This window comes from Neodiprion virginianus, chromosome 1 (genome assembly GCF_021901495.1).
Source record: "Neodiprion virginianus isolate iyNeoVirg1 chromosome 1, iyNeoVirg1.1, whole genome shotgun sequence".
Classification (NCBI taxonomy): domain Eukaryota; kingdom Metazoa; phylum Arthropoda; class Insecta; order Hymenoptera; family Diprionidae; genus Neodiprion; species Neodiprion virginianus.
Window position 1 is genome coordinate 11,867,543 of NC_060877.1, and position 68,162 is coordinate 11,935,704.

Sequence of the window (68,162 nt, forward strand, 5' to 3'; positions counted from 1 at the left end):
AACATTCAATGACCAATAATACCAAATATCAAAATATATTCCGTATAGTTCCAAACTAGTAACATTTATCACACACTTGATCATACCATTCGAAAAGTTCCAAAAATTTTATCGAGAATTAGATTACCTGCTTGGCATGTAACAGCGCAAGTGTTGAACACATTCACACGCAATCGCAAAGAAAAAATGAATGGTATAACAAAAATTTTATGGGTCAGCGACACTACGAATCGTGAACGTTTGTCGACCAAAAATGCCAAACCTAACACTTGTCGCAGACTTAATCATATCATTTAAAGAGTTCCAAAAATGTTCTAAAAAATTAGACTACCTACTTACCATATGACAGCGCAAGTATTGAATGCGCAGTGATGTTGGTCACAAAAGTAAAACAAGGAAAAAATTTGTGTACAACATCATTCGGCATTATCAAATCTCGCATTGATTATTATGTATTCCACTTTTTCGTAAGACGTACCTGATTTCCAAGAGAGAAAAGAAAGCTTTGCTGCGTAGGTACGTACATGCCTGATAAATTGATTTCTTGGAACCAGACTTACAAAAATAATTTCCGTCGCTGTACGCTGCTGTCTTTTCCATCACTTCAGAGACTTGCTTCCGAGGTGAACAAGAAAAATACGCATTTGCTCTCGAACTCGTACAAAGTGAGTTAAATTTAATTGTAATTGCCCCAAACCCATCAGCCAGAAATCAGCGCTGATATCAGTGTCAACGTTTCGGTGAAGGTGTCTAGATTGGCTGACGATGAGTAAGATTGCGAATCGCGCGGGATGAATCTGTTGGATCGTAACATTTTTTACCGGTGAGTTTCACCGGTTCACAAATCAACGCGGTTTGAACATAATCATTGGGCCGCTTCTGCTGGATGAAGCTTAATCCTGTTACATAATCAAAGTTAGTGGAATTTTTATACGTACGAAGTCATGTTTCATAAGTATCAAAATGGCGAGACGCGTGTAGAGGACGAGATACAGGCGTGACTTTGAACTTTAAATAAAAATAGCCCGCGACGTCCAATCCGTACGCCTGTCGCAGCTTCATTCGGTTAACTCGAGTACAAGCAGTCGTAAACGTAGAGCAAACCACTACAATGATCTAGTGCGCCTTCACCGTGATCTTTTGATAACTTTGTGTCAAATTGCCGCCCGGGTGGTGTGAATAAATTTACCTGCGTGTTCGTGGAACTGTGAATATTCTAAACAAAGTTTTTCTTCAGTTTGACGATCACAGATCTGTGTATACAGAATATGACCATCAATTTTTTACGTATGTTTAGGTTACGTGACGTACGCTCGAATTGTGATAGAGCCTAACAGTTTTCTTACATATCATTTGAAACATGAGAGATGTGTCGAAAAAATGACTAGCAGAATGAAAAAAAAAAAAAAAAAATAGCGCGTGAATACGAATCTATCAGAGAAATGATTTGTTTGTACCGAAAATTTATTAGGCTGAACTAGATGACAATCATGTAAACCAGACGTCATACAACTATCGAATATGTTCAAATTCAAATGAAATATGTTCGTTTTTCACAAGCTCAGAATTTTTTTTTCAACTGTGGGATGTTTCTAGCTGATTTTTGGTTGATCCGCTTTTGTTTTGAAAATACAATAGTCTTTTCAAGTAAGAAATGTGAAAAAATGATTAGATTTGACATTCTTGTATTTAAAATGGTTCAAACAACAATCTTGTTTTAGTAGAACGCCGAGATTTTCAATACCTCAATTTCTGTAGTTGCGGAGACGAAAAAGTCCCAAGAAATCACCGTTGAAAACTGCGTGGTGAATTGTACAAGAATCCAGAAAACTGTATTTTAAATTTTGGTAGGGTTATACAGAAGTCATCCGAATCGACGAAAATTTAAAACATATTCCTTTAGATACCTTTGGAAATCACTGATACAAACTAAGGGTTGTAAATGATAAGGCTTAGAATTTTTTCGAAGGTATTTTACGACTCAATTCGTAGTAATTTTTCCGACACATGCCGCTGCATGAAACGTTCTTTCGACACATCGAATATCACTTTCATTACTTTAATTTTTATTTCTTACTTTACCGATTTTTCCAATTATTAAAACGGCGCTCCGGCTATAGATTTTTTTTTTTTACTAACCTGAATTAGTCGCATTGCATTCTTTCCAACGACTCGTAAACGGGGAGTAAAATCCAATTTCCTTTCGGTGTTCGAATGTTTGTAAAGAGCAGAATTGCGCGACGATGAAACATCTGACGGAATCTGGAGAAAAATTGCTACTGACAGTAGTTGATCGATTCTAACGAAAAAAGCTAATAGTGTACCACTCTCGATGTATTGCCGAGTAAAAAGCATGAAAATTTATTTTGGGTGAGATTAGTTTTTTTTGTTTTTTTTCAGTTACGATTTCAACGAATATTTCCGTCAGAAGGGATATGAGGCTGTGATTCAACAATTCACTGATCTGTTTTTGACGAGAATCACTTCCACTTCGCATTTCGTTGTGGAAAGTGACACGGGTTTTGTTTCTCACGTCATTATACCACCGTAGAATACTCAAGGTCTGTGATGAAATTGCATCCTTGAAGATTTATTTCGAGAGAGTTTCTGTAACCCTTGAAAGGTATCTCCTTTTGAGGGGTTCCGTAAAGTTACCTTTTTTATACCGTTAGACATCCAGGCTCTGCATTCAATTTCAAGGTTAAATTATGAGAATTCTTTCAAGATTTTTTTAAATCACTTCGCAGCTTTGACATTCACCCATATCGTATACATTAAGTATTTCTCTTGAAACCGACCTACGTTTGCCCTTGACCATTGGCGATTTCCTTTATTCTCAAATATGGTATTGAGTGTGCAAAATATCCTTTACCGAGCTTTAGATTTTTTGTACCATGTGTTTGAATTTTACTGCTCCCACAAAAAACAAAAATCCAATTTTCGAATAAACAGCTTGAATCGATTGGTAATAATTTTTTCTCACGAATTCTTTGCTGAAACGAACTGTACGTAAAAAGTGAGACAAATCGAATCAGATATGAATTTAAAGAATAAAAATTTATGTTTTATACCTTTTTTTAGACTTCTTTTGAAGGAGGCTTTTCCCCGAAAATCTGAGGAAAAGATGTGGGGTGTATGATAAAAATCCTAAATGATAAGTCAGGTCAAGTGACGACTCGTTTGAAAGAGCTTTTTGAGGAGAATATTTTATCCGAATTTTAGCTTCATTGATGCAGCTAATTCGAAATGGCTTTGGAACAGTTGACAGAATTTTTTAAATATAAAAGCACCCACCGTTTTCCACGTATACTCGACTCGTTAAGCGTATTCGGAATGGCGGCTGGATAACAAACTGATGTTTCACCGTTTTGGAGTAGGGATAAAAATTCCGAAAGATCAAAAAGTCGATCGGTCGAAAGGCTGAAATTTTAGAGATACGAATTTTAAGACAACGAATCGTCAGCGTACCGAAGCTGGGATTTTCGATAAATCACCCAGTAGAATGACTGTTTTCGCGGAAGTTCATTTAACCGAACGCTCGATTATCCGAACAAATATTTTCAGAACAATCGGCATTTCGAATGACCAAAGCACAGAATGTGAAGATACGGAAAAATGAAAGTTCCGAAATTGAAAATTGAGAGCAGCTAATCGCGCGGTGTTGCAGAGAATGTACGTGTTACTGACGTCATCCAACCTTGCGGCATTTTGGCCATTCTATCTTTGGCGGGTTTAGGGATTTTGACCATTCGAGTCGTTGGTCAGTCGTTACTGATAAATTCGGTTTTGTAGATTTTCGACAAGGGCACGAGTCTCACGTTTGAAAAGGCAATTTTTTGACTCTTCGATATTTATGCAATTCAATATTTTGCCCTTATTGTAATATTGGCCATTTTCAGAAAAAGAATCTCGGTACAAATTTATTTATACATTTTTGCGTTCTTAATTTGTGTTTTTCTACAAGTCGTCTTTTCGTATTCATGGTCTTTCTACGTTTTTAACTTCGGTAGTTTGACTTTCGGGATTTTCTCCCGTAGATTTTTGGATCTTTCGCATTTTTGTTACCCACCCGCGCTTCGGGTTGGCTACATCAATAGTTGCTCGAAAAGATCTGTCGAACAAACCGTCACTCGACTTTTCTTGACATTTTAGATTGTCACCTTACACTCCGGGCTTTGCCCACCCTTTCGGAAATTACATTTTTCAGTCTCTCGCAATTCCTATAAATTTCATTTCGATGTCTGCATTTTTTCCGCTTGCACCAGAAAAACTAATTATGAATATGAAGAAAAAAATCCTCGCTCAAGGGTATCTGTCGAATCCAATTTTCGAAGTTCACCCTGGAAACTCGAAGCTTTTCCGTTGAAATAGTACTGTGAGGACGTAATTTTTCTCAAATTGTTACTACCTTAACACATTTGGTGCTACCGACTTGGTTCTGGAAGCATTTTGTATAGAACTTATCTCTGTGAAAAGATATCTATTCGAAGGAATTCGTTGAACAGTTTTAAGCCTCCGCGAAAGTCAAGTTTATATAAAAAATTCATCTTGGTGCATCTTCTGCGGCTACACTTATAATTTAATAAAAAAAATTCATTTACAAACTTTCAAGCAGTTCAATTCTGTGTAGAAACGTCTGCAGAGCAAAGTCTGTAGCTTCAATTGCTTACGTACTATGTACGTCTTTTCATGTAAAAATTCAACTTTTGATATTTATAGCTGGTTAAGCTGTTTTGACTTCAGACAAAAATTCTAATGACGCTTCAATGGAGAATTCGTTGCTTTAAAACGTGATTTCACGATCAAGTACGTATCACTAAACGCGGCTAAATAGTCGCCATTTTTTTGGATGATATCTTCTTTGCGTTATGAATATGATTATAATTAAATAAAGCATCTTTGAGTTTCGAGAACGATCGTTAAAAATTCAATTTAAGAGATTTTTTTATTAGCAAAAAGATTTTCAGCCGACGGCAGAAAAAATATTGCTTCTGAATAAAACACGCATCGTATCATCTGCACTGCGAGGATCGAGACTATTAAGTTAAAGTATGATGTATAGATGGAGGGTTGAGTTATTCAGAAGCAAGATCTCGTTTAACGATTACATAGCAAATGGAAAATTATACCTCACCCAAGATTAAATATACAATTTTGCATATCTGAGGATACGTGATAGAAATAGTTCATTGAAACAAAAACGATTCAAAAAAAAAACAAAAAACCATTGTAATCGTATTACTGTTGAAAAGTAAAAGTGAAGTTGATTGAGTTGAAATTTACTACAAGAATATTTTTGTTTTCATTATTCAATATACGAATAAGTTGAAAACGCTATAATCAAATAGCTAAATTGGAATCATAATTGCATAAATTGCCTTTCATCTTCGCGTTTGCCATAAGCATACCGTTTACCCAATTTTAATTAATCAGTACTCGTTTAATGTGTCAACAGACTCTACAATTCGGCTGAAAATAAGCGTAGGATGTAATGTATGACAAATTTACCGTCATAATAATAATTTATTACACTTGATCAAAGATTTCGAATGTACCTAGCGGAATAAAATTTTGCCTCCCAATGGTAGTCGCTGTTTGTAGAATCGTGACGAAAATCTGTGCGAGTATGTAATTACTATTGGAAATCGTATTGCCATCGATAATATTATCATCGTTTCGGATGGTACGGGTATAAAAAGAGAAAAATATATTTGTCAAGTACGTGATTTTGAAGTCGATTCATACAGCCGTTTGACACATGACGAAGTTCCATCCAGCAGAGGTTCTGCGAAAATAGGGTGGAGACGATAAAAAAGAAGATTACGTTTTCCATCAATTTACCAGTTCATGTCTGTGGAATTATTCAACATATTGCCAACGGACTTATAAAGCAAGATGTCATATAGGCTGGGTCTCCTAGTCCTGACAATTTTATTGCGAAATGTTCGCTAGTTTTTCCTGAGAAGATATTATTTTGATTGTATTTAACTTTATCAACTTCGGTATTGCATCTTAAGCCGTAGATTCATCACTTTTTTCCGTTTCCATACTATTAGTTAATTCTACGGCATATAAGGCAGCTCTTTCATCTTCTATCGTTCATCTGGTGACGGAAATATTGAAGCCTTTGAGATCGTTTCTTAATTCTGAGAAATGTTCATACTTCTGAGGTTAATTTTGACCACGTATCTTTGTTAGATGTTTAAAATTGCCGATAATTGCTTGCAAACACTGTTCCATGTTTGGGAGATTGGCAAAATTAAGCACATGCCCACTTTTTAATTGATTTAACAGAACAAAATAATTTTTTCATGATACATTTAGTTATGCGAAAGAGTTAAAGAGTCAGACGCGTGGCGTGCGTAACTGGAGAAAAAACAAAGAAACCCCAAAAAACGGGGAGGCGGTCAACCGTCGCTGCTGTCTGTAGAATTGTTTAGACTCTGTCCTTGCAAGAGCGCGCTGCACGTAAATTTGAAGAGAAAAACACGAAAAAACACCGTTAAAAACAATCATTGAAACACTTCGCCTTGATACAAACACATATCATTACCACCGTCATCATTTGCTATACGAAAAATATCTGTTCGTGGCGATATTCATCAATTGCAAGTGGTAACCGTAATTCGTAAAAACATGCATAGCAAAATGTGAATTTTGTGTTTTAATTCTAAGGGAGTAATGCTGAATCTGATGTTGGAATAGCGGCCCAATACTTTGGATCTGTTGGATCAAGTGACCGGGTCGCGATGAACATTTCCGAAAATTTGTACCTCGCGATAACTCGGGGTCAACAATACTGTGACCTCGAATTTGCCATCCCGATGACTTTGACTTATGTGACAATTTTTATTACCGGTGTATTTGGCAATGTTATGACGTGTTTGGTGGTCATCAGAAACCCCACCATGCAAACGGCGACGAATTACTATCTCTTCAGCCTGGCCATTTCCGACCTTACTCTGCTTCTACTTGGTGAGTTATAACGAATAAGAACTAGAGTTAATTAATGATAAGGATGACGATGATAGTAAAAATCACAGCGACGGCTGTTTCGCGGTCTGATCCGTAATTAAAAAATGATCGGCGAGATATTCGGGTCTTTATTTATTTATTTTTTTTTGATCGGACGGTATTCACACGCTCCAGAACGTGCGAATTCTCACTACTGAATCCATATTGATAAGAAACTATCGTGTAACAGCTTGCGCAATGTAAAGATAATTAATTAAACGCTCGTCAATCGGTGTACGTTATCAAGTTTCTGGGCGAGATCTGTCGGAAGAAGATTTGTAAACAAATGGGTCAACAGAACCAGAGAAACGGACTATATACGTGTAAATACATTGGTCGCTAAGCCTGGCAAGTTTACATTTGGGGCGTCCCAACTGCTTGGTAAAAGACAGCAGATAAAAAACGTGAGATTCGGACAGCGTTCATCGATGAGGAAAGAGCTTGACTACCTGTCTTTCACGCTGAAAATTTCGTCGATATCAAAGGTTATCCGAGTTACATCGGCATCTCGAATTATACGAGTTGAGAGGGAAACACTGACGAGAGACTGCATTATGCCCATCACTTTTCCCTTTATCAGTTACACCGTGATTGAGATAAGGCCGTTATATTAAGATATTTACATTGCAGATCCGTAGCCTGATAGACATATTGTGCAGAGTCTACGTTTGTGTTCGTCACGCGTCATCCTCCGTTTATAATTTACGTAATTTCGAGGCCATTGCATGGAGCGATTCAATTAACTATGTTGTATGCCGAGAGCTTAATTATATCTAGGAATGCCGTTTTTACGTTTCGTCGTGAACCGTTTGACTCTGCGAGGTTTCACGTTTCACGGCACTCGCTACTTCTGTCCCTGGATTCTCGGGGAAATGCAAAGCTTCGAAGAAGAGTTTCAAATGAGTCCTTTCAGGTCAGAAAGTCTGAAAAAGCAGTGGCAGAGTGAGCTGGCGCAATTACGACTAAGAGTGACAGCATATTACAAACGTTTCTGGGTTTGCACCTCAGCTATTTACAAATAATATAAATATAATCTTGCCTTAGAGCTGTAAGTGTTTGATAAGAATATTCATTAGACAACGCGAGCATGTTTTATGCGTTTTTCCCCGCGTGTTTTCTGTACCCGTTTCTGCGACGGTCGACTGAGTCTGCGAATGCGCATGCGTCCTACGAGTTGAAAGTGGTCCTTTCTGTACTGCGCGCATGCGCTGTCGCCAGCAAATCTGACATTACGCGGCGTGACCCTAACCTCAATTGTGTGCTGCGTAAAAAAAATTCGTGACATACCTTTGTTATGTAAAGAATCGTGTGCAACAAGAAGGGGACGGTCTTTTCGCCTTGCGTATTTGCAATATTCTGTAGGTGATCTCTGATGTGTATGATGATCATGTCTGAATCGAATTGTTGCTTATTCTAAATTATTTTTTTTTTATACTCACATTTCACAATCTGGTTAATACAAGATGGAGGTTAGATAAAAAATTGACATATTTACACCTCTTATCGTACTTGCGGTAACAAGTGCCTGCTTTTTTTTTCGTTCTGGAAGTTGACGGAAAAACGTTTCAGCAATTTACTTTATCAAGCGACGAGAATCAAATTTTTATACTTCAAAACATGTAAAAAATATCAATTGCACGTTGAATATTTTCTCACCTCTTTTTATGATAAAGTACAATCCAGGATGTACTCGCTTCTGTTAATATTTGGTCTTGATGATCAAAATGAGGGCGAACAAAAATCCTTCGTTCATGTCTCGGAAATTAATACCTTGAATACGATTTAAGATGAAAATTCAAAAACTGGTGAACATGTTTTATTAATCGAACGCAATCGCAAAGAAAAAATGAATGGTATAACAAAAATTTCATGGGTCAGCGACACTACGAATCGTAAACGTTTGTCGACCAAAAATGCCAAACCTAACACTTGTCGCAGACTTAATCATATCATTTAAAGAGTTCCAAAAATGTTCTAAAAAATTAGACTACCTACTTACCATATAACAGCGCAAGTATTGAATGCGCAGTGATGTTGGTCGCAAAAGTAAAACAAGGAAAAGATTTGTGTACAATATCATTCGGCATTATCAAATCTCGCATTGATTATTATGTATTCCACTTTTTCGTAAGGTCTACCTGATTTCCAAGAGAGAAAAGAAAGCTTTGCTGCGTAGGTACGTACATGCCTGATGAATTGATTTCTTGGTACCAGACTTACAAAAATAACTTCCGTCGCTGTACGCTGCTGTCTTTTCCATCATCTCAGAGACTTGCCTCCGAGGTAAACAAGAAAGATACGCTTTTGCTCTCGAACTCGTGCCAAGCGAGTCAAATCTCATTGTAATTGCTCCAAACCTACCAGCCAGAAATCAGCGCTGATATCAGTGTCAACGTTTCCGCGAAGGTGTCTAGATTGGCTGACGATGAGTAAGATTGCGAATCGCGCGGGATGAATCTGTTGGATCGTAACATTTTTCACCGGTGAGTTTCACCGGTTCACAAATCAACGCGGTTTGAACATAATCATTGGGCCGCTTCTGCTGGATGAAGCTTAATCCTGTTACATAATCAAAGTTAGTGGAATTTTTATACGTACGAAGTAATGTTTCATACGTATCAAAATCGCGAGATGCGTGCAGACGACGAGATACACGCGTGACTTTGAACTTTAAATAAAAATATCCCGCGACGTCCAATCCATACGCCTGTCGCAGCTTCATTCGGCTAACTGGAGTGCAAACAGTCGTTAACATGAAGCAAATTATTACAATGATCTAGTGCGCTTTCACCGTGATCTATTGATTACTTAGTGTCCAATTGCCACCCAGGTGGTGTGAATAAACTTATCTGTGTGTTCGTGGCACTGTGAATATCCCAAACAAAGTTTTTCTTCAGTTTGACGCTCCGCGGTTTGTGTATACAGAACATGATCTTCATGTTCTCACGAATGTTTAGGTTACGCGGCGTACGCTCGAGTTTACGATAGAGATGAAGAGTTTCCCTACATATCGATTAAAAGATGAGAGACGTCGTGTCGCAAAATTTACTGGCAGCAAAAATAGCGTGTGAATATGAATCCATCAGATAATTGACTTGTTTGTAACGAAAATTCATTAGGAAGTAAATCAACCATCAAATGTGTGAGAAAAATTATATTCTATTCAAGTAAATTACACTGATGTTGGATTGCTATTAAGAAGGGAAAGAATAGCTGATATTCGAATATGCCACTTGCCTTTCCTCTATGACCGTTCGCTTTCAAGTCCCTATTTTTGGGTCTGGCAGGATTATCCTCTCTTGCCTGGGCAGCTCTGGGCATTCACAGCAGTCGAGGAAGGCCATATGGCCCTTGACATCTTGAAGATAAGGCTCAGAGACTAAGGGAAATGTAAAACGCAAAATCTTCTCACAAATGTGTTCAAATCCAGACGAAATTTGTTCGTTTTTCCGAAATTCAGAATTTTTTTTTTTATCTGTGAAATGTTTCCAGCTCACATTTGGTTGATCCGCTTTTGTTTTGAAAATTTAACAGTCTTTTTAAATAACAAAAGTGAAGAAATGATTACTTCTGACATTCTTGTATTCCAAATGGTTCAAAGAACAATTTTGTTTTAGTGGAACACTGAGATTTTCAATACCTCAGTTTTCCAGTTTCAGAAAACTTCTTACTGAATTGCACAAGAATCTAGAAAACTGTATTTTAAATTTTGGTAGGGTTATACAGAAGTCACCCGAATCGACGAAAATTTGAAACATATTCCTTTAGATACCTTTGGATATCACTGATACAAACTAAGGGTTGTAAATGATAAGGCTCAGAATTTTTTCGAAGGTATTTTACGACTCAATTCGTAGTAATTTTTCCGACACATGCCGCTGCATGAAAGGTTCTTTCGGCACATCGAATATCACTTTCGTCACTTTCATTTTTATTTCTTACTTTACCGATTTTTCCAATTATTAAAACGGCGCTCCGGCTATAGATTTTTTTTTTTTTACTAACCTGAATTAGTCGCATTGCATTCTTTCCAACGACTCGTAAACGGGTAGTAAAATCCAATTTACGTTCGGCGTTCGAACGTTTGTAAAGAGCAGAATTGCGCGACGATGAAACATCTGACGGAATCTGGAGACAAATCACTACTGACAGCAGTTGATCGATTCAAACGAGAAAAGCTAATAGTGTACCACTCTCGATGTATTGCCAAGTAAAAAGCACGACAATTTATTTTAGGTCGAAATAATTCTTTTTTTCTTTGTTACCATTTTAATGAATATTTGTATCAGAAGGGATGTGAGGCTGTAATTCAACAATCCACTGATCTGTTTTTTCACGAGTATCACTTTCACTTGATATCTCGTGGTGATTTAGAAGCCACAGGCGAAGAAAGTAATTGAAAAGTGAGAAAAAAGGTATAAAGTATAAATTTGCATTTTGTAAATTGATATTTAATCCGATTTTTCTCACTCTTCAATTCCTTGTTTCATTTGCTGCTTCTAAACCAGAAGCTTGCTCACCTTTATTCTGGTCTTAAAATTATTATTTTTCAACTAAGAATTCATGAGGAAAGTTTTGAGCCAACTGGTCGATCGTAACTATTAGTCGATCACGACCAGGCAAAGAAAAATATATGGCTCTGTCAAGAAATATTTCATTCAATTCTATGGTAAAGATTTGAGATTAGTAGATCGCACAGAGTTTGGACAGTAAGCAATATATCTTGGATTTGATCAAGTTGGCCAATCCTGTGATACATCGGAAATGAAAATGTGGGTCGGTTTGGTGTGGAATGCCTCAGATATATTAGGGTGTTCTTTATTTGAGGTGCGGGAAAAATTTCCATTTAGATGCCCCCAGATCTTTTCCAAATCGTTTAAACAAAAAAAAACGGTGTCAAGTTTCAAGTCAACTGGAATGAGTGCCCCAAAGCTCCGAAAGTTTTAAATGGACAATACATGTAATTTTTCTAACCAATAACTTCATTTTTTTATGATTTTGGTGAAGATTAAAGAAACGATTCGAAACTTGGCAGAATTGTTGCTTAAAATGATTGGAACAAATAATAAAAATTTCAAATGTTTATCATTATCGTTTCTTTACATGTAAGCTTAATGAAAATGATAGTCTTAATTTTCATAAAATGTGTGTACAAATGTATTCTGCTCGAGAAGATCTTCCAAACGAGCCGTCACTTGATTTTTCTTGATATTTTAGATTGTCACCTTACACTCCGGGCTTTGCCCGTCCTTTCGGAAACTACGTTTTTCAGTCTCACGCAATTCTTATAAATTTCACTTCCATGTCTGCATTTTTTCCGCTTGCACCAGAAAAACTAATTATGAATATGAAGAAAAAAATCCTCGCTCAAGAGTATCTGTCGAATCCAATTTTCGAAGTCCACCCTGGAAACTCGAAGCTTTTCCGTTGAAATAACACTGTATGGTCGTAATTTTTCTCAAATTTTTACTACTTTAACACATTTGATGCTATCGTCTTGGTTCTGGAAGCATTTTGTATAGAATTTATTTCTGTGAAAGGATATCTGTGTTCGAAGGAATTCGTTCAAAAGTTTTAAGACTCCGCGAAAGTCAATTTTATATAAAAAATTTATCTTTAATTTGAAAAAAATTTGAAAAAATTCATTTAAAAACTTGTAAGCTGTTCAATTCCGTTTAGAAACGTTTGTAGAGCAAAGTCTGTAGCTTCAACTGTTCACGAACTATGTACGTCTTTTCATATAAAAAATCAACTTTTCATATTTATAGCTCGTTAAGCTGTTAACTTTGCAACAAAAATTGCAAAAGCGTTTATATGGAGAATTCATTGATTTAAAAATTATTTTCAGGATCGAGTTCAATGCGGCTAAATAGTTGCCATTTTTTTTTATATGATATCTTCTTTACGTTATACATATAATTATATTTAAATAAGATATTTTTGAGTTTCGAGAACGATCGTTAAAAATTCAATTTAAGAGATTTTTTTGTTAACAAAAAGTTTTACAGGTGACAGCAGAAAAAATATTGCTTCTGAATAAAACACGCATCGTATCATCTGCACTGCGAGGATCGAGACTATTAAGTTAAAGTATGATGTATAGATAGATGGAGGATTGAGTTATTCAGAAGCAAGATCTCGTTTAACGATTACATAGCAAATGGAAAATTATAACTCACCCAAGATTAAATATACAATTTTGCATATCTGAGGATACGTGATAGAAATAGTTCATTGAAACAAACACGATTCAAAAAAAAAAAAATCATTGCAATCGTGTCACTGTTGAAAAGTAAAACTTGAAGTTGATTGAGTTGAAATTTACTACAAGAATATTTATGTTTTCATTATTCAATATACGAATAAGTTGAAAACGCTATAATCAAATAGTTAAATTGGAATCATAATTGTATAAATTGCCTTTTATCTTCGCGTTTGCCATAAGCATACCGTTTACCCAATTTTAATTAATCAGTACTCGTTTAATGTGTCAACAGACTCTACAATTCGGCTGAAAATAAGTGTAGGATGTAATGTATGACAAATTTACCGTCATAATAATAATTTATCATACTTTATCAAAAATTTCGAATACACCTAGCTGACTAAAATTTTGCCTCCCGGAGTTAGTCGCCGTCTGTATAATCGTGACGAAAATCTCTGTGAATACGTTATTACTATTGGGAATCGTATTGCCATCGGTAATATTATTACCGTTTCAGGTGGTACAGGTATGAAAAGAGAGAAATATATTTGTCAAGCACGTGATTATAAAGCCGATTTGTAATGCCGTTTTACAGATGTCGAAGTTTCATTAAACAGAGGTTCTGCGACAATGGGGTGGAATAGATAAAAAAGAAGATTACGGTTTTCATTAATGTACTAGTTCATGCCTCCGGACCCATTTAACAGACTTTCAACGCATTTATGAAGTAGGATGTCATGTAGGCTGGGTCACCTAATCCTGGCATTTCATTGTAGACTATTTGCTCATTTTTCCTGAAGAGATATTATTTTGATTGCATTCAACTTCACCAACTTCAGTAACGCATCTTCACCCTTTGAATCACACCTCATTGTGCTGAGTCAACTTTTACAACAAGATTGTACCCAATGGCTTTCGGGGTCACTGATTACGAATCTGAAATCAGATTTTGAACTTTCAACATGGTGGATCCGATATGGTGAACAAGAATTCCAAATTTGATCGAATAGGGTGAAAAAACTTTCTGCAAGGGTTTTCAGAATCGCTGATTGGAATCACCATACTGAATTTTTTAAATCCGATTTTAGATTCGTAATCATCAACCCCAAAAACTTACAATTTATGTAAAACACGTGTACATGTAGAAGGGTAACTTGTTGGGAAATGACTTATTTCTTCAATTCTCACGATTTTTTTTCAATTAATTTGTTTCTATCGATAATAATTTAGATTATATCGCAATGATTATTCTCGAGTACTGAAAATCCATCGGTATACTATCAGAACTAGTAAAAAACCTCAAAGAAATATGTTGACAAGTTCTCTATATATACAAAAAACTGATGTAAAATAGGTTGTAAGAATACTTACCAATACAACTTGTAAGGGTTAATCCCTAAGTTTATCACTATTTTCCATTTCCAGACTAACCATTAATTCTGCAGAATATAAGGAACCTCTTCTATCTTCTATCGTTGTTCTGGTTACGAAAATATCGAAGCCTGTGAGATCGTTTCTTAATTTTGAAAAATATAATTCTGCGGTTAAATTTGAACACGTATTATTGTTAACAATTGCTTGCAAGCATCGTCAAAAATAATCATTGAAATGTATAGCTTCGATAAAAGCGCGCATCATTACAAATATATCTGTTTGTGGCGATATTCATCAATCGCAAGTGGTGACCGTAATTTGTTCGAAAAAAGTGCTTTGCATCACGTGGGCTTTGTGTTTTTATAATAAGAGAGTGATGCTGAATCCGTTGCTGGAATAGCGGCCGAATACTTGACAATCATTTCTTTCGCATTCCGCACGAAGATCAGGTACTGATGGGTAATTGCTCGTATGTATCCGATGGGTTAGGCGACCCGATCACGGTGGACATTTTCGAAAGTCACATCGTGGATTGTATTGGGCCAAAATACTTGGACCTCGAATTTGCCATCCCGATGACTTTGACTTATGTGACAATTTTTATTACCGGTGTATTTGGCAATGTTATGACGTGTTTGGTGGTCATCAGAAACCCCACCATGCAAACGGCGACGAATTACTATCTCTTCAGCCTGGCCATTTCCGACCTTACTCTGCTTCTACTTGGTGAGTTATAACGAATAAGAACTAGAGTTAATTAATGATAAGGATGACGATGATAGTAAAAATCACAGCGACGGCTGTTTCGCGGTCTGATCCGTAATTAAAAAATGATCGGCGAGATATTCGGGTCTTTGTTTATTTATTTTTTTTTGATCGGACGGTATTCACACGCTCCAGAACGTGCGAATTCTCACTACTGAATCCATATTGATAAGAAACTATCGTGTAACAGCTTGCGCAATGTAAAGATAATTAATTAAACGCTCGTCAATCGGTGTACGTTATCAAGTTTCTGGGCGAGATCTGTCGGAAGAAGATTTGTAAACAAATGGGTCAACAGAACTAGAGAAACGGACTATATACGTGTAAATACATTGGTCGCTAAGCCTGGAAAGTTTACATTTGGGGCGTCCTAACTGCTTGGTAAGAGACAGCAGATAAAAAACGTGAGATTCGGACAGCGTTCATCGACGAGGAAAGAGCTTGACTACCTGTCTTTCACGCTGAAAATTTCGTCGATATCAAAGGTTATCCGAGTTACATCGGCATCTCGAATTATACGAGTTGAGAGGGAAACACTGACGAGAGACTGCATTATGCCCATCACTTTTCCCTTTATCAGTTACACCGTGATTGAGATAAGGCCGTTATATTAAGATATTTACATTGCAGATCCGTAGCCTGATAGACATATTGTGCAGAGTCTACGTTTGTGTTCGTCACGCGTCATCCTCCGTTTATAATTTACGTAATTTCGAGGCCATTGCATGGAGCGATTCAATTAACTATGTTGTATGCCGAGAGCTTAATTATATCTAGGAATGCCGTTTTTACGTTTCGTCGTGAACCGTTTGACTCTGCGAGGTTTCACGTTTCACGGCACTCGCTACTTCTGTTCCTGGATTCTCGGGGAAATGCAAAGCTTCAAAGAAGAGTTTCAAATGAGTCCTTTCAGGTCAGAAAGTCTGAAAAAGCAGTGGCAGAGTGAGCTGGCGCAATCACGACTAAGAGTGACAGTATATTACAAACGTTTCTGGGTTTACACCTCAGCTATTTACAAACAATATACACATTATCCTGTCTTACAGTCGTAAGAATTTGATAAGAATATCCTGTTCGGTGAATTTCAAAGATACCGAATAACTGTCTCGTTCTACATTATATTCATTTCACTTAAGGAATTGTATGAACGTGATCAGGACTCTTCTTTATAAACACAACGTTTTTGTATTACAACATTTATAGCTGGAACATTTGGCCTAAAATTCTACAAATTCCACCTTAATGGCGGTGTTGCGGCATAATTCTAACTGCCAGTGATAATTGACACAACTTTCCCGAAATTAATGTGAAATATTCAGTTAGCTGACGGTTAAAAATATTCATCCTTGCTTTTTGGGATTAAATATTCCAATATTTACATATTATTGATGGGGGGTAAAAAATATTTTGTCACGATTTTTTTTACCATTGTAACCAAAGCATTGTCAATTCAATATGAATAATCACCTCTACCTTTGAGTACTAATTACTAATTCAATGACCAATTATTCATCTACCTAAATACCCAGTAGCATATCTGTAAAGCAAACATATGGCTCGATAACGAGGAATAATTGAATCGGAATTCCATGCCGTGCAAAATAACGATCCTTCAATCAAGCAGACCTCGCAAAAGCCATTAACGGCCAAACTAATTTATTACTCGCAACGTGAAGGGATATCGCAAGATTAAACTGAATGCGACCCTCGAGTATAGATGGAATGGAACGTTGACGTGGTTCTAAAAGTGAACAATACAGTTCATAGATTGAGGGGTGCTGCGTCAGTCGGTCATTAGATTTAGCATACCCAATACACCGTTTGAATATTCGAAAGTACTTTTTCAGGGGTTGATAACAAGTCGGTGATATTGAAAACAAATCAAATAAACAGGGCATGCCAAAAATCACTGATTATATGCCGTACGTGCATCGAATTTTATCGAGAAACGAATATTGTGATCACTGAATTTATACCTTTTTCAAGTTTTCTTTTTCAGTGAATTTGACTTAAAGAGGCAACCTTCAAATATAAAATTGATAACGGTTACTTATAAAGTCGATAATATTTATAAGTATATGTTACCAAACGGGTAACGTGATATCAAATTTGTATCGTATGCTAATAATAACAACAATAGCAACAACAACAACAATAAAGTTTATAAAAAAAGTATAAACGGAAATAATGCGCATTACTGAATCAAGGCATAACAAATTTGGCGTAGAAATAAATATGACGTATATTTAGAGACTGTGAAAAGCCAAAAATAGATGATAACGATAGAGAAAAAATTCTTCACTCAACGCGTAAAAATTTACTGGAAGTTCACACTATGGTTAAGCGAACCTCAAGTTCAATTTGTAAATGTCTGCGTAATGGCTCCTGGCAATAAATTAGCTGAGCTTCTTATCGAATCTTAGGAGGAAAGAAACAGAGTTTATTTTAGTTACGGTTGGGCGTGTTTCATTTTACGTTTTTTGAAAGTCACAGCTGAGTTGCAGAATTCTGGGATCTCTTATTGTTAGATTCTAGTCTGTTAAGAGTTAATTTTTCAAGATAAAACAAATGAATAGAAATAACAACTTAATTCAATACAACGCATGTAGAAATTTGCAAGAATGAGGAGTTACTTTCTTCTTCTGATTATTACCCGAATTAATGCCTTCTTTCACTCACAAGTTATGAGTTTTTTGCTGAATTAATTAAAAACGAAATAACAAATACGATAATAATTTTTCTAAAGTTGTAGAGAACTTTACAATACTCAAAGTAAACAGAGTTCATAATTAAAAGTTGTCTTTACTTTACGGTGTCTGTAGATTTTATGAAAAGAATTTTTGACCGATTACTTTGTTACCCTCAACTTTGCAGAGCGTTCCTTACGTGTTGTTAAATTATTGTACATAATAATATTGTTTGGTAATAAATTGAATTATATTTATTCATAAAAATAAGTTATTCCGACTTCAAAATACGTCACAATACTGAAATTACATTATTCTCCATTTTTTTTTATACCATGATTTACTGTTTTTAAGTTATACCTTCTGTTTTGAAACTCGGACGTTGTCGGGTTTCCAATTTTTTTCTTGCCGAAAATGTCCAAAAAATATACTACGGATTAATGATGTAGCCTAAATTACGGTGTGCGATTCAATGTTTTTCATTTCTTAGCGAATCGCACGTATTCTTCAGCGCTTGCGAATTAACGAAATATTCGAAAATATTATCACAGAATCAATGATAATTGTGGTAAAGTTGTTACTACGACGCACAAACATTTTGAAACTTGTAAAATTTTCGGAACTCTTAGGATAAAGTTAATCAAATGATCGCAAGATGAATTCAATTTCTGAAGTTGGTTCTAGCCCTTGAAACTCTTACACTCAATGGCAGTAATTTCATGACCGAATGAATACAAATGACTTACGCTCTCGAAACTCGCAAAGACACATCAAAATTCTTATTTTATTCCAGCCGAGAAAGAAACTTGTCCGGGATTTCAGTTCATTTAAACCATCGGGCCTAATTTATTTAATCACATTCTGCTTCAATGCCGCGAAAAATTTAATTTTCTTAAACTGTTGAAAGCATTTGCAGGAAACTGTGCCAACGGAATGCCCTCTATACTAGGAAATGTCACGTTGAATGGAAGAGCTTTGACAAAGGGAAGGTCATTGATCTTTTTCCAAACGAGCCCATTCCGCCCACGCCGCTATTCGGAGGATCGATGGTAGAAATGAAGTTGTCGGTAAATTTTGAAAAAAAAAAAATGGTATTCGTATACATATACAACCTGTAACAATAATGAATCGGCAGATCTCAACTGAGTCTAACTAATTACCGTAAATAGATAATACAGCGTATTGAAGACATCAGTTGATCAAGAACACCAATCGGTCGAAACGCATTTCAACGTACTTGTTGTTATTATCATTATTGTTATTATTATTTAGCAAAAAAGTTTCCAAGGCTGATTTGCTCCTCGCATCGAAGTATTTCGTACTATCTTAAAACTCAAGGAAAGATTTAAATGCTCAGAACCGTGGCTTTTCACGAACTGAAAGATTCCAACGATCCAGTTTCAATAGATGAGCCAAATACTTCGTTGATTCGTTTCAAGATTCCGTTTCATTCTCGTAAGGCAATTTCGTTGAGTTTAAGACTCCTTTGATTCCTCTATCTTACGAGAGGAAGGTTATTTGCATTATTGCATTACAAAGGACGTGATTTTTATGGTTTGATCGGACAACAATCTCGCAATGCAGATCTGCATTCATATGTGAATTCATAATTATCGTGAAATGAATCTGAAACCAAGGTTGTCTCATATCAGACAATCACATTAAGAGAGAGAGAGAAGAAAGAAATAGAAGAAAAACCATGTCAAAAGAAGACAATAAGCTCTTTCAATCTTGACTGTGCTCACGCAAACGAGCGATTACATCTGCGCTGTTTATTTGATCGGACAAGGATAATCAGTTACTACGACTGTTGACTTTCCGAAAAAAGGGATCTGGATTAGACGGACATTTAGGGAAGGAACGCGATGCGATGGTTATACGAATGATACTTTTCTGCTTCCATTCACTTCCAATTAACGGAGACATTGCACGTTCTGACAACGAGTTGGCAATAAATCAATTCTTTCCCTCTCTTGATAAACTTGGACACGTTCGGAAAATGTAAGAAAACAATGCATCATGAGATTGTTATTAATACTGTAGTCCCCGACATCGATGCGAGCCTAATAACCGTGTATTCTTGCACAGTTTCGGCCTGTTGGGCAAATTGAAATGCGCAAAGTTGAACCTCCACAAAACTGAAAAGCTTAATCCTGGTGGTTTTAACGGGCTGAAATATCTGAAAAGCTTTTCTCGGGTCTAAAACGATATAAATGTCCCGAGGTAGGTACGCTGTTTTTCAGAGCTTAAGCAACTTGACGCGGTTCTGTATAATTTAAATGACAATGAAAGTACCGCCGTTCGTTCTTTGGGCTGTAAGGGGCTGGACAAACTTGACGCAAGATTAAATTTGTTTTTTGAGCAGTTAAAAACTCTGGCTACGGATAAAACAACACAACTGGCATGAACGAGTTGAAACGTATCATGGTCTTATCGCGGAACGCATATATTTTAGATTCAAGCAAGCAAGTAATACAAATAAGGTTTTTCGACTGTCATAAATATCACTATCAAAACGTCTAACATATGGATTTACTCTCAGGTATTCAATCCAAATTTAAGGACATTCACTCTACTTTGACACTATGTCTAAATGATATTATGTCCTTTATGAGGTTTTATGCTCCGAGAAATCGCAGCCGAAGTCAAAAACAGTTTTGAACAACATTAGTCTGATTGAAGGTAAATTTATAAAAAGAAATACTTGCAAATTAAATATGGGATAGGAACTACTTATACAGATGTCCTGCATACTTAGGTTTTATAAGTCATTAATTTGAGGAATTTGAACTAATTCTTAGTCTTCTTAATGCGTTACGTAAATTGTAAAAATCAAATAAATTCCAAAAATTCTGCGATACAAGCTACTTTGTTGGATTTTTTTTCCTATAATCGAAATACGATTCATCGCGATCGGCCTCCGTTCCCACTAAACTCCAAGTTTTAGTGTGTGTCGGGATTAATGGATAAAGTTTTTTCATTTGTGACGATTGTCAGGCAAAGGTTTTGTCACTGTGCGTTTCTTATTTGCGATACTTTTTCGGTTGCTTTCGGAAACAATTGGAGATATGACAAAAGCAGTTTCTCTAAACTAATGAAAATGCTGAGCTTCGTGTATTAGAGGCTCCTAAATAAAAGCCCAATGCTGTAAAAAGAAGTCTTTTAACGAACTGTGATCACGCAAAGAAGCGATCATGCGTGTGCTCTACTTTTTCAATACAGTTTACCCTGAGCGCTGGATCTCCATGAAAAGGAAACCATGTCCAATCATGTCCATAGACATTACATTCTTTAGGTTATCCGAATAATTGTTGAAGGTGATCGTGACATGGCTAGCTCTGAAATGATTCGACCGCCATTATGAAAAGAAACTCTCCAAAATTGAATAAGATATACATTATTGTATTAATAAATTTAAGGGCTGGTCTTTTATTTTCTAGGGTAAGTTCACAGCCATTAGGCACCACCCTCGTCTTTGTTTAGGATAAATCCGCAACTTTCAACCCTTCATTAGTAGCGTGGGGGTCGTAGATACCTCAGAGCTTTTATTTTCTTCTCCGCTGCTGCGAAACAATTTTTCCGGCGATGCCATTTTCAGTACCTCCCAGAAACCTTCCAATAAAGCAATTGCTTATGTTCGCGCGCTGTTTTCGTTATTCGTTACGCAGCCATAAGTCACTAAGCTTCGCCGGGGTCTTGACGGACATTTTATCGAAAGTTGAAGATCATGTCAATGATGTAAAGTTGGAAATTCATAAGTATTTATCTAGTTTTTTCTTCTCATTACGTGTAATTTTTAATTGGTCGAAAAATGTACTTTTTCTAGGTCAATAAGAACTGTATTCATTTATTAAAAAATTTTGCGCCATGGATTATTTTGGTTTGTTTATATCTTCGTCTTAGCAACTGTGCCGAAAAAGAACCATTCTTATGCGATATCGTCCGTAGTGGTGAAAATTCACGTTCTTCGACTTCCGTGATGAAATATTGTTTATTTATGATGAGTAATGGATTTAGTGCAATCCGTAAATCCTTATTGCCAGACGCATAGACAAACACAGTTCTCAGTCTGAAACCTTTAATTTATATTTCAGAAGTAAATATTTCATCAACAAAATGGGGTCTCCGAAAACACTACGAAAGCTGATGCGCCTAACGAAGGGTTAAGGGCATCCCTCTGGAGAATAGTGCTAAACATTTATCTTTGTTTAAAATTATATTCACTACAGGGCTTACACCCAACAGAGTTGACCTCATAAGTTCGAGGTAAAAGTGTGTTTACCTTGAACTTATGAGGTGAACTCTGTTCCAAAGTGTCGAGTTTGTTTTTAACCATCAAATTGATGCATGGTTACTACACTAATAGATGCTCAAAGTAAATTAAATTCATTGTATCAATTTGCGTAGCAACAATATGTGACACCATCGTTTGCAGTCGAAGTTTTGCGCATTTTATTTTCCTTTGGTGAGAATTAAATTATTAAAAATCACGCATCCTGATTTATTCGTATCTTAAACTGTGGGGTTGATTTCGCAAGCTAAGAAGAATATTATATGTCAGATGAAATAGAGACATGAATTTATCTCGTCCAATTCGAGAAATAAGAAATGGAAACAAGGTATCAATTACGGAACGCTTCGAATCTTCGAAGCGACGATTTCAGTAATAAAAATCCGCTATTATCGGTATCATGCATTTAAATTGTTGATTTACAATTGAATTATTTGTTATCTCAACCAATCGTGTAAGCGGCTTCGGTTTTTCGGGGCTTATCACAACGTGATGCAATTTGTAAGTGGAATTGTTCGATCGACTGGCTCAGAAGACCTACAAAAAGTGTGAAGAAAAATAAACGCAGAAACATTGTTGATTGTACTTTTACTCGTATCTATGGTGTTTTGATCATTTATACAGATAACAGGTACAGGAGGGATGAATGCTAACGTGAAATTTAGATATACAAGATAGATACGATCGATCGTATCGATAAGCTTCTCAAAACCCAACAATGTAACTCGTCAGTGAAACTTGACAAGGTGATAGATTCTGACAGATCCACAAGGAAGCTTGCCGGGGAACCTGGGCAAGGTGATTTATAAAACGAGCCTTGTGGAAGTTGATTTTCTCAAATTAGAAGCGCCCACTTCGATAATTCAGAGATTTCACATCTAACGATAATATCACAAGGAGAAAACTTTATTGTACAGAAACACAGACATTTGAACGATTAGATAAACTCTGATACGTATAACTCTATCTGCTTGGCAAACCTCAAATTAACGATGATTCGACACAACACTACCAGTAATCGCACTTGAGATTGGTTCGCTCGTAAGACGCGTTCTTGCCGAGAGACGATTTTGAACTGAACTCTAGCGTAGACAACTGGCTTTTATATAGCCGGGCAGCGTTTCCGGAAATGGACTGCGTAGTTAGACTTATCGAGCAAACACAGGTAGACAGCTTTTTTTCTCGTGGTTCCGATCCGATCCCTTTGGTCCAAACCCTCACCACTTTCTGTTCTCCCGAACGCTTCGATTGATATTTAACTGGAATGATCAAATATCTCTGAGAAATGGGTTTCGCAGAAAAAAAAGTTTTAGATAGAAGTTTTAGAGTTTTGAGGGGAAGATGAAACGATACCTCAAATTTATTTTTCTATAGGAAACCTATCGCTTTCAATATTAGATATCGTGGTTGGTCTTGGTACGAATCCAACCGTATACAAAAGCAATCTATGCAATTAGCTCAGACAATTCAGGAGATTTGAAACTTTCAATACTACACTTGAGAACCGACGGTCACGCACGTATGGATAGTATCTTAAAGCAGTTTGAGAAAGCAGTTCAAAGAAGCGATACCCACAAAAATTCTTTCCTGTTACTTAAAATGGAAGCAAATATTGCACAAGATTTCTTGTGATCACGGTTTCATGGGATGATGGAGTTTTTTTTTTTTTTTTTTTTATTTCAAAAACTTCATAGATTGCAAAAGATTTCATACGATTAGGCAGGATTTGAACAGATTTCACACAATTTCATTGGTTGTCACGAGAGGTGTACGCTAGATTTCAAGTGTCGTCAATTTCTCGGTCCCGTTTGACGTGGAACGGTTAAACGTAAGACTAATTATTGTGAAATTCACGACTTCCTCTCGCTCATTTAGACCTTCAGCCACGTCAGATTTCAAGGGTCGTTAACTCTCCAGTCCCATTTGACGTGAAATGGTTAAAGGTAGGACTGATTATTGAGGTATTCACGACTTCCTCTCTCTCACCCAGATCTTTAGCTAGGATGTGAATAATACCTGATTACGAATGTAAATTTGGAATATAACGTCAAAGAGAATCTAAAGTTTATCATCTGCTCATTTAGGATCTAATTTAATACCCATCGTTTTGAAAAATGCAAGTGGAGGAGACGTGGCATAATTGATATAAGTACCAGCGTAAGCATAATAACGTTGTATCTCCTTTTTGAATTCTGGACCAAGGAACTCACTTAAATCAATAAATTACTGACGCGTAGTCTCGGAGAATATTTAAAATAAGTGACACGTGGACGCATAAAAGTGATTTTTTCTAGATTTCGATGATTTATATGACTTCAACAGATCCTAATATTGATAAATCATCGAACTCCAAAGAAACAATCCGCTACGTAGCATCGTTTCAGAGATATACTCATTTTTCGTCAAAATCGACTGGAACTTCGTCTTAAGGTACTGCTACCCTTACCGACCGCACAAGCTCACCTTTGATTCCTTTCCGTTCGTTTGTTATTTAATATGGAAAGAAGAAATGGCGAGTTTGCTCGGTCGGTAAGGGTAGCAATACCGCATGAGCTTAAAGATACTTATTAAGATTGCTACTACGTGAAATCTTCTATTTCCATCTGTGCCCATTCCAAAATTGGCCAGAATATAGACTTTTTGAATCTCTCTTTAAAGGTGTTCATACTTTTTCGGGCTTTGGGTAGTTGCCTTGGATAGCTTTCACGAAAACTTGATAAAGCGTAAGGAATCTAGCGAGTCGCTGCATTAGTAACTTCGGGATGAACTTTGCATGAAAAGGTCTTGTTCAAAACCACGACTACGTTTCAGTAGATCGTAGCCGAGGTTTCTACGTCTACTAAAGTTTGTCAATACCTGAATGTAATTCGACATACCGTCCGTTTGTGTCCACTTCAACTAAAGTCCCGTCGAAGTTTGAGTCGGAATAGCCGGCGGACCCACTTAGAAACTGAACAGCAAATTAGAACTAACTTATCACTAGACTCCACTTACAATTCGTGATTTGTAAAACATTTGCATGTTGACATTTTCCTTCAACGTCAACGTATTTACCGGTATTTTTAGCATAGCATCATCTATACCGATGAAATTGTTATCTTTCAGTCTAAGAGCTTCAAGCAATCGAATCAACTTGGCGAACAATTTTTTGGTCAATTCAAGACCTTGCGAATACTTACCTTCAGTTAAAGTGCTGCAATATAATGGCAACATGCTAAAAACAGTTTAAGAAAGTGCGTTCGGAAAATTATCAATTTGGACAAGCCATGAAATCAATGTTCAATGGAAATTTTACATAAAAATTGGTAACTGAAAATTATCAGTTTAAATTGAGGTCTGTACACATTCGAATAGATTAGTCTGACAGAATATAAAAGGGCCCTGAAATGAATTCGGAATATTATAATTGTTTTATCATGAATTTCGATCACGGTCGAACAGTCGTAAAATTTTCTCCTCAATCGTTAAATGTACGAAAATTCTATTAACTTGTTGAAGTTTCTGTCTCTAGTATACGTTAATTCCCCTTTACAGAAATATATACTTTTCACTAGTTTACGGACTTGTTATAATTTACGGGACTTTTTGCATAGAATTTAAGCTACTTATAAGAATTTCGGTACTGAATTATCAGTACAGATTCACAAGTTTTATTTATTTTAATATAAACTTTCTTTAATCAGCATCAATTCGTTATCATTTGCTTGGCATCGAAACTGCACACTTAGAAAATTCCTTTGATATCAACCAATCTTTCAAAAAAGATTCGTTTTAACGCGGCGATTTTTTGTCCTTATTCTTGTAAGAAAATCAAATATTCCCTCAACGAACGTCACTCAAGGGTTCAACTTCACAGTAGGTATAATTCAAAGAAACTTACAGTATCCTGAGTGGTAGAGATTTTAAAGTGTCGCTGGTCCGTTTTCTAATTCCCAAGGTGTAAAAGCGCCGCTTTCTGGCAGAGTTTCGTGTCGTCTTTTTACTTCGATTTCTTTCTTCCTACGTCACCTGAAGTTCGTTAATGAATATTCAGCGTGATACGGATAGAATATGGTAGAGAATATAAGAAAATGTTACTACCGTACGGTGCTTTGGGCAGGTACGGAAAAATCCCACGAAGATAGTTTTACCATTAGCCGAACAGCATTCATCTAGTGAAAAATGTTTGGAAAATTACTAAGCCATTTTATTTTACATCGTATTAAGAGTTTGTGCGCTTGCCAATGGCACGATTATTCAAATGGGATTTTTTCACCTCTCTAGCGCATATAGATCTGTTATTCAGAATTATAAGCAGTATTAATAAAGTCATACCGATATATTACGCACGAGCTAAAATATGATTTGCAATTATAGTTTTGTGAACCGGAATGTCCTAAGCGAGGCTCGATCTCGTATATCCACGCTTTCACAGCCTCACTTGTAATATTTATTTTCTACCAAACGACAGACATAATAAACAAATTTCTTTTCTTGCACAAAGTTGAACAATGATTATTTTTATTAATTTCAAGGTTAACCAGTTGTAAACATAATATGGAACACCAACCTTAGATATGTGAGCAAAATTATTCATACATCCATTCGATGATCCGAAATTTATTCAAGGTATAAATTATTGACGAAAAAGGTGTGTCTGTTTGAAACCATGCTTCTGAATTGTCTTTCTTTGTCAAAATTGTTTCTCTTTGCATTTATTGACCGAAGTTTTCTCAACATTGTAACTTAGCTGTTATCTTTACGCTGTGCATCTCACGAGCAGACGGTGTTAAAAGATGTATCCATTGCAACGTAATGAACTCTGGTCAGAGGTTTCGGTGATCCATGGATGAATTCTCGTCGTATATGTAGATTATTGGTTTCCAGTACTGGACCACTGTGAGGATCTCGTGTTCCTTTGACGACTTGTTTAAGGGGTTAGGTGGGTTTCAAAATTTCAAAAAATCGAATTTTTTTTTTGTTGCTTATCTTATAATTAAATATGTTGAGAATATTTCTTTAAAATTTTAAAACGTGTCAGGTGATGGCACGTGGAAAAAACGTGGGTTTGCATCATTATACGGTGTAAGTATGATTATTGGCTACTATTCTGGAAATCTTCAATCGCGTTTTTCTCGAAACTACATTTTTGAAATCGGTAGTCACGATTTCTCGAAAACTTATGAACCGATCTCTTTCAAATTTTGCACACTTCTTCAAAATAACATTATCTAGTGCTTGAACGAAGGAATTTTTTTTTTTCTATTCCAAGTAATTTTTCAAGGCCATGAACGGTCCAAATTTTACTCAAAATAAGGGTTTTTTGTTTTCAACGCCGCCAAAAATGTAATTTTTGTTTTTTTTTTTCCTTCGTCCAAGCACGAGTTTTAAACATCTACTAACAGAAAATTTTTGGTTTTTGCATTTCAGATGAATCTGTCATGAGTTATCCTGACTACGTCGAGAGAACTTTTTTTTGAGGGGTCATAGCAGACGACGTGTCCACGCCTTAATTTTCAATATTTTTCAATGAAAATTTCACAAACTACTTATAAAATATGTATCTTTTATGTATTAAATTGATGGAATGAAATATTCTGTTGATTAGATAAAAAAAAATTCATAAAAATGTACCTATTTTGAGCTTTTGAAACCCACCTAACCCCTTAAGAGAGAGCATTTTAAAAAAAAACCGGTGTAATTGGCACAGGCTTCTGTCACGTGACAGATACCACAAGTCAAACTCCTTCCAGTCGTTATTCCGACTCTGACGCCGGAATACCTAAATAGTTCGACAAGATTTGATGACGACTGTCGATAGAGTACTTTGAAAACCAGCGAAAGATCTTATACATAAATAATTCAGTCCACTGAGACATGAACTTTGAGTAAACGAACCATGTTTAATGAAATCGAAGAATCTTATTCACGAAGGGAATGAGGCACGTCGTTTCAATGCTAACGAAGCAATGCCAGCTTCGGATCTTCTTAGCGGGTCGCTACTTATTTCAACTTTGTTAATAAGTTTTACTGTTCAATTGGTGGGGTAATCTTAAAAAATCAATCCGTCTCAATTTCCTCAATAACAACGAAGTGATTTGTCTTAAAGTAGAGTCGCACGTTGAAAACGGTTTCGCATTGATTCGCACTCTTTAAATTGAAGGGGGTGCACGTAACCACGCGTCCACGTATCTCGAATGCGAAAAAGGGCAAAACTGCCCCATTCTATACGTAATTCTGAACAAAAACACTCCGACAAATTTTCTTTAGACATGGAAATAAAGAAATGACATGGATTCTACGGAATAGCATTAGTAAATACGTAGAATTCATGCCGTTTCTTTATTTCTGCATCAAATGAAAATTCGTTGAAGCCTTTTTGTTCAGAATTGCGTACAGAATGGGACTGTTAAGTCTCTGACATTTGGAGATAGATACGTAAACGTAGAAATCGACCAGGGCACTCCCTTGAGGCAAGAGAGAATTTCTTTCCATTTCTGCACGGATCGATGCAAATTCAAACATCATTTCACGTTTGGTTTGTTCAGGCAAGTTGCTCCCTCACCGTTTATCTCCCTTTTAATCGTAACGACGTTGCAGAGCGTAACGTAACTTTGAGTCGCTGTTTGCGAACCACGAGATAGGCACGAGAATCAAAATCAAGGTAGGGAAAATACAAACATGCAAGCATCAGGGACAGCAGTGGTTGCCCGTATTCTACGTTCATACGAGTTATTTTTCATCGTATCTATTTTATCATTATAAAGCGAGCAGACCACGTAAATCGAAAAAACTGACAGTTAATCGTAATTGAATTCTACTCATTTTCCTGAATATCTGGCAGTTAACTCTTTTGGCGACTGCGTGACAGCGGTGAGGGTTAAACGATTTGAACTCAACTTAAATACAAGTCAAAAGTTCCGAACCTGGAGAACACTCAAAGTTTGAATCGAATAACATCACCACTTTTCGAAGTACCCTAATTTCGCGAAAGTTGAAAGGTATGGTAAAACGGGTTAATAACAATTCCCGGAGATGAAATTTCGGCTCTAACGTAGGCCTGCAAAGTCTTAAACTGGGTACGGACTTGAGCATATTTTCCCGCACGAACTGTATGCGCGTAAATATGCTCAAGTGTGTACCCAACTTTGCGTTCGTTAGGGGGTGAAATAGAAACAACGGAGGATTATTTTGTACTTAAAAGAGATGCTATTCTAGGCCTAAGCTTGGCAGATGTTTCCATTTCTCTCACGGTTAGGATCAAAATAGAACGTCTTCAAGACCTCCGCAGGACCTCTGTATCCTTTACCGTAAAATCTAGTATTATATTCGTTAGAAAATTATCGCATACAGCAAATAACGATGAATATAAAGCAGCGGTGGACAATATCTATAATAATTTGCATCACGGCATGATATTGAATAACTTTACACTATGTGGCAATATACGGAATATTGATTATTGATAACATGTCATTGTCCTGACTACATCGCACCAATACTCTTTAGGCAAAATCGTATGCACCTATGTTGGTTGGAAGGTTTGGGTGGCCAACACGAAGCGTGGTTTGGTATTGCATGCTGCGGCCTGATACAACTTATTGTTTATCATTAAATGGCCGCATAATAAGAATACATACGTTTTTCTCTAGTCACGAGACTCATGTTTCATTTACAGTACCTAATATTAATACTGCTGGTTTACAATTTTTCGTTGTGAAGTATAAATATTTGTTTTGTTTATATATATTAATGAGATATAGAGACAGTTATATACGAGGGGAAGGTTAAGAATTTGAGTCGGTAATCATAATAAAATGGACAGGCATACCAAAAAAGCGAGAAAAATGATAATTACGACATTGTTACATCTGACATTGAATTAGATGAATAAAATATAAATAACGATAGAAATCGTTTGATCATTCATTCCAATGAATTTCACTTTTCTAACTCTCTGATCATGTAAATATATGGACATTAAATCATCGATTTCGTTACATTTAAAGTTACACACTCGTACATTCATTCGCACAATCATACACAGAGTGAAACACGCCCTTTTAGTTAATTATTTCCTTTGTATCAATTGGTTGTTGTATTTTAATTTGTTTGACAATTTCTGATTATTCTCAACAGTTTTTTAAATTAAATTAACGGTTTTATCACTTACGCATGAAGTTTGACCCAACAGGTTCCGTTATTGATGTAACATCCACTTATAGTGTTTTTTCTGATGTGCGATCGTCAGACCGTTCCTGTGAGATGTTCGTTTTCGAAGATTAGTGTAAAAATTAGTTCAAAATTATAGAAATGACGTATTAAATTTTGCTCCACTACGAGGAATGAAATTGGTGTTTATAACAGTCAGGCGTCTTCTCGTCGAGTCACAAAATTGGTCAACATCAGCTACCATTATGGGCGAAGTTTCGCGCACACTTCTACAATCACATATTATCGTCACAGAGGGATTGATTCCACTTTCAGCTGACATGAAATCTCAATATTCGCGCGCAACTTATAATAATCCATTGAACACTTTCAAACGCGAAAACAAAATGCGCTACGGCGCCCCTGGTGGCAGACGCAAAAGTTAATCAGGACTATGCCAGAATTTCGAAGAAAAACTTGTTGACCAAACGCTCTGCGATACGCGAGAACTTTAAGGTCGTAAATAGTAGTAGAAGGATTAGGTAGGCCATGTAGGGCCAGAATAGGTTGTAGTGGGATGTCGAAGATCATATTAGAAATAAATATCGAGCACGTAGGTCTCAAGGCTTTGAATAACGACTTAATAAGGCTTTACTTACTACATGCATATATCTACCGTGGGATCAAAATTTCGACTCAGGTCCGAAATCCCGAGTCACTAAAGTTTTCTGAAATGCGAGAAACTATGCGAATTATAACGATCGCCGTCTTTATCATTTATCATCCTAATTGTTTTAGTCCGTATTCGTATCTTTCACAGACCGAAAGAGTGAGCGATTCGATGAGAATGTAGAAGATGCTTGAGGATCACTTGAGTGAAAAGGGCAGAACAGACAGTGATCCATTCCAGCTGTAGTTGGAATGGAACTGGCAAAATTCAAGTGAACTTGGCTGGTTGGTTCAACGATTGAAGCGGAGACAAATTGGATAACCTCATTAAGTATCTGTTTGAATCCGACTCTGCTCCCTTCATAACGGTATTGTGCCCATGGAATTTCATTAATTGTTATCCGTGAATCGATATACATAGCGTAGCATCCATGACCATAGACGGCTAGTTGTTTAGTGCAACGTGACTGTTTTCATTACTTCTTTACAGCCAATGTTGGATTTTCACTGTGGAAGGATGCAAGGCCATGAAGTAGTTAATTAGTCCAATTAAGAACGAGAGGCTTTGTTGACAATATTTCTTCGAATTACGGTGCTTTGTATAATAAGTAAAAATTCTGTTCTGCTCATTAAAAAAATGTAATTTCTTACGTTTGAATATTTGTAATCAAATTCACACAATCGAGGACGAATGAAACAAGATTACTGTGAAAAGGAACCCATTCTTCTGTTTTTTACCGATAAGACTTGCTAAAATCCGCTCATTTTTATCAGGGATTGGCCAAGACATCTTTTGAAATGTTTAAGCACACTCTAAGTATCAGTAAGTTTATAAGTATCATTTGCAGTGTACCTACCTCCCTCATCTCACGTATATGACGGAAGACTGTGGCTATGTAGGTTTGCGCGGAGTTACTTTGAAATAACTTCGGTAACAAGAGATTGTCGAAGAGACTTAATTACATTGTTCGTTCAAATATTATTTATAGAGTCTTTCGCAAGAGCCAGAAGAAGGTTCATTTTGATTAAGCCGATGCTTGTGAACTTTTTCTATGCAGTTAAATACGTTACTTGCAATAACTACAGGAATCTTTGGATGTTGGAGAAAAAACCGGAGTGAATGGAAACCATCACTTTCACTTACGTTTTTTGATTTCCAATTTTCCACTGAGAAGAGCGCAGTTTTTGTATTCGAAGATTCAAATAAGACGTAGTTAAACATTGTTATCAGTTCTTGCGCAATATGTCAAGATGTAGAAAGACTTTTTCTACAGCCTAAATTCACAAACGAATTGCAGTACTTTTGTATTTCAACCTTCAGATAATTCAGAAAAAAATACAAAGTGCAATGAATCTACGATTTTGATAAGTAAAGTCCTTCTTTCAAAGCCAAAGTTCGTAATTCTCTGTGCACTGAAATTTTCTGTACGTAATTCTGCAGATTTAAATTTTTTTCAAAAGTAAACGAACCACGCTGCTGAATAACTGAACTTTACTATATTTTCGTATAGTTTTTTCTAGATAAAAATTCAAGAATTACGTGATGTTACGGAAAATTCACCGAGGTCAATATTATTATGAATTCGAATGACCTGTACATTTTTTTAAATTAAACCTTTCTAATGGAGATGTTTTTTTCTGTTTACAGGCCTGCCTAACGAGCTGAGTCAATTTTGGCGGCAGTATCCTTGGACACTTGGGTTGGCATTATGTAAGCTCAGAGCTTACGTTTCTGAGATGTAAGTCACAATAATGGTAGATTCAGGGTTGAGTCTGCTAGCATTCGAGATTTTTTATAATCAGGCAGTTGGTTATCTGATTATTATAAAGTACCAACAAACGAAAAACTGCTCACTTCACCAAGGGTGAAATATGTGCTTCGTTAATTCATATGAATGTGGCTTTCCTTGATGACGCAGATTATGCAGTTCCGATCACTCTTATGTTGAGTCAAATGACATATTTCTTTCATGAAAATTGAGAAACATTTTTGCAATACCTGACCGTCACATTTGGTTTAAATTCAACAAATCCTATCTCCACGTGTTGGCATCAAAAGAATCATTAGCATGTATACCGGAACGTGTATTCAAACAGACTTTTTTATATTCAGCTCACTGCCTACGACCCTTTGGAATTTTTTTCAATCTGTGCCCCTTTGTCATATTTATCAGTTTAAACCTTTTTCATTGAATCACTGCCACATTGCTGTGCAGTACGAGAATCGGATACTTTCTTTAAAGACCTAGTAGCTCTGTGTTTGGGAGTTTGTCTTTACACGAATCATGAATTGATTTGAATTGAATTCTCTAGAAAAGTCTTTCTAACGATATATAAACAGTACCGATAAATAGTTTCTGTAATATGGCTCGTGGTCGCCCGAATATAAAGTCTGTAAGTTTTCATCAACAAATTTCGTTTTGTAAGTCTCTCAGTTGATCCGATCCACAGACTCACCGAGAGTTCAATAACTCTTTCGAAAGATCTGCATTCGTTCGAAAATATAAAAAATTAGCGTGTCTAAAAAAACAAGTTCCATGTTTTACTAGGTATAAATTTTGAATAACAACTACTGTATCACTGATCCGCGTATCCGACTGTCATCAGGTCATCCTACGTATCGGTTTTGACAATCGTGGCCTTCTCGATGGAAAGATACCTAGCGATTTGTCATCCCCTGCACCTTCACGCAATGAGCGGACTGAAGAGACCGCTTCGGTTTATCCTGGCAGCATGGCTCGTTGGAATTATCTGTGCAATTCCATTCGGTGTCTACATGAAAATCAACTACTTGGATTATCCTCCAGGTTGGCACAAATCATCGTTTAATACACTATTATTCGCCTCCTTGAACAGCTTCGAGTCGAGTGACCTTGGTTATGACGTACATCTACCTTAAAAGATCCCAAAGGATCGTTCTGAGTGTCAGACATTAATATCAACCGCTGACAAGGAGTTCCTTGCGGATGCCATAAATCGAACCAAATTGGTGTTTCATTCTTTATCTTTTATTCTACCATTTCTCTCTATCTAATAAAAAAGTTCTGAACAAATGAACAGGTAAAAAAGATTATAATAAACATAGTATAAAGAAGATTATAATAACAATAGTATATGAATGAAGTTGGCGGTGGGGTGAGATGCCGAAAACAAGACAAAAAGCATCCAGCAAACAAAACTTCCTTTGACAGCTATTATCGGTTGTTTATGACAGTCTTTGACAAATATTTTTATGGGTATCTGTTTCTGACACGCAAGAAATAAACATGCAAACGAGAATTATCAAGATGATTCCCGACGGGAATTGTCTTTTTCGCGCGCCAGCGTATCGTGTATACGGCACTCAAGATCGACACGCAGAGGTGAGACTGAGTATCGTTTCAAATATATCATACCGGCAAACATGTCAGCAGAAGTAATGAAACAGAACTCGAGGAGAGTTATATCAGAGAAGAAATAGGTTTTTTCGGATTCTGTAAATCCTTGATCCGGTTAACCACTAAGTAAGGGCCTTCCCAGTTCCTTTGTAGTTTCGGACATCGTCCTTTCTGTCTTCGAGGTTGAAAGAGCCAGACAGAATCTCCGGGATTAACTTTTATATCCCTGGCTCGAATATCATAACGAGTTTTTAATTTGTCTAAAGCCATAGAAATTCTACTTATAGCAAAGCTATGAATTTCTTCTACTGTGGGGAAAATAATACCTATAGCAAAATAAGTCGTCAAATGCAATTGGGGATGGATGGCATCGGGGGTTTTGTACATGTGAGTGGATTCGTTTACGAAAACAATCTGAGCAGACCTGCATAGGGAACCAATAGCAATGTCGCGTTGACCGGAAACAACCGATCAACAGCTGCAGACCTGTCATCAAATCAGCACAAATAAATTCACCTCTCTAACAGAAACTGTATAAGGAAATAGTGAGGCGAGAAGCGCGCAGGGGCGAAGCCCCTAGTATTTTCAAATACATCCATGCAAGCCGTGCGTGGAATTAGATAATATATCGATCTTTGGGATCTTTTTGGATCTTATACTCAGTGAGATGATTGCGTTCAAAATTCATAAAAAATACGTTCGATGAGTGTGCAAAGCTCTACAGTTAAAATTGTGTACAATAAAGTATGCGTTAGAAAAACTTTTAGTTTTGAGAAAGAAAATCTATGCTTAACGGTGTGAAAGTATTAAATATGAAAATATTAGTACAACTCGATATCAAAATCTGTCGTTGCAAGTAAAAATTGGTTAAGGGAAAGCTTTGTGGGGAACATCGGAGAATAGAAGATTGGTTTGCAGCTTTTTTAATCACAAGCATAATCGTACAACGAGTTATTTGTTGGGTAGAAAGTAGAAAAAGCAAAAACAGACTTTTAAGGATGTTGGGAAATTCTGGTAGTACCAAAAGTAACATGTTACTAAAATTAAACTGCCTGTCATTATAATTCAATTTACGGTGGATTTAGACAGTGACTAGACTATATAACAGAGGATTTCAAAAAAGCGTGGGACATTTATACAGTTAAAGAATTGCAGTCACGAAATTGATTACGACGACAGCAACAGCAACATCAACAACAACAACTTTATAGCATAACAAAGTTGAGGGTTTTTAAGTTCTGACACATGCGAAATTTAGGTCGTGCTTATCGAAGAAAAGAAACAAAATAAAAACTCGAACTTTTAGCATGTAACCTCACCATTTAAAATCTTTTGAAATCTCTTGAAATCTTTTAAAATTCTCTGAAATCATCTGAAATCTCTTGAAATCCTTTGAAACCCTTTGAAATCCTTTGAAATCTGAAATCCCTTGAATTCTTTTGAAATTTTTGAAACCTCAAAATTTTTTGAAGTACTCAGAAATCTTTTTAAATCTATTGAAATCTTTTAAAATCCTTGAAATCTTTTGAAATCTGCTGTAATCATAGAAATCCCTTGAATTCGAGTAGGATACCTTTCGCTGCATTCGCAGCTTTCTCATAGGCTGATCTTTCTAACCTCGAACTCACTCTTATTGAGGCGCACATCGTGCGTTGTTTCACTGAGTCCAAAACTTAATAAATTTTTGGAAATCCTGCATTGGCTTTGAGCCAAAATATTCTTGAAAGATGCAGCTGTGATAATGAGCATGAAAAAACTATTTTTACAAATTTTTAGGCTATAAGCCCTCTTTAAAAGCCAATTTTGTTTGCAAATTGAACATCTGTCCAGGCAACAGTTATCTTGTAAAAACAAGGAAAATATTTAACAGTTTGTCATGATGCAAAATATTACAAAAAATCGTCAAGTCCAGACTTTAATATACTGATATGCAGAATGGAAAGCGATTTTCTTACATGATAGAGGTTTGCGAAATTTGTTTTTTTTCTATCATCGTCTTCGAAATAAAAAGTACACTCAAACGATAATAAACCGTGTCCAATTGCTAGTTAATTCTTCGATCAGGAATTTCGAGAGGTTTCTCTGTCTAGACGTCCTAAAAAACAAAGATAATCTTCGAGCCTTATGCTTGAAAATAAAGACAGGTAATATGAATCGAACTACGTACATACTTTCACTGAATATGATGTGCTGTATTCATGCAAAATAAAAAATTTGTACTCGATGAGGAACTGCGAAATTAACAGTGCTTCATCGTGTACATCTCTGTACCTTTGTAAAACAAAATCTATACCCGTATAACCTTTAACAAGAGCAGGCAAGCGTATGCATCGTGATCTTTATTAAATCCTTCCAAGCTTTGGCTTTTAAATTTAATATCAAGTACGAATTCATTGAATGACTCTGTTCGAGCAGTGAATTTCATGAATTGTAAAAGAGGCTACATCAAGTATCATTCGCTTTCTCCGAAATTAGGTTGCCAACAATACGTCTGGTATGCTTTTAACATTGATTCAATAGCTGGCGTATGGGGCATTCCACGTCTAATCTCAGGATCAGTCAAATCTTATTAATAAAATGACGTCGTTCTTTGTTACGATTATGTGCGATTTTTTGTATAATTTTATTTGAGACGTTAGCAGCCGTTTAAATATATTCGAAAATCGACAACGTCCGTGTTTCAATCCAACATAACTCTGGAATTTAGATCGTAGAAGAGTTTCATTCTTGAATGAATTTTGACGTCGTAATGTGCAGAATATTATGGAAGTCCCTGAAAGTTGATAAAATATAAAAGGTATAAATATAATATATTTTATATAAATATATATAATTATAAAATAAAAAAAAAAGGATATAATCACACGCGTAAATTCTTTCCCCGTCCGTAATACACGTGATTTTTTGGTCCCGGTCCCTTTCAAAATTAGCTTTTCACGCATGTTGAGTGGGTGGAAAATTGGCGATGTCACAAGCGCGAAATGGGATTTTTTTAAAAGTGATCAGATGAAAAAAAAATGTCAGTACATGAATAACGAAATCGGCAAACTCAAAGGAAACAAAATGCGTAATCAAAAAATCTGTTTATTCGGTGGTTTCTGAAAATTTTAACGGTTAAAACAGTGTCCGACCCCCGTTTATTCCAAACTCTATGGAAAGCTTCTGCCTATTAGGACGCTTTTTTTCAAAGAACTGTAATACTTCCATTTTCGAGTTAAATCATTTTGAATTTTAAAATTCACTCAAAATTGATACATTTTTCTTATTATCATCGGGGTTTTTTTTTATGGTCCACAGTTTGCCAACTTATTATGAATTGAAAGTGGAAAGTTGTCAATTTTTCAATATATGCTAACGTCTAAATGCCATTGAATAAAAATTCACAGAGTCACACACATTCTTATCAACTTGTGACATCTCAAATTGTGCTCGAAGAACGTGACATCTCGATCGGGATTAAATTTTTCATTGATACGGCACTGGAATTTAGGGTGCATGAAGTATACGAAACATTTTTTCCAATGGAGGAAATAATTGTTTCAATCATTTTCTCATCTGTTTAACCTTTATAGTGAGTTCGATTTTACGTGAAAGTTTTTGACCATTAAAACAGTAAACCCAATGCAGGGTCCTGTGTAAATATTATCCCAATTCCGTAGTGTATATAATTTTTGTGTTCATTGCATAAATTGAAAAATTCAATGTAATTAGCATATTAGAATTGAAGAACATTTGTTTGTTCGATTTTATGTGAAAATTTCTGGTTCCTCGTTACGAATGCTGAGTAAATAAAAAAATGATTTTAACAATCATTGATTCCATCGGAAAAAAATGCTTCGTATAATTCATGTATCCTAGATTTCAGTGCCGTATCAATGAAAAATTTAATCTCGATCGAGATGTCACGTTCTTCTTTCACAATTTGAGATGTCGCGTTCTTCGATACTGCCGTTGAGTTGATAAGCTCGTTATCAAGCGTCGAATGCTATACCGGGACAATCTCTTGGTACTTGAAAATCAACCGCGCATGCGCCAAATAATTCAATCTCATTGGTCGGCGAAATATTTCCACAGCGATATTTACGTCTGGGATGCAGGCGGGCCAACGTACGCAAAATGTGTACGTTTGAATTTTCAAAGAGCATAAGCATTAAATGCCGACCGTTCTTTGAAGAATCAACTCTCCGACCCAATGACAAATGCTTCCCAAACCTTTCCCATTCACTATCTCAATTATTAGAGAATCTAACCTCAAAAATTCGTATCAAGCACATCGTCGCCAGAACAGCCGATAAAACTCGCGCATGCGCGGTTGATTTTCAAGTTTAAGAGATTGTCCCGGTACAACTAAAGGTATCGATCGCATTGTTTATTTTCAGGTTCTCGCAACCCTTTACTAGAATCAGCCGTCTGCGCCATGCTGTTCCTGCCGGATTTTCCCATCTACCAACTGAGCTGCGCAATATTTTTCTTAGTACCAATGATCGTGATTTTGGTTCTTTACACCGCGATGGGTTTGCAGATTCGTAAAACCACGAGAAGTACCCTTGGGCAAAATGTCGACGGTGTCGTCCACGGTGAAGTTCGTCAGATCCAATCGCGCCGAGGCGTCATCCGAATGCTGAGTAAGATTATTTCGTAATTCACGCAGTCTTAATGCAGTGGCATCCTGGCTAGTTCTCAAAGACATGGTATTACAGTTACAGCAGTGACACCCTCGTCACGTTACCTAATATCTTTATAACTGTTTCGCGAACAAAAATTGCATCTCTTACCATCATCGTAAACAGTTAACACCGACATCCAGAGAATCCTCCTGAGATCCAAGTTTATACGTCGTAAGATATCTTTGAAATGCAGTTCGATTAAATAAACATTAATTTTTTTGTCAGATTTTTCCACTTGTAATATTGTAACGAGTCCACGTATCCTATTCCTTTGCCTGTGAATTCTTAAACCCATGAAGCACTGATGGAGATTTGGATGAGACGGAGGAAGAGAGATTGGAGAATTCCCGTTGTTAAAAATTGGCAATGACAATGATCGATTCCTTCGGTCGAGTTTACTGTTTTGAAAAGATGGTACATGACTAGTTTCCTCCTTTGTATCGTTATGTGCCAATGTGAATATTAATAATTATTGGCGATGTCGTGAAGTGTAAATATTGGAATCCTTACAAGTCATGATCTGAATTCGTACCAAATGCTTAGATAAATAAATACATGTCCAGCGAAGGGCTCACACCAAGGGCCGAAAAGTTGACAAAGTTTCTCTGATCACAGTACATTTGCGAGATTTCTTCCTACATTCAACACCGACGTAACAATAACGGTAATTTTTTTTAATAATAACGATGATTAGGTCCAAGCGAATGTCACAGGCATTGAGTTGGGAATTTATTGCATGGAACGTGTTTCAAGCACGTAATAATTTTCAGCATACGATCGATTCTGAACCACATTGTGGGAAGTAGCGTCAATATATTTTTTATTAAAAAAATGTATTATTAAAATGTTAGTTGGAGATAACAAGTTGTTGAAAGAAATTCTGTGATACGATGTTTTTGAGTCAAATTCTGAGGTACGATCTATGTCTTTTAACCCTTTAATTCATATTGAAAGGATCGAAGTACGTACTTTTGCACGAAAAAAAGCATTTTCTGCTAATCTGCCATGAAAATCCGAATGTCTCTATCCTAAAAAACGTATCTTAGACGCATCGTGTATTGTGACGGATACCAAATCGCTACTGTTAAATCCGCTCTTCACACTTTATATGCACGGTTTACGCAAACCAAAGGTTTCCCTCGAGATAGCGAGATTTGGCGGGTGTGAGAAACAGCGTGACGATGTTTAGCTGACGATGAGAGTTAAACAACCTCCCGGGGGGCGTTTCGTTCCGAGACCAAAGTGGAATTGATTCTACCTTTGGCAAAGATCTGAACTTTTCGAAAACGAGCGGGTGTCTGAAGAGCTCGACAGCGGTCGAGAAAGCCAAATTAGGCTAGTCTGTGTGAGCTTTGATCTCAAATTTGACGTGTCATTATTTGCAGGCGCTGTTGTCATCACGTTTTTCCTCTGCTGGGCACCATTTCACGCGCAGCGTGTTCTTTACGTCTACGGTGTGGCGGAGAATTGGAAATTTTACGACAAGATGAAGGAACAGATCTTCGTCACGAGTGGTATCCTCTACTACTTCAGTGCTACGGTTAATCCCATCCTTTACAACGTCATGAGCGCCAAATACAGAACCGCTTTCAAGGAGCTTCTCTGCTGTTGCTTCGGTGGTGCGAACCAGTCAAAACGCAAAATCACGCTCAACACGTATTCTCTTTGTCAATGCAACTCAGGTGGTAGTACACAATTAACGCAACTCGGAAGTTCCAAGCATCCTTCCTCGGTTAGGTAAGATTTTATTTTTTTATATTCTTTTTTTTTTGATTGGAAGTGGGGTCAAGATTTGTCGAGATTCGTTCAATAAAGTGAAAGTATTTGTTGAATGGCTTCCAATGTGGTACCACTTTCTCTACCAATTTCATCTACGTATGCTTGCTAATTTTTAGATGCACTATTCACGGTACGAAGAAATCTCCTCAAATGAATTCGGGAAAGAGTGGATTTCCTCCATCAAAAGGCCTCGACTCAGCAGAAAATGGTACCAAGGAACCCCTTTTGAACAGCGGATCTACGGTTGAGGAAAATGGAAACGGTCGACCACCTTTACAGCCTTCAGACTCCACTGCGAGCAGCAATTTGTGATCCCACAGTAGTTGTATACTTTGGAATAGAATTCCTTCAAAGTCAGGCACTTCGGATATATATTGCCAATTATCGTAACTAACGAGCTGAGGGTGAGGTCAAGATTAAATCTATATTATTATATTTTTATCAAATTTTACACAAAATATTGTATCTTGTTCAATTTGAATGGAAATTGCCAAAGTGTGTGATGTTTAAAGAACACGATGCAAATACAATTTTGGAAGCTGCATGTTATGTGATAGTTTTTTCTACAGACGAAAATAAGATTAATTTTTCGATAATTTTTTCATGATCGGGTAAGCCATTGGAAGAATTGGAAATTGCGAATTAGTATCTTCGACTTGTATTAATACGCCATTCGCTACGGGTACGAACAACTTTTGGCTTTGGCCTTGAAAAAGGAAAGATAGAAATCCTGGTCTCCTAACCGTGGTCCACCAAAATTTCAGATTCAGCTTTAAAAAATTCTAAACTGTCAATCTTCATAAATGTATTGAGTAATTTTAAACGTTGATTGAACGAAGCAGTTGTCGAATTTAATTTTGTATGTAATCAACTCTGTAAATCTTCCATTGAAATTTCAATTGGTAAAATCCTCACCGGAGTTTCAAAAACCCAAAATTGAAGGCAATTGACGTTGATTGCAATTACTGTGGATATATTCACAATAGCATGGCGATGAAAAAAATTGGACAAACGTTGTCACGATTTCTTCAAAGCCGTGCAATTACTATACATTTTTCAACGATATTTCATACTGAAAAAAATCCAAGAAAATATGTATAATGCACGTCAAAAGTCTTTCGTAGACAAATAACGATTTTTTATGATAAAAATTGACCTGAAACCAAAATTTCACTTTATCGAAACGAAAGAATGTTTCTTTCAAAACAATAAGTCAGCGGCTCAACCTAATTGAAATAAATATCTCCTTGAATTTATGCATTATTTCTGCCAATGTTTGCGCAGGCAGACTTACTTTGTTATTTTCACCGCGTTCCACAATTGAACATCATATTTTATGGACAGTGTTTGTGCAGGATTATTTTTGATATTTAATTCTCGTAATTAAAGCCTTTTATTACTCCGAAGGAAAACAGCCTCGGACTGTCGAGTGTTCAAAATGACAAAACTTTCGAGTGAAATAATCCTGCAGCTATTTACGTTGCTTAAAACTGCTCTTCAGCTTTAACAATTATGCGAAAATTAAGGTGCTTTGCCGACTATTTGAACGGCTGGTGAACAGATAATTAGGCAATTGTCTTAGCAAGTCATCACAATATAAGTTTCTCCATTGATTTTCTTATTTTCGTTCAACTGTACGAGCAGAAGATGGAATTTTTTTCAACATTTATTTTTTTTTCTTTTATTTTTATTTTACTTTCATTTTGCATCACGGAGAATAATGAAGATCGTCTTTCCGGAAAGTGAGTGATCGAAGAAACGATGTTATCAAGGTCTGATTACTTCCGTCTGATTGGTCGAGCTTTCTGCGATTTTCAGCAGATATTCCCTCGGGATTTTTATTTGATAACTACAAGAGCAAATCAAGGACCTTGTTTGAATGCCGAATGACGAAAAATCTGCCCCATATTTGCTTTTGAATGCATGAATTGATCAATCACCGTGGCGTTGTTGTAAACATATTTACGGAAGTAAGCATAATGAATAAAAATTGTCAGAGAATACATTCGAGGGAGCTTCGATATACCCACGTGATGTAGAGATGTTTGGGAAATATTTGGGTGTATTCTATCAATGATCAATTTCCACGCTTTATTTAATCAACAGGCACTTTCTTGAAATGTAAAATATAAGTGTGTATACATCGTTATACATATTTAGGTGGTTCCAAGAAAAAGTTGTTTTTTTCGTTTGCACCCCCTTTCCAAATCTTGGTGCTTATGAAAAAAAAGATCCTCTCAAAAGATAAGCTCTATAGCTCAAGTCTGATAGTTCGCTCTTTTAATTTTTATTCCCCATTCATGAGAACATAACATGAGAAAATTAAATTTTTCCTTAAAGTTAGAATATTCGTAAACTGTTTTTTTAAACCACCTTAATACGTATACATACTATACATGATTTTTTAATATTTATAGAAAACACGTTTGCAAAATCTGTCGTATACCCTTGAAAATAAATGCACTTGATTCGAACGAGATATTTCAAGAGGTGTGACTCTCAAAAATTTTTCTCGGATTATTGTTCGTTTAAAAATTCTCTAATTATTTACCACAGTAATGTGAAAGTACGAATCTAATTTGTGCGGAGAAGACGTTGGTGTGTCATATGTGAATGAAGCGAGTTCGATTGAGCAAATTGTCTATCTCAGTCTTCAATTTTAACTGAGATATTGATTGAGTCTTTCATCATTCCAATCCTGCGGTTATATTCGTTTGTATAACCTGCGAACATGCATAAAGCTGTGCAATCCGGCCGTAAGTCGCCATAAGTGAGTCGAATTCATAATCGTCGATGTTGGATTTTCGATTGAAATCAGATCAAGGTCTGCAATAATTGAGGAATGATTTTTTAGAAAACAATATTGCCAATCGAATGACGGAACACATATTGGCAATTCGTAGAAATGTTGAATAAAAACTTTCCGAATAAATATTGTTTAGTCTTGTTGTCTTAACAAACTTAAAGAGTCACCCTTTAGGGGAAAAAACATCACGAACTCCCAGCTTCGCAAATACACTCCTGATTTTTGGGTTTACCCCCTACTTCGGGGGTTTGCTATCAATATTTAGGGTGTAACCCCTATTACGGAAGCTTACTCTCAACTTTGACGAATATCCTCGAAAGTTAGCGGTAGACCGTCAATAATCGAGGGTTAATCTTCATGATTTGAAGGTTAACCCTCAATATCTGAGGATTTATTGTTCCGGGCTGAAAACAATCCCTCGAATTTGAAGGGTGTATCTCTAACGTTGGTAGTTATTCTCGATTCGGAGGATAATATCTCACACTCTTTGAGGGTATACCCTTAAATTCAAGCGTTGAATAACGTGTAACTCGAAACATTCAGGGCGAACGTCAAGGGTTGAGGGTTATACCCTTACATCGGAATGGAATTTATTCAAGTTCAACTGAGAGTATTGAACGCTGATCCGACAGCAGAGAGGATTCATATTATTTCTAGCAAAACAGGCAGTAAGATGTTTAATCGACCTTTTAACTCCCGAAATTTGCAATTAACTCGAAACACCTTTTCCCCCATGCTTGCGTTACAACTGTCCCCATGTGGAAGAAATAACTGTGCATCCTGAACTGAAATAACCATAAACTTGAACACGATATTAAACAGTTTCGTATCATGTCTTTATATTTATCAATAATACGCGTATTTTATTCAATGACGGTAATGTGTTGAACGTTGTGTAAATTCTCGATAACTAATTATGTATGCAATGTATACGCTTACCATAAAAGCCCGGAGTTTCACCCGTGACTTCGCACCGAAATTAACCCTCGAGATCAGGGTTAACCCCCAGGATGAGGAGTCTACCTGAAAATTGAAGATTTATCCTTCGAGGTTTCTGCACGCTGTATGATTCGAGTGTTATAATATATGCGAAATTAGACATTGAGAATTTATACAATACAATACATCACCATTATTGCGTAAGGTACACGTATAATAAATTATGCATAAACAACGACGGTATGCTAAACGATGTAATATTACCCTAAACGAGATTCGGAAGTTATTCTCGGAGTTGAGAGTCGCTAACCGTGTTGATGATACGTCGTCAAATTTGAGGGTCTACCTTCAAAGTCAAATGTACCCTTCAACTCTAAGTTGAATCAATTGTTGTCAATTGCCATGGTGATTAACCCTCGATTGTTGAGGATTCAATTTCAAATTTTAGGTGTCACCCGCAAAGCTTAGGTTAAACCCCCCTAAAAATAAGGGTCCAGTTCACAAAATTGAGGGTTTGTGGACAAATTCAGAAAATTTCTGGCTGTTTCTTCCGAATGTTAAATTTTGAGTGCATAACGACAAGACTTGTGTCTTAATCATCTGTCAGCTTCTGTCGAAAGTTTTATCCTGAAACGTAATGAAAGCTTCTTCAATTTGTGACGTTTCGTAAAAAGTGAATCGTGACTCCGCATACGTATTAAATAAAAAATTGAAGAACTATAAAATGGTGAAACAGACTATATTTCAAAGGAAATAATTAGAATAACATTTTTAAATTAGCGACGAACTAGATTTATGCACTTTAGATTCACAAAGAAAATCCGACCTCGATTATTTTGCGTTGAATTTGGAACTCAATGTAGAAAGATAGAAAAGTTATCACGATCGGTAAAAAAAAAAAAAAAAAAACAAAAGAGCTGAGTTTTCGTCATATCCGAATGCTGTTCCTTGTAACTAAAAGCCGAACAAATTTCAAACAAAATCAGTTAGTTTCCAAACTATCGTGAAAATTTTTTTTTAAATTTCGCTGATAACAAACCTCATTTGGTTTCACCTAATTTACCTAGCCGTAGCAAAATTATACACCGTGAGTAAAAATAAAATCGTTTCTTGTGAAAAGTTTTATTTCAACGAAAAAGTTATTGAAATTAAGTGAAAAACTTACATTCAAGTTTTCTTTATTCATTAAATTATTCACGGCATAGAAATTTTTTCGGACCGTGACACAGACGTCTTACATACTGCAGCGGCCAATATTTTTTCGCAGAATAAGTTACGTCAAGCACTAAAAGGGTTAAGAAAGATGAACTAATATTGTAGGAGACACGAGTGACCTCTTAATCGATTTTTAATACCCTTGGATATTTACTCGCTCGGTAATGCTGCAGGCCCGCTTGTTCGGTACCAGACAAAAAAGAAAAGGCAAAAAAAAAAAAAACAAAAAAAAAACCAAACATCAGGGGGGAAGAAGAAGTTGAAGAGGATGGATAGAAGGAAAACGTCTGCTACTCGAAGATTTTCCTCTCCGGTGCGCGAGTCCCTTCCTCCCACTTTATACCCTACGTCTATCTTACAAACCGCTGAGCCACTTCCGGCTTCGTCGTTCCATTACGTTGAATCATGAGGCATGCCCGGGATCAGTTAAGAGCGTGAGTAACCAAGGGTAACGGCGTCGCAGAGGCAAGCAGAAAAGGGCGAGATTCCCGCATTATCAGAGTAAACAACGTAACCTCCCATCTGATGTCTGTTATTCACATGTCTTCTCTAAATTAGCTGGAGTACGTGCAAGCAATTAAAAGAAAAAAAAAATGATATGCTTGAATTTACCGTAGAACAAAGTCGACAATGAGATGACAAAACTTTTTCGCGATAATAAAGCTGTAGCATCGAGTCGTTTGAAATTCTAAAACCGAAAGATACAATTCCGGTCTGTGAATATATTTCATTAGTACATTAATTTCCCACGAGGAATAATACAATGATAGATAATATACTTACATCATAGCCACAGCAAAACACTGTTATTGGTCAATATGGTGCGAAACTTTGTTAGAATTACTCGCGTCGATCTCCAAGGTATGAATATTATCACCTGTATTGTACGAAGCGAAGTTGTAGTTTGTTTCATCGCACCAACGATAACTAACACATGCACTGACAATGAGTAGAAAAAGTTATTGTATTTAATAAATATTAATTGATCCAAATCATCCATGCGTTCGTATAGTCCTGAGAGCACATTTATTCAAAGCGACAATTTACATAGTTTTTAATTTTAAAAATCAGTCCTTAGGTCCAGCAAAAAATTATTTCAATGAATTAAACAGATATTGAGCGACATAAATCACCCAGTTGCTCTTCTGGTTTGATATTTTTATCCAAGCGCTGCACGGCTTCACTCAAATAATGTTTACAAGGACCAATTGGATATTATTCTTCCCATCAAAGAAGATACGGCATTTTACAAAAAAAAAAAAAAAAAAAACTGAAATCACAACGACTAGCCCCGTATTTGGATTACAATTGTATTTAAATAATTCAATGCTTTATTTAGTATTTGAGAATATTATGCCAGTTCTGCGATCAGGTAATGCACTGCTCTGAGATATGTAAATGTTGCGTATAAAGTTGCTGGTTAAACATGTTTTTTTTTATTATTATTCAATACGGTATGCTATTATTATTGTCTGCCACCGATCAAGTGTATCAGCGTCACACCAAAATAGTTTTTGTGAAGCATGGTTGAGATGTCAAAACTATAACCCAACATATCACATCACTTGTAGTTGGCCGATTCGCGTACGAATCTAGACTAACGTGATGCGAAGGATTCGGGTATAATATAAACATCTTTGGGGCTACTTTTCAAACGGGAAAGCTTGCCGTCTAGTGACCGAAATTGGTACTACTTCGAATGAACTATCATTTTAGTTGAAAATGTGAAACATGCACATCAAAACATCAGAAGACTATCGAATAAAGAAAAATTTTATTTCAATGAAATGATGTTCATTTCGTAGAAACAATGATTCGTTTATTGCAATCGCGTATGCAATGGTATCAAGTGTTCTTGAAATCAATCTCAAGTATATGTTTGTAATTTTTAACTACACATGATTGTTTCAAACTGTTTTGTTTGAAGTAGCTGTATAATATCATGAACAAAATAATTTTCTTAAGTGAATATCAAAACCTGTCTTGTGAAAAAAATTCTTGTTTCAACATATTACACAATTCTTTGATCACAGTTATCATGGATTATGTCGGTCAAACATCACATTGAGCCAAATATACTATCCGGCATTAACGTTAATATTTCAGCAGGCGTGGGATTATTGTTTCCAATCTCTCGCTACTTTCGAATCGATACGTTCAGCAGTTAAAGCACTATAATTTCACGAATGAAATGAGGTTTGTTGATTCAAGCGAAGTTTTCGTTCCGAAATTGCCAGATTAACCCTATGACATAAATATATTCTGGTTTGAAATACATTAAACTCGAAACATTACATGCGTAACATTCAAATCAATGCATCAATATTTTTGTTTCAATTAAAAAGTGATTTTTCTGACTGAAAAACTGTTCGAACCAAATAAACTGAAGGTGCAAAAAAATTGGTTGGTTGGTTCGATAACTTTTATTTTTCAGTGTGTGACACCTGCATCCGTGATCATAAAAAGAGGATCAAAGAATTGGTCTTGATCACCGTAACTGAGGGGTAGGTAATGTTCTGAACATTGCAAGTATGTACGTATTTGCATTTTAGCTAGGATCAAAATGATCCTTTATACAACAAAACCTCCGAAGCATCGTGTGTTCAAATTATTTAATTATTATGGCGCATGCAAGTTTTTGAATGAAGTGATACTGACAATGCGTAGTGTTTTCAACTTAATTTCGAAGAAGGATGATGTATCCTGGTAAGATGTTATCTTTTTCAGTAAAGTTTGAAATACTGTCTTCTCCAGTCGCATTTTGTGACATGCATTTCAACCACAACGCTGCACACGTCTTGGGTACAATATTGGTGTCACGATGGGGTCGCTGGAGACCACACATAAAGAATCATTGCGTAGAAATGGAGATATCGATTCAAACAGGCAGAAAAAAATGTCCATATACTTTTTAACTGTTACATCTCAAGGCGAATTAGTAATGTTTAGAAAAATGAACTTTTGAATGCGAAAGAAAACTCACAGAACAACGAAATACCAGAAAATGGATTATTCTACTCAAAAATACATAATTCACTGAATTTTCAATATTTTAAGGTGAAAATTAACTGATTGTGAATAACTTTCAAGAAACAGTTATTTGAGCAAAAAAAAAAAAAAAAATATTCAGATACTGCGCGATGAACAAAAGATATTTATTTGAGTGAGTGAGGTTGAAATTTTGGAAAAAGAATGATTCAACGATTTTTACGATATTTTCATTATCTAATTTGTCATCATAATTATCTCTTATTCGATGTGGCTGCGATTAAATTTTTGTCAATGCATTTTCAAATATATAAAAAATTATTCAAAAACTTAAAATGCCGTCCATGGAATTTGCACTTTCCTTTCATTCCTTTGGAAACGTTGATCTAAATATTGTCACACCTAAAGACTCCACAGGAAAGTTGCCCAGAACGTTTTTCACACACGATGGGGTTGCGAGAAGCGGATTGAAGGAAGGGTGAGCTATCTACGTTTCACAGTACCTTCCCAAAGATGATGGAGGGTAGGTGAACCAAACTCCATTTCCTTCTCTGGAGTCGATCCGATCCCAATTTACCAAATGTCATTCCAAACTTGCTCTTATATTCGGCGTAACGGCCCGCCGCCTAAAATTGGAAGCAATGAAGATAGAGCAACGGCGAAAAATACAGGTACGTAACGCCAGGCTTACGATCCAGAAGTCGAAAGAGTTCTTTTTCCAACGAGATAGGGATCTACTGAAGAATGGTTTCTTAATCTCGATTGTGATGAATTGAGGGATTTTCTTGGATACGAAGGTCAACGACACGTTTTCTACAGAGCGTAACTAGGTCAAACATTTTAGGTAACTTTTAAAGCATGGTCCGTAATATCTTTCCTTTGTATTTAGTAATTGTTTCATCTCATTGACCTTTATATCCAAGAAAATCCCCCAATTTATAGAGATCCACTATAAATTGCAACCTTTCATCAGTTGCTATCAGCATGATGCAGCAATCGTTTTGATATTTTTCTACCACATCTATTGTCTCTTTAACGTAGCGCACTACGCTTCTTTCCGCGTGACTAGATTCGCCTTCCAAACCCATAATTTTCCTTACACTCGACATTGCAGCAAAAGATCACAATTTCAACATCATGAAACTATTCAGACCGTTCGGCCCGATCGTTCGATAAGTATAAAATAAAATTGCTCAGTCGATGTAACGTTTACGTTCAAACCGATTCAGGTCAGATGATTTTATTTGTGGGAAATTTTGTCGGAACGAAGAGAAAGGAATTTTCTTTGTCCCAGGAATTACCCAACTGACTCCTATGCAACTTCCTACTATAGGGCACCTTTTTACCTGCGAAAGATTTTCTTATATTTCATTTCTATTTCTTATTTTGTACTATTTTTTGTTTAGCACTACTTCAGTTACGTGCAACTCGATTGTTTCATCACATACAGGTAGTCATCGTGGGCGTATTTATTGATTTTATTATTAGCTTAAAGAGTACTTCTAAACATCCGCATTATTATTCCATATCAGCCAGTGAAGTAAAGTGACTAAAGCGTTCTAATCAGTCGTTTTCTCTCCCGTGAAACGCAATGCCATAAATTGCACCAATCTGTTATGAAATTTACACGAAACATTCTTGGACGAGTCCCAATTTTCCGTACTTTCCTCGCGTGACTCGAATTCCGCGTAATCAATTACAGGAGCTTTTCATATGCGTAGGTGCAGAGTCCAGACTGAAATTCCCAAGAAATAGTCGTACAGACACAGTGGAAAAGTGTGAGGAATCCTTCGCTTAGCTGCTTGGTAAATTAAATTTCCAGTGCAGCGCAGCTCGAAGTTGTTCGATTAATTTGCGATGAGAACCTCGTTGAATATTGCAGTAACAACATTCAGCTATTCGCACGAAGTTAGTTTTTTTCCTTGGGAATGCTGCTCGGTGATCAGCAAAATAAACTGCTAGAAGCAAGTGAATTTTAGTTGCGTATAAACTTGCTAGAAAGTTGACCTGCTGTCATACGTACTTGTATAAATGGAGGCCTTTAAAGTGTTTACACGTGTTTCACGTGGTACCGTCTCTGTTGAAGAATGAACGTATTACCGCAGAATTCTTGAAATAAGAAATTAGGAAAACAAAGAGCTACTGTATTAAATACTAATACTGCGGCATGCCACAAAATTCAAACTAAATAAACACAGTTGAAAACAAAACTGGTCTGTTGAACTGTAGTATCAACATTAGCTTTTATGAATATATCATTGTTCTGTTTAAAATATATTGCTTGCACCCTGCGTTTGTTGTACTTTATTCATTTTAGGCTCCTTTACGCGATGTTGTTTTTTGCTTTAGCACGATCCTCGTCAATTTACCTCCTCGTCTAGTATTGACTCCAAGGGCTTGTGCATTCTATGAGTACCTACTCTTTTCAGTTCCTCGCGAGGTGTTCTAGTGTTTCTTGATCCATTTTCGTAACATATTCCATTACTTCGCCGTCACTAAGTTGTCATCTTGACCTTGGCTTCTCTTACGTGTGTTTTGCAGCCTTCGTTTAATCGTAAATGTAAGCCATGTAAGTATTTACGTAATCTTTGACTCAATTCTTCCACTTGAATTCTTCTTTCCTTTCTTGCCCCTGCCTTTCTCGAATACCATGACTTGAGATTTCTACGCGTTTAGTGACAGCTTCACCTACTTTACTAAGTTGCTTCCGAATCTGCTTGTCACTTCTCGGAACTCTCCCAGTGTCTCACGTGTTAGCACCAGGAAATCCGGACATCAGAGTTCACATCATTTCTTTTTCGATTACGACTCCTCCTGTCTGGCTTTTCCTCAAGCCTCCGACTAAAAAAAAGTCCGCCGTGCAGAGAACAAAGAGCGTTAACTTACTCCTTTCGGTGTCAAGTCTTACTCAACGAATGTCCGTTTACTCCGACTACGTATCTTGTCTTCTGGCGTTCTTTCCACGAGCTTGCGACCAATCTCTCATCTCTCAGTTGCAAAGCTCGTAGGTTCTCTCTCTAAGACTTTCTCAAATGTTCCACTCAGGTACACGAAGAAGGCACATATTTTCCCGCCCTTGTTAGCAGCCTGCTTATGCAACAATTTTGCATAAAGGTATTTTATATCGCGCTGTTTCCTCTCCTGAAGCCAGCTTGGGTTACGGGAATATTATTCTTTTCCTTCAGCTCCACTTTCAGTCTTTCCTCTAGCACCATTGCATACTTTTATCTTGTATGCCGTATTTAACATCTTGATTCCTCTACAGTTCTTCGTATTTTCCTCATCTCTTTTCCTAAATCCAGACTTCGTTTTCCAACCCGTCTTTGCCTGGAGCTTTCCTGGTCGGATTTCCGCTTTTGTATTTCCGTCCTCCTGTTATCCTATTTCTCTGTGCTCACCCGCTGTCCCTGCGGGTCTTTCTGGTGTGGCGTTACCTTTTCTTACAGCTGCATAAAGCGCGCTCTCCTTTTCCTCATCTTCACGCTCTTTGAGATTCCTGATCTGCTCCTTTTGCGTCTCTCGATGTAATCCCGCAGTTAGGTTTCATTTTTCATTCGCTGAATCTCGTGTTCTTCCCGTTCTTGTAGCGCCCTCTTCTTCTTTTTCCATTTTTCTCCGAACTTTTTTTTCCTTCTTTGCTACCAATTCCTCTTTTCCACTTTGTTAGCACTGTCTTTGGTTCCTCTTTGAGCTTCGTGCACTTCATTCCCACCGTTTGCTGGAGTTTGTTGTTCAGACCCCTCACCTTGTCTCCGTGCCGTGTTTTGTGAAATTGATCATTTATAATAAGGGCATGAGTTTTTTTTAACCTTACTGATACGGTTTAATTTTTCTATTTTTCAATTATTCGTATTGGTGGAGGTTGGATCGACAACAGATAAAAAGCAATCGATAATCACTAGAGAATCCTGAGGGAATGAATCGTATAGGTGTATTAATATTCATAATTAGCCGTATACGTAAAATATACGTTCGTATATTTGCTGAATGCAAGCTTACAACTGTTGCTTTTTCCAACAATGTTTATTGCATCATCAACGTTGACAAGTAGTCAACAAAATATAAATTCATATTTCTTTTTCAATACACTTGGGGTGCAAATGTTCTGACCAAACAATATTACGAGAAGGATGTGATTCGGTTTGTGTAAGGAGCCAGAATTTACGCATAAATGAGAGAATTGTATTTTTCTTCATATCATTACTATTACTCTTATACGAATGCACGATGGTGGCGTATTTTTACATGATTTCTTAGAGTGAGAGCTTACAAGTTGCCGCGGAATATAAGAAGGTAAATCTTAATACTTCAAAACGGTACAGTACTTACATGAAAACTTGGCAAAATTGAATAGATACGCAAGTTGAATGGAATACTTCAAAATTAAACGTAAAGTAGCTACATGCTCAGAATTAATTCTTGCCGAGACGAAGTGAAGCACGCTCGTTAATTTCTTCTGCATAAAAAATGTTGAGCTTGTTAAAGCTTAGGTAATAATTTCGAATTATACTTCAAGGATAAAAAAGTTTCTGGCTATAAGTTATTCCTCACTTGAAAATCTCGTACACATAAAACGTGGTCCATTTTTCCATAATAAAATAAAATTCGTAGTTTCAATTTCTCAATGTGATTTAGAATATTTTGCAAAATTACCGGAGATCAATTTTAGAAAGAATTTAACCATTTTTTTCGACGTGAGACGATTCAGCTTTTATGAATAATGTGCTAGTTCAACCAAAATTTGAGTTTTTCGTGTAGTTGACTTAATAATATACGTCGATTTTTAAACACCCGCATTCAACTAAGCATTGCCTAACCAAGTGTGTTAGAAATTTGATGGAAATCCAAAAGTTTTCTTACCTAATAATGACGCATTTTAAACGTACGATTCACATATCCGGTAGCGTATAATTAAACCTATAACGAATGCTTTAATCAAGATTACTAAGATTTAAACACGTTTATCAAATAAATTTTCAGTGCAGTAAATTTATGTCATGTCCCTTTAAACTTGATACTTTTTCTTTTACTCTCTGGTATCTGGAGCGTAAAATTTTGCTAATAATAAAATGATGTATATATAAATATATATATACCTATAAAAAATTTAAGCCTACCTCATGTTTTCTCTACATACAAAAAACTTGGATTGTGGAAAGAGACCGAAAGTGAAATGATTTTCATTGCATGTACTAATAGTTTAAAATTCGCACCTACTACGTAAGTCAAATAAGAAAATAGTTAAATACGAGTAGTTTGCGTGGACGAATGAATTTCACCGGTTTTTAATCTGCGAGAAATCGCCAAAGAATTAATATCTAATCAATACATATTTGAAAATATATCCAATTTTAGAATTTATATTCGTTTTTACTAAACAAAGTCTAGTCACATTCTTTCTAAAAGTCCAAACGAAAGCATAAGAATTTCAACAAGTTTATAACAATCAAAAGTGTAAAGTCATCTACGAAAATGTGGCAAAGTACAAGTTGAGGAAAAATAAAAAGAAAAACATTATTGTTTGCAGGAAAGACTTCTCACGAAAAAATTGTCGAATTGAATTTGAAAATAAACATTTATGTACAGAAGAGGCGTATTTTGATCTTGCGATTGAATTGATATATGAATAAATGATTAATTACTTTTACAATTTTATTTATTTATTGAGTTAAGACGGCTCTGATCTATTAATTTATTTAACAAAAACAAGATATATGTAGTTTACCTGAAAAGACAGAAATTGTCTCAAAATTAATAAAAAAACAAAATTGACTGATATTACCTCTTTAAATACATGTCTAAACAATTTTCTTTATGAGTTAAACCTTGTATCCTTAACAATAAGTATTTTTTTGTTTTTTTTTTGTGTTAATGGAATATTTCTTGTCGTAGACAATAACCGTTACAATATGAACTCAATTGGAAAACGATCCTTGTAAATTATTCTACATGTCTCCAAGAATTTGAGTTTCACGCGTCAACCATACAGTTTTCTAATCGCTTCGTCTTGCGGCTACGAAACTCGATATAAACTGTGAAGAAAAACGAACGATGAGCGTAGAATATCGAAGCCATGCGCATCACGTAATAAGGACACTACGTATAAGCATCGCTTGCAGTACGGTATTAAATTTTCCGCCGAGTGAACCGAGCTGCGATAAAAATAGAGGAAAGCGCCGCTTTTTTGTTACATACCTTATTTTCGATCAAAAATAACCAAACAGAGTAATGACGGACAAAAATGTATGTGCAATAACCTCACCACTGCCGACCGAGGGCTGTAAATATGAACCATGTGAAGAAATCAGCGCCCAGAATTCTTCAGTGTCGATTAAAAAAGCCGTAAAATCGGTAATTATTTCACCGCATTACTCACGTTGCACGAAAGAGAGCTTAAATTAATGAATTTCATAAAAATTCCGCAGATCCTTTTATTCGTATTCACAATTGGCTTCCTGCTGTTGATCTTCGGTCCGAATTCTTCGACCAGAGACAGATGGACCCAGACCAACGGACAAATCATCATTGAACAATACCAGATACACATGCCTTTGGCTGCTGCTGAAATGGCAGCCGAATTTAGGAAATCTTTAAAAAAACGATCTATCGTTGACGGTCAAACATTACATCAAAATGGCGAAGCCGTGTGTTTTTATGTGAGAGAGAAGGGGATCGAATCGTATCCGAACGATTTTGGTTTACCCTCTTGAATATATTTTAGAAATTTTGAACGACCTTCTACCAGCGTTAAACAGATTTAAGTGTACAAACAATCGATCGATTTATGATGGAAATACATGAGCACGAAACAGTGACGGCGGATCTTCTGAATATTAATAGAATTGCATAATGCATGAGTTATTTCTGTGCGTTTAATGGGGAATTTAATGCTAACCAAGTCGATATTTATTGATCGAATTTCGTAATTCACTACAAAATGTTATCTCTTGTAATGCGACAAAATAATTCAGACCTGATTACAGGATTTTTCAATATTATTACCGTGGCTAAAAATCTAAATTAATCGTTATTTCAGTTTTTAGAAAATGGTATAACATGCGTGGCACGTCTGGTTATAAACTCTAGTTTTCGTGTAATTTTAATTCTCACTTGTCAAATTACTTTTCACCACAATGCATGATCAGTCATGACCTTAAAGCGTATTTGCATGGCATAGCCGGTGTCTAGTCGACGTATTAGACATAAATAGTAATAAGAGAAGAATCTGTATTTTACCAAAACCGTATTACCAAAACGTAGCAGAAACAGGAAACCCTGGAAGAGTGCAGATTCAAGATAACAGAATAAACATGCTATAAATATTAGCAAGCTAAATGCGATAGCAAATCAAAGGCAGAAGAAGAAAAAGGAGCAGCGGACGAAATTTTACCACCCAAAGTAGATAAGTGATTAAGTATATAAACTCGAGTCATCACGTTATATAGACTTTGATTTCGGTGAGGAAACCTATTATTTTTGTAAATTAACAATTACTTATTTATCATTACGTATGAATTGATTCTCTGGTACCGAAAGGCAGAATAAAAAAGTGTCTTTCATACCTCACGGAAAGAAACCTCCAACTTGGGTATAAATTCACACCCTCAATTTATTCTTATGGGAATTTAGCATTATCCATGATTTGGGGAGTTTTTACCGTGAGGGATGACACTGTGAGAATTCAATTGAGGAATTGACGCGATAGATCATCGCTGAACTGACCTTACCATGTTGTCATTGACTGTCGTGTCCTATCGGGGTTCAGAAAAGGGACTATTTGTTCAATGCAATTACGAATTTATGAGCAAATAGAAATTTCACTCAATTGGTACTGTACGGAATTAAAACCTGCTTGTAGTGGGAATAATTGAACAGCTCTGAATTGAATCGGCTTTGTAATTAAACTGAACTAGAGGTTCAGACTGATTGTGAATTAACCTAAACTGTGGAGAATTTGTGGTCTTTCGCTGCTCGTATGCATACACCTGCAAATCGTAGAACGACACCATCAAAAATTAGTTACTGGGATTTCATCATTATCTACGGGTTCGCTTTAGCCTTTCGTTAATTAAATGTTTCTAATAATAACTGTAAGTAAAGTTATTATTATTTATCATTATTATTTATATTAGTATTATAATTTTTGATGCTAAAAGTCAAATGATAATTATCATTGTTTGGCATTAATTACAGCCACATCGAAATAATGTCTGACTTAAAGGGTTAATCCTGAACAACTACTCACCGAAGAATAACAATGATAAACATTGTTCTTTGATAAGCTTGTCTTAGAAGAAAAAGTATTTATGAAAATTTTTTTAAAATTTAATCCGACCGAACACGACGCTTTTCAAAACTTCCAATTTGCTATCAGTGTCGAAGTATATTGGACTTTACTCAACTCTACACCGTTACCGAGTTTCGAAGCGCACTCTGTCTCAGCGAACCAGAGAGTGTCGATAAGAAATAAAAACTCTTATCTCTCCAGTTCGAACGATTTCAATATAGTGCTAAAGTTTTTACACGACACGTTTCGTTGTATAAAGCATATTACGCATCGTCAAACGGTATAAAATAATAATATAACGTCCAATTATGTAACGTCCATATTGTAACGTCCCAGAAATCGACGCGTTCCATAAATAATCATTTTATTAAAAGACCGGGATGATTGTTCTGCTTGTCCAAACATCAATATTCGTTTAGCTTCTCGATCGTGTGCTCAAGCTGCAAGTGAACGCATCGCGGATCGTACCTCGGTCTTTCCGCCTCTCGGATCGTTCGATATTACGAATTTAATCACCGGTCGCACATCCGGATTGACTCTGGTCTCTCTGCCTGCAAGCCGGTTGATTTTGTCAGAGTAGATCTTGGAGAGTAGAGTCATTGGAGAGAAAACACCCAGAGTTTAATCTCAGCGTCTGGCGTGGGATTCTCCGTTTCTCTTAGCAATATTAAATTATACTTTTTTCGTATTTTTATAGCTTGAAAGCAATTGGCGGCCAACATGAAGCACTATAAGACAACAAATCATAGCTCACCGTAGTTGGAGCATCACGATCCCTAGATACTTGTAAAAAATTTCTTAATGCTTGACGTAGTGGCAAGAAAATCATTCGTTAAGCTATGACCTCAAGTAAATGCTGATTTTTCGCATACCATGAAAACTTTTTATCACTCCACTCGAATAATCAATGAGATGGGTTGTTCGAAAGGTATAAAGGTTTTCATTTTGGCAGTGAATGACGATTGTTTTGAATAGAATGAGAAATTGGTAATTTGAAATGGATTTATTCTGAATATACGAATTTGTTTATTCTATGTATATAATATGTATGAAGGCTTTGTAAAGCGGAGCTTAAACAACGGAGGCTTTCCTTAATGGCCCTATTCGTGGCAGTTTAGCTAATTGTCTAGAAAAGCTCGTTATCAGACTTGTTCCAAATAACAGATTTTGAGAGAGAATAAACGGACCGAGGCATTATTTTCTCACAATCGCTTTTATTCGATATAAAGCGGCAAAGCAATCACGGAAATCCACAAAGGAAATCTTGTGGCGTTTACTAAGATATCGATTTTCAACGCAATAAAGCCTGAGTCGTGGGATGCGTATAACAAATTTTCCAATGTTCCAATTTCCTCTAATTTGTTATATGAGGCTCCAGTCTGGGATATATGGTACATGGACCCTGTGGAAGGGTTTAGTGATCTTTTTTTTCTTTCTAACCTAAACCCACCCTGGAACTCCCACTTTTACGCAATGAGAATTGAAACCGGTCGGCCAAGGGTTGCTTTAGAAATCCTTGAACAGTCTTGAAAGTCTACCTATCATGAAACTTAAGGAGGTGATAAAGAGGGGCTCTTTTCGCGTCAAGTATATCTGGGCGAGGCAGATTAGGAAAACTTTCCTTAGCCCAATGGAATCACTGAAAGCTTGGGAGGACCGAGATTTATCTATAATTTGCCAATGAAAAAGTGAATCCAACCACAGAATACGAAAATTTCATTTGGGCACAGGACAATCCTCTCCTTTGCCTTTACATGCGCATTTGGAACTACAAAAAAACGCATAAGTATACTTCATTTTAAGAGGCTTGTTTGGCCCTTTGCAATTAATTTTACAAACCCGTCTTTGTGTCAACTGCCGCGGTAGTATGATAACCGGTTCTAAACTTATCGAAATTGAAAATTCAGAACGTCACATCCGACCAGTAACAACTATGGGAAAATTTGAAGCTGAATTGGTGGTAAAATCAGTATTAGACAAATTAAACCCGAAAAGAATACTACAAGTCAATACTACCAGCAGAATGAAAAATTGCAGACGTCACGAAACCAACCAAATACAAGAGACGTTGGTTCGATTTTTTTAAAAAGGGTGCAGATCGTAATTTGATACTTGGAAATACTAGCGCCATAATATTATGAATAGCACAAATTTTCTCATTATAGTAATATGAAATGGAAATAGTTGTTGGAGAGCTGTGAGAAACATGAAATGCAAATATCTATCTCAAGTATCACCCACACAAGGAAACATAAAATTCGTAAAGTGATGATATTCATAAACAATTCTTTCTACTGCATTTTACCAACCTTATTTTAACATATTTCCAAGGGGTCGGCCATTCATAAAAAAGTGACACATTGATTACAGACTACAGAGATTACACAAATTTTTTTATGATTTTAAAAGATTTCCTGTTTAAAATTTGACTGTATGAATAGAGGAAAATTACTCGACTACTGCGATTACATAAAAAAGCAGCTATACGTAATCATCTGAAATCATCGGTGATTTTGTTGTTGCCATCTAACGAACGACAAATGAGGCTATCATATTGGCGTGATTTTCAAATTTCGTATAGTTAAGGTCAACGTTTTGAATAATTCATGATTAATGTAATCACAGTGACTACGATATGTTTGCAAATGATTACATTAAAAATGGATTATTAGGTTGGAGGTTTTTTCATGATTACAACGCGATTGCAATGATTACAAAATAATTACGATAAACATATTTCCTTTGATTGTTATACGTTAAATATGCTCGAAAGTAAAATTTAACGTTCGCAGCGTTAGAAAATTGCCATGAAGTACAATAAACTTGAGAGGATGATGTTTATTTTCGATTTACTAGAAACGTAATTGCATCCACTTTTTTATAAGAGCACGCGAACGGATTAATCCAGACCACGAGGCACTCTTTTGGCACTTATTTTCGCTCCAGTATCTCCGTAGTTTATCAGCCTCGTCTAAATACGCTGTTTGCTTTGTCGTTGCATGTCAGACCGCCATAATACTAATACGAACTACTTTTTGTCTGTCTCCGAATCATCACGCAATCAGATCTTGTTCTTGTCGTCCTACGTTCGCCCGTCTAAATGCGGAAACGGCATAGAAATTCCGAATGTACGGATTCGTAGTTCTACATGGAATGCCGAAGAGAGTGAAATTTTGCCATTTTGCAATACACCGTTCACTCGGACGGCGTGTTGTAATAAAATGGGTCGATAATGACGGGAGCAAAACATTTGAGATTTACAATTCCAACACAAATTGAATACTTGGGTAAAGGCTTGGGTACCTAAAGTATCCCGCTTGGGTACTTGCCATTTTTCGATCACGATCAAAGCGGCACTTTTTTGCTGGTTTACTGCAAGAATGCTGCTCAACCGTGGAAAAAATAAGTGGCCGCAAAATGTACCATCACCCTCGTTCCATGCGGTGCTATCTTTGATTAACATCTCGCCTGTGAAAGTTATGTGTATTCGGCAGATCTTGACGATAATTCCATTCCCACGTCATCGAAGCTCCGTTGACATAGCGAAGAGGCAAGAACCTGTACAACAGTCTCGTGTTATTCTTACCATTATCTAACACGCAACCTATGTAATTTTCTACTCGAAGAACAAGTTCACCTTGAACAAATTGAATCCAGTGATTCGTGACCCAAGAGTAAAAGATATCCATTATCCTGATACAGAGAAAGATTCTGTTATGAATATACGTTAACACGGCGAAAAATGCCAGTACAGTCGGGTCTCTCATTAGTGCCGCCCGTAATAGTATCGCTTACCCAGTTTTATGCGTGACCCCTTTCCTCCACTTCCCAAAAAATTATCGCTGGCCATGATTTCTCACACCGTTCTCTTATAGTGGCGTCAGCTAAGACTTCATTTCGTCCATACACCGGGACAAGCTCTTGAAACTTGAAAATTAACTGCGCATGCGCGAGTTTTATCGGCTGTTCGCGCAGGCTGGCCATCCCGAGTTTCAGCTGTCAAACTGTTTCTGGCGGCGATGTGGTTGATGCGAATTTTCGAGGTTAGAATCTCAAGTAATTGAGCTAGTGACTCGGAAAGGTTTGGGAAGCATTTGTCATTGGGTCGGAGAGTTGATTCTTCAAAGAACGGTCGGAATCTAATGCTTATGCTCTTTGAAAATTCAAACTCACACATCTTGTGTAAGTTGGCCCGCCTGCATCGCAGACGAAAATATCGCTGCGGGAAGATTTCGCCGACCAATGAAATTGAATTATTTGGCGCATGCGCGGTTGATTTTCAAGTATCAAGAGATTGTCCCGGTATAATATGTGTGTCACACGAGCGCTCGGCACTAATCACCGAAGCGAACAAAAAATCCGCCGGTGAGCGCGGAGGTCAAAGGTGGGGAACATCGATTGGCTGAAAAAAAAATTCCCCTTTCATCCCTGCCTGGTACTAACGGGAGACTCGGCTGTATAATTTTTTGTTTCCTGCGAGCTTACATGAACGGACAGTAATTCTTAAACTCTAAATCTTAAAGTCAAGTATTGATTCGAGTGCACCTTTTGATGTGTTTCCGAAATTGAGGCATTTTAATATCATTTTATTTGAAGTTTATGTATTGTTCCTCGAAGTTGCATGTTTGTTGACAGAAACAATTAGGTAGTTAAAAAAAAAAAAAAAAAATATCAGTCGGATAACCGTATTCTAACGTTCAGATCTTATCCACTGTTTATCTACAAGTTAGCCAGGAATCACATGATATATTCCAGTGGCGCATTATTCAGTTAGCGAATTTCATTTCAACGTTTACGGTATTTCCGGATTAATTGGGCGTATATTATCAAGCATAATGCAATTGATTTATTCTTTACCAGATCCGATTTTAATGGTGTTACTGTAACGAATTAATATGACATTCGTAAAAGGTAATAATTCCATGAAATAATTGGATAATCGTCAAACTACAATTTCCTTTTACGTTCGGAAAAACAGCCTTTAAATCCATCAAATATTTGGATAATCGACAAATTGTAATTTCTTTTTACGTTCGGAAAAAACAGCACTGAATTTTGACTTTTTTTTTTTTTTTTTTTTTTTTTTTTTTCAATTGAAGACTTTATTTTTTGCTTATCTCATTATCCTTTATCATTGCCATTCCATTATCATCTCTTGCAATAATGTCAGTACGCGCAAAACAAGTTTGGCGTCTTACGGATTCTTCTAATAGTCTTTATTTCTACAGCTAGGCAATTTAGCTGTAGGCAGACAGCGATTTTACTTCCAGGCTACGACAATATATACACGAAGCTGTAATGAGGGGATCTTATCTCGAGGATGTTACATGTACACGACGTCGTAAACCTTACGTTATTACTTTTGTTCTCCTAATCAGGGCAGCTTGTGTCGAATACGAAAATTTCAGTCGACATTCTCACAGTGAACCTGTATCTGCTGTCTATGATGTTCTTATAATTATCAAGTTGATTACGAAGAATTACCTATATTCAAATAAAATGCAACAATAATTTTTAATCATTATTCATGGAACAAAATATGTAGCTTCATATTTGACGGAATGACTTTTATGAAACAATGAGTAAAATCCTACTTCACGCTACTGTCACAGAGACAAATGCTAGGTGAGAGTATCAACCTGTTATGATATGTTTTTGATTAGTATTAAAATACACACTCTTCATTAGTAATCGGATTAGTATTATCTTATTATATTTCTACACGAGTATGCACGAGTAACGACTTTGAAGCGCCATATTTTAACGGACTACTGGCTCGAAACTAATCCCATCATCGCAAGCCTATATACTATGACACTACCGATTTCTGATGTCCACCACACAAGCTACTCTCATCTACTTCGTGCTTTTATCGCCAGTTTGATGGCGAAAAGCTCTCTGAAGAGCTCCCATATCGAAACTTGATCCACAAACTAACTTGTCGTTAAAATGGTCTTCAAGAAGTTTGATTCTAAGAGGTTGTTTTATACAGAAGTAGGTTGTTTCTGCGCGAGCCAACTGCGGTTGGACGTCTAAGCTCAAACCACTTCGGCGCGAGAAAAAAACTTGAAGTAAATGAATAGTTACCTTCAATCTTGTCATAATTATACGTAGTGTTCTGTGAAAATCGAAGGTAAAGAAATCGAAACCGATGTGATTATCTGTAATGAGAAAAAGGTTTCGCTGAATCAACAAAATATAATTAGTCAGAGTTAAATCGGTTGAACCAACTATTCATGATTTAAAGCACGTATATAATTAGTTGGAATATGAAATTTTAGCTGTCTCACTCGAGCAAATGATTTGGTCAAAAGTATGAACTGAAATGCTCATGAATATCTTGGATCACTATTGCGAAATCCTAGAGTCAATGTCACGATAATCGCGAGTCATGCTGGTATTGACCAATTCAAAAAACGGTGCGCTTTCGAACAAAAAAAAAAAAAAAATTAGCAGCTATTACAGCGAGGAGGTTCCGATCTCAGAAAATGTTCGTTATATTCACAAGCTGTCGGAGGCAAGATGGTTCAATCAATTCCTCGGCATATTAAATTTTTTCAGCCGTCAAGGATGAAAATACAGAGGCGCTGCATTCAATAGAACGCCGAGGGTGACAGGTTTCAATTATTGTTAGAAAACGTCCTCATGAGGTCAGAGCCTGGTTGTTGGCACCGCTTTATCACCACATAACCTACGTTTTTAATTTTAATGGATGCAAATTGTAATTCTTGGGCTATCAAACTACTCATGTCACATACATTAAAAAAACGTAATCAATAATATACCTGTTCCACCATCCACATGAAAAGCACGGTCAACGGTCAGCTGTCACCTTGGTTGCGGTAGTTTGATTTTTCCAGATGACGCATTGCAATGTGTCAATTCCAATATCACTCCAGTCAATTTGAATATCATAAAAATCACAAAGTGATCGACATTATCTGGTATCGCCTAAATTTTTGATCCAATCAACTTGCTAGGACCGATTATCGTGGTTGCAAAAATATTAATACATATGGGTCGGCCTTCCGTGTAAGGATTCAGGGCAGTGTGAGTACCTGGATTATGAAGAAGATGCAGTGTATCATTGAACGTATGTATTTCTCTAATAATGTAGACTATAAGCTACGTATTAAAGCTTGGACCCGTTTGTTCACTTCGCCGCGCCGTGGCGTGGCAAAGCCATACTTGTTTACAAAGTGGCACGACCGGGAAGAATGAGGAGCTTTGGTGTAGGGTAAAATGGTGATATCACTGAAATATAATACTGGAACGCTCGCTGCATGGTTTGGTAAACGGCTAGCTTTCAAGAGTTATTATATGTGTTTCATTGTCAGTGGGTGATATCCGCCCACTTATGTTTTTGCGTTATCAATGCTGTCAAGAAACAAAGTCAGATCATTGAGCAAAAATGAATTATTCACTGATTTCAGATGCCTACAAAAGCAAGTCTAACCAGTAGCCCTGGTTCCAAGATTGTTAAAGTATTGACAACGGTGGCACAGACTATATTTGTCACTATTGTAATCAATAATAAATAGCGCTTTTGTAATTTTTACTCAACTTTGTGTGTAACTTTCTTTTCTGCAATAGAGTGTTTTATTCCAACTTTAAATAAATAGCCGTTTCGATCGTTTTCCTCTGGTCACAATCTTACCATCACGTTCGGGTAAAATGGGGACTTCTGCACTCAACGATAAAATAATTTTTCTTTGGCCCGATAATAAATCATTCGAAATTGTCTTGCTACTGGTAGCCAGATGAAGGTCCACAGATGGCTATCGGAGTATAGTTTGGCTTTTCTCGTTATGAAGGTTTCTAGTGTTTGGGATTATCGAGTTATTGGGCTTTCGGGTTATTAGGGTGTCGGGCTTTGGAGTTTAATAGATATTGGACATTTGGGTGATTGTGACACTTGAATACGACACACGTGTATAGATATAGACATCTATGACAAGAAATAAAGTTCCCTACGTTCCCCTTATTTTCTAAGTTTTTAACTGGTGTTTTCACGCTAGCGACCAAATTAGGTTACTAAGCCCCAACTTTAACTCCAGATTCGTGTTCAGAAGGTCGAAATACATAGGAAACGATGAGACTCGACTCCAGAAAAACACAGTTTCTTTTGTGGGCTTGTGCAATTAGAGTTCGTTTTATTTACGCCCTAACTTCGATTCTAACTTCTTTCAGAGTCCGTTATTTACTTTGCAATTTCTAACAAACTTTCCAATTGGTCCTTTTCAATTTTATGGTATCTGGGACAACGAGGAAGGTTCATGAGTGCAATAGTGTATTGTGTAACAAAGACACAAACTCGGTCTTGTCGAGCCAAGCGTGAGTTTGCAATATGAGTCGCAAGTGGCGAATATTGCAGATACGCGAGGCGAAAAGACCGTTGCCTCCTTGTTGCACATGACTCTTTATACAACAAGCGTATGTTGCGCGTCTTTTCACGACGCGCAAAAGTGAGGTTAGGATTTGCACTTTTGCCACCTGGGCCTAGGGTAGGAGATTAGTTATGTCCACTTAAACTCTTCCCAAGAGTGCGGTTATATTTTAAATAAGTTATATAATATAAGTTAAATTATAGTAAATTGTTTTCGTGATTGTTAGTAACGATAGGGACACTCTTCAACAATACCGCGAGAGATTTTGTTAAACGCTTTCGCACAGAAATGGAAATATCCTTTTTCAATAAGCTTTGAATGGTTCCCATATTTCCAAAAGATTAGTATTGTGATTAAGTTGAAAACAGAATTTTTTCAATCTGTGGTGTACCGGTGTCCACCATACGCTATGCGCCACTGTAGTATCTGATATTCTGTATTGATTCTATAAGCTTAATACATATGATACATGTAGTTATTCCCAAACGAAATAAATTATAATCAATTGAATTCAATCACCTAGAGATTGTGCGCAATACATGGAAAATCTGATACTTACGCGTTTGTCAGATACTTGATCGTAAGCCACTTATTCGTACCTTACTTACTTTTTTGTCTCCTGTTTGTTCGCCCGGACGCTTTTGTCTCAAAGACACTCCTGCGTCTAAGACAATTTTTTGTCCCGACACTTATTCGTCTGAGTATTTTTTCGTCTAGTCCTCTGGTACGAACTCACGATCAGAATATTATCATATCGAATAAGCTAGATTTCAAGTGATCTGTGGTAGGTACTTCGAAAGTTACATAAATTAGATCATACAAGCGTCACATATTTGGCAAACATGTTTTTGAGATGCAGAAGTGAATAGTTTGAGTAGCGTGTTGAACGAAAATAAGCCGTAAAAATAGTATTTTTTGTAGTACTTTTATGACTTCGCAAAAGAATTTTTCTCTATTGCATAATTTGTTTTTTTTTTTCTTTTTTTGTGACATAGTAATCTGTCTAAAAATTTGTATAAAAATCGCCGCGTCGTGTAAACTGCGTCAGAGTGCTTTGAATTTTTTTCGATAGAAGAACACGTTCAAAAAAAGAGCTATGGCTATTTTTCATGTCTGTTATTTGAATGGAAAGTCTTGTAAACTTCAAATCCTTTCACCAAGTCGTTTCCAAGAACATCGCGGAAGTTTTTCGAGACAGACAGACAGATAAGAAAGTTGTCTACAATGATAATAAAGTCACCGATCTCGGCGTTCAGAGATTAAGGTCTTGATGAGTTGGTTTTTGGTAATTCTTCAGCCAGGTTTTTTGCAAACATATTTTCACAAATTTGGGAATCATACCAGTTGTTACAATAACTTATAAAATTCCACTGTGATATCTCACCATCGTCATTTACTATACTTTCCCAGAGTTTTAGATTTCCACGTTATCTAATTTCAGAATTTGTATTCATTCTACCACCATTTCCGATTGGGAATCCAAAGCCTTGGGTAGTTCTTTGAAACCGAATCAACAAAACGTTGCAAACAGCAAATCCCTTCCCTCTGAACCGTCTGTTTCTATATAAAGTCCTTCCGCCTTTGTTCGTCAGACTCTTCGATGTCCTGGTCAACTTTCATAATATTGTTGTTATTATCGTTAACCTGATAGACCTCGGAGTTTGCCGTCTTTTTGTAACATTTTTTTCGAAGGAGAGATGCTGCTATTTATGTATGTTGGTGGCCGTTTCCTTGAAATGGGTTTAATGTAACCGATGTCAACCTTGATCACTGTACCACCACCCTCTTACCAAATTAATTGGCGTAATACTTAAAGGGTGAAATCTGGTTCAAGCGGTCGAACATGGGGCAATGTGACCTTGTGGTAGTGCTGACGGATATTTGCACTGATCCACTCTTGGAATTTCATTTTTATCGCAGCAGAATAATTTAACACTATTAGCTCGTTGGGTAGTCTATCGAAATTCACGATGTCAATTCTGATAATTATAAGGATGTAATTGTCAGTCTTTATCGACAGCGTAAAATATCATTTATTTTGACTGTCAAAGCTTGAACAGCACTGATGCAAAAATGTCGCAGCCTGCATCAATTCTATTGAGCAAAACTATCTAATAACTTTTTGATGTCATGCGAAAAATCTGAAAAATTAAAAGCTATTCTTTGCAAGATAAACAATGCGATCGATCAGTTAATAACACAATAAAAGAGTAAAAAAATTTCCGTACATTTTGAGCTATAATTGCTTCGCCAATACTGAGAAAAAAAATCGGTTATACCGACTAAATTTACCAACACGGGCTGATGAATTTTCCACGTAGCGACCCGTGTCGACAAATTTATTAGGCATAACAGATTTTTTTTTTCAGTGAAACTTCAGACCTTATTAACATCGCATCATTGCACTATCTCGGCCTTCAGAGGCTGCAGATTTCTGCGCTAATTGGTTCATAACAAGAAAATATTGCACCTGGTTGTTATTTTATTAACGAGCAATATAGGTTGCGCTGCGTATAAATATAGATATACACTATACATATAGCCTTTTAATAATTTTTGCCCAAAGTACAATACTCGCGGAA

The 68,162-nt window shown here is 36.4% G+C and overlaps 1 protein-coding gene across 1 annotated transcript; it reads left to right on the forward strand.

Moving 5' to 3' along the window:
- Positions 1 to 9,503: 9,503 nt before the first annotated feature.
- LOC124299184 (neuropeptides capa receptor-like) lies at positions 9,504 to 41,634 on the forward strand. The gene is made up of 7 exons (XM_046752188.1): positions 9,504 to 10,156; positions 15,038 to 15,319; positions 32,784 to 32,874; positions 33,743 to 33,942; positions 38,892 to 39,137; positions 40,565 to 40,916; positions 41,075 to 41,634. The coding sequence occupies exons 1-7, from the start codon at positions 10,153 to 10,155 to the stop codon at positions 41,268 to 41,270; spliced, it is 1,371 nt and encodes a 456-aa protein (XP_046608144.1). The 5' UTR covers positions 9,504 to 10,152; the 3' UTR covers positions 41,271 to 41,634.
- Positions 41,635 to 68,162: the final 26,528 nt, after the last annotated feature.

Bases quoted from the DNA above. Each gene is read 5' to 3' on its own strand.
- LOC124299184 (XM_046752188.1), top strand. The intron at 39,138-40,564 runs GTAAGATTATTT...CATTATTTGCAG, and splicing joins AGGCGTCATCCGAATGCTGA to GCGCTGTTGTCATCACGTTT. The intron at 40,917-41,074 runs GTAAGATTTTAT...GCTAATTTTTAG, and splicing joins AAGCATCCTTCCTCGGTTAG to ATGCACTATTCACGGTACGA.